The sequence below is a fragment of the Passer montanus genome, unplaced genomic scaffold (genome assembly GCF_014805655.1).
Source record: "Passer montanus isolate IOZ18808 unplaced genomic scaffold, ASM1480565v1 scaffold65, whole genome shotgun sequence".
NCBI lineage: Eukaryota > Metazoa > Chordata > Aves > Passeriformes > Passeridae > Passer > Passer montanus.
The window spans coordinates 4046841-4118929 of NW_024371593.1; the positions used below are offsets into that span (position 1 = coordinate 4046841).

Here is a 72089-nt window from a genome sequence, read left to right on the forward strand (position 1 = left end):
CTTGCATCCTAAAGATTGTCTACACCAGACAGGGTGGGGCTGCAGAATGATGGAACCACTGGCATTCTCCTTGGCTTTATGTGGAATGATCACTATATGTTAAAGATTCACACACTGCACATTTCCTGCTCTCAGAAATTCTTGTGAGAAGACAGTGTTGAATGTTTTTAGTATTAAAATTGGTGACAGAAAGAAACACTGACAAAAAACAAAGGCTGACTAGAGACTTGCTGGTGAATAGGCAGCACTTGAGATTTTTGAGTTTGTCTGGCAACAGCTGCTTACATTTGTAGCTGGAGATGGATCAGAAAGGAAACTTTGGTTCTCCAGCCAGCCCAACAGCATGGTTTTGACTTTTCTACAGAAAAGGAGGCTTTGCTGGATTCACTTTGATGCCAAAGTGACTTTGTGCTCTTTTTAACTCAAGAAATTTGATTTACTACATGAGAGGAGAACTCATTTTCTCTCTTGCCTTCTACTTGGCAGAAAGGAAGCAGGGCCACGGACTTTGCACATGGACTGATCTCTTAACCCAGAATCCAGTTCACCAGGATATGACATGGTTCTGCTTTTAGATCCCACTCCTCTTCTAACTACATTAGCCACCTCCCAGTTTTAGATGCTGTGAGTGGGCAGCTGCTCCAACAAACAAACGTAGATGTATCCCTGCTAAGGAGTATCTGGTGAAGTGACAGCCATTTTTCTCATGTCACCCAAAATGAGGATCAAAATGCTTTGCACAACCTTCTTTAATTTTCTTTCAGGGGAAGAAAAATCAAGGGTGTGTCTTTGACCTTTGAAATATGATGGGAATTCCCCTACAGATTCAGGTCAGAGGAGTTAGGAAACAATACAGTTGATCAATCCGAGACAGCTCAAGGGTTAGAAAACAGGAGAAATGAACTTAGGGCTGTAAAAATTATCACCATTTAAAAATATCTTTAATCTCTTCATTTACAAGGCCTATAAAAAAAGCAAAATAAAAGGGCCTATTTCTCTCAGAAGTTGAGATTGCCAATATTCAAGAAGATGTCTATCTACACAGGAAATCATAGAATTATTTAGGCTGGAAAAGACCTCTAAGGTCACCAAGTCCTACTGTTAAGCCAGCACTGCCATGTCCAGCATTAAACCATGTCCCTAAACACAACATCTACAGTTCCTTATAAGTACCTCCAGGGATGGTGTTGCAATCACTTACCTGGGCAGCCTATTCCAATTCTTGACAGCCAGTGAAGAAAATCTCAGTGAAGAAATTTTTCCTAATATATAATCTAATTTTCCCTTGGTGCAACTTGAGCTTGTTTCCTCTCATCCTGTAACTTGTTTCTTGGGAGAAGAGACTGACAACCTCTACATGAAAGTAAGGATTTGGGGTAAAAGTAAGTAAAGCTTTTACCCAAACGTAAAGAATCCAAAGGTAAAGAATCTCATATTTATTCTGACCTCGGAACGTCATCTGTATGCATTTGGTGCCTCTCATCATTTGATGCTCCCTAAAAATGTTTTCACTTTCCAGTTTAAAAAGTGTGGGACAACATGAAAGGCTGATTTAGAGATGTATACACAATAGGTTCTTGGTTTAACAAATCTGTCTGTGTCTTAGAAAAATACATTTAATCATTCTTAAGTTGAGGACAAATTTTTTGTTCCTACTCCCCAGAGCCTAGAAGGGCATAATGCATGAAAATGGGGCTTTAGGTAAGTCTGAACAAAGCTATACCTTTCTTTACACCTTGCAGATTCTGTGGCTTTGTAAGCTTGAGTCCTCCTTGTTGTAAAGTCCATGCTCCCATCCTTGAAAGTGTTAATGGCTAGGTTGGATGGGGCCATGAGCAACCTGGTCTGAGGAGCAGTTTGCCCTGTGGCAGGTTTGGCTGAAGCCCTCTGTGATAGGCAAGTTTTGGAGATATTGTGGGGTTTGCACACCTCCAGCAGGGTCCATGAGAAAGGATGACTCTGGGTCCTAGTAAGGATAGGCAGAATGCTTGGAAATATTTTGATGGCTAGAAAATAAAACCAGCAGAAATTGTGATGCTTACCCCTGCTGATCCCAGTTTTATCCCCTCCCCTCATCTAATCTGGGTTACCTGCTAACTCCTGAGCAAAGATCCTTTTTTTCTGTCTGTTGCCAGAAAGCTCAGTGTCATGTAAGCTGACCTGTGATCAAAAATCCTGCTGGTAACAGCAGGCTCATAGCCAGGTGAGGCTGTAGGCATCTGTTGTGTGATTTTCCTGATTCTACCCCCACTATTCCCTGAAACTGGCAGGGTAGAGGAGAACACCATTTGCATTCCAGATCCTTCAACCCAGCCATGAGGTCACTCTTGATTGACCTCAAACTTCTTGTTGGAATTTCATCACTGCTCACCAGAAAAGACAGTTGTGGATAACATCCAGAAGGCTGTAACAGGCTGGAGAGTTTCTTGGTACTACTTGTTAGTGTTAGCTCATGGGCATTCAGGCCAGGTGACAAAACATGCAAAGTTAAAATGAGCTACCATGAATGTGATCAGCCTCATGCAGAGTTCATGCGCATCCTCCCTGAACACACACCCCCCTCACACACACCCACACACCCCAAATCGTGAGAAGCTGCTGGAAAATCTGTAACAAAACTCCCAGATGCACCATCACTGACAGCCTCAGGTTTAAACAATATAGCTCTCAAATGAGAAACTTGAGATTAAAATATAAACATGAGTGAGAAATGGTGCCAAGCTTGGGGGGATTAAGGGAGTCAGTGAAAGATGAAACTTCAGAAAGTGTTTGAACCTGTTTCAAAATCCTTGAAACTCAAAGGCACAGAAAAGTAACCTCTTAGTTGCTACACAAACCTGAGTATGCCTTTTCCACTGCCTGCAAAGGCATCTCATACGTTTTAGTGACCAGAAAAGCAAATATGTCTCAACCACAGACCTGTTAAATGTTCCAGTTAAACAAACTCTTCCCTCTCTGTCCATGGATGAGAAACACAAAGTCTTTCTTACAAGCACAAAATCTTTCTTAGGCTTTTCTCTTGATACTAATCTAACCTCATGAAATGTTCACAACTTGAGGCACAAGAAACAGAGTGAAAATACTCATGACAGCCTTAGTTGGAAAACTCAGTTATGAGAACTACTAAATCCTGCAGGACTCTGTGATCACCAAGGGACTTGCAAATGAATGGAACTAACCAAGTAAAAGTTTTTTGTCATCTTCCCTGGTACAAGATAGAAAGGCAAAATATTCACTGATCCTGACTGAAACTCATCTGGAGGACACAACAGGGAAAGAGCCTGCATTAGGCTGTCTAGATGGTGGGTGTCTACAAAAGCAGGCCTCTTTCCATCGGAAGGCTTTCTTCTTCCTAAAGCAGTACACCATTAACACTGCACACTTACTCCTTGGAAGAAAGTGTTCCTTCAAAAGCCCTTGCCAACTATGTTCAGGAAGCTCAGAGGGATGTGTGTTTTGTTCAGAACAGAGAAGGACAACTCAAAGTAGAGCCCAAGGACCCTGAGAGCAGCCAGGACACCAGTGTCTGACTTCCTGTCTTGCCATGCGTTTCTCTGTAGAAATGCACATGTTTGACCTTTTACTTTGGTTTAATCCTGAAAATTGGGGTAGCAGCAATTTGTTCTGTAAAGAAGCATAGTGGGAGTCTCCGACTATTTGGAAAGGTCACTTAAGGCTGTTCTGCTTAATTTTGTTGAGTTTCTCCATGAAATGACCTTGAAAGCTACCAGTGCAGCAGTCAGTTAAAACTAACCCTTAACTAGATAGCTTCCAGAAAGAAATGAACATTTCTGTGTCTGCTGTTCCTCAGGAATGCTGGGGAGTACAGAAACCTTAATGTTGTTGGCTCAAACAATGCTTTTGACATTTTAGGAATAGAGCATGAAGGATTAACAGATAAATGCACATTGTTATGCAAGAAGAACAACTCTTAACCCTTCACACATCTCAAAAGAACATTTGCATGGTCTGGGAGGGCAGGCAGGGGAAGGAGCATTTGGTTTTCCTTTTGCATTCACAAAGGATTCACATCTGAACTTCCTAATTTGCCTCCCATTCTGAAAGGATCAGAATGCAAGAGTATGTGACTAGAACTCTGCAGAAACTTGACAGAAGATAGAATGACAGCTAGGGTAGGATAAATTATGCTTATTATTAAAAGAAAGCTAAATATCTTCATTTTACTCTTGAGGATTAGGCTATAGTGATTTAAGGCTATGTGAGAGCACTGAATTGGAGGTTTAACTTCCTTTAGGATATACAAAACAACTTCACACACTTAACTAATTCATGTCCACTTTCCTGAATAGACAGATTACAGAGGTCAGCCAGAAAGCCAGCGAGTGGAACAGGGAGCTAGCAAGTACAATGATAGTTTCTGCAACAATTCTTTTTTTTTTATGAAGTCAGCTAGGATTACACATGCGATACTATTCCTATTACCACACATTAATTTTCTGTGATGCTGGCTTGCAGATCTCTCCCAAACCAACTTTCGGTGAAGTTTAGGAGGCATGCCCTCACTGCACATTGAATTCCTTTTACAGCACTGAAATACTGTCAGGTCTTAACACGCTCAGGCTGTACCAAGGCCAAGTCAGATAGTAATCAGTTGTCATGCTTGGAGAACATTTGCTCTAATATGTGTCTGTACATTTCTGTAAGGGAAGAGCTGCCAGGGAGGTGCCCTGGGAGGGCAGAGCCAGGGAGCAATGGGGAGTTGCCATCCCGCGTGCGTGCCAAACCCCTAGAAAATAAGGGAAGTTTGTTTGTACATTTTTACTGTTGGGATCTGCAATGGTGTTTTCAAACATTCAGTTTTCCCCTTGGGATAACCAAGAGTCTGCATTACAACAGCATCAGCTGAAACACAGATTAGACAGCATATGAGACTGGGATATAGTTGTTATCAGATAGTGCTTCTGCAATGTTCAACAGTGTAAGCTTGTCCTTCTTGCTTCAGTTTTTAGACCCCAGTTAATATTATTCTTTGCATTTTTTTCCCTGTAAAACTGTGAACATTACCTTTTGAAAGGAATCTTTAGCATTTAATGGACTTTTAATAGGCATTTCAGTTTTCAAATAAGAACAATCCCTTTATTTTTAAATTGTGCCTCGAAAGTCTTCAGTACCAAGTGTGACTGCAGTCCTCCTCCATTTAGGCACATGATGACATTTTAGAGTGTCATTGCCATCAAGATAAATCAACTCCTTTAAGACACATGCATTATTAAGTATAGAAAGGTAGGTATCATCTAAGTGATTAATCTGTCATTTCAATATTTTTCTTGAAATAAATACAGTAATCATCTATGACCTAGAATTTTCGGAGGGGAATATGTTTGTAAACCTCAATAGAAAACAGATTTGGATACCCCGATTTGCTTAAAAGTCCTGTTTATAACTGCCTATAGAACAAGGATAAAATATAAAGAATTACCAATGGCAAAGGCTTCTTTCTGCTCATTCAGGATGTTGCTAAGCGTTCTAGAGCTCCAAGAGTTTGAAAACCCTTCCATTTAAATTCGGTCATCCATCTATCTATCTATCTATCTATCTATCTATCTATCTATCTATCTATCTAATCTATCTGCCAATGCATGTAGCTACTTCACAAAATGGAACTCTGATCTGAAACTTGTCACGCATCTTAATCATTTAGCTACAAACTAACTTCAACTGACTGTCTACAGCAGTCATGAAACCTGTAGACTCATTTTTACATGAAACATGTAGACTCATTTTGCAACCTTATTAGCTCATTACAGAAAGAAATAATCCCAAACAACAAACAGAAGAATAGGAGTGTGGTCAAGGAAAGAATTATATAACTTGTGGCAATGAGAAACTCAAACTCAATTTGGATAGAGAATTTTCAACAAAGAACACAAGCAAGCAGTCTGTGTTCATTGAGATCATAGCATAATTACATATAAATCTTGAAGCCCGAAGTTTTAAACCAATATGTACTTAAACTTATGAAGCCTTTGTATTTAACTGCAGAGTGGGAAAAGGTAGCTCCTTGTTTAAATTCCATTTCTATTTAAAAATAAAAATAATAAAAGAAGAGAATGTCTCTGGAAGGACACCCACACATGTCTTGAACCCACAATTACCTGCAAAAAAGCAAGATGACTACATTAAACATACCCAGGCAGGCATGGGTCTCAAACTGAAACAGGGAGCAGGCTGGACTGATCAAATACTTTCAGCAACTGAGTCAAATTCTTACTTTCCTTAGCATTGGCTCCATGTCTTGTATTCATTATTACCTCTGTTACCTCTGGAAATTTCTCCTTGGAATGTGCAGTTGCTGCTTGGCAGATGCAGTATAAGCCACATGAGCAAGTGCAGGAAGCATGTATCCTGCCTTCACAAGCAGGTCAGTGTGTCACTGAGGAATGTAGCTCATGGGTTAACCACCCTCTTTATGACTCCTTGGTGAGACGAAAGATCCAAGTTCCTAGGAAGAGGTTAGGAATTTTGTTTTTAGATACTCATTGCATTTTTTTGTAACTGGTTGAATGCAGCGCTGGTGACGAATCTGCCAGGGCAGGATTTTTTCCACCAGAAAATTACCTTTTGTCAAAATTTGCAATATTTTGTGAAAATATATCAACTTCAAAAGAATATTACATTCTTGGTCAAAACAGACAGTGACGAATTCTACTTGGTTCAAATATGTGAAGCTAAGTGGCAATAGCAGGATGAGCAAACAGCTTCTTAGAGCAGAAGATGTCCAAAATTATAATCCAGGTAAGAGAATAGGAACTGTGATTTTCCAGTTAAAAAAAACCAACCAAAAGACAACAACAACAACAACAAAAAGGAGGTCTTGTTTTTTTAGTGAAGGAATACACAAATGCAAAAGAACCATCCCTAAACCAAATTAGAGTGTGGATTTTAAAGTACTGCAACTGTCCGTTTTTAGAACTGCAAAAACACAGAAGTGCTTGTTTCCTTGTGCAATTGTTACTATTGTGTAAGTGGTTCCCAGCATGGTAAACAGAAAATGTAAGACAGTGAGCTTTGGTCAGGTTCCATATTGTTCCATATTGTACACATAAATCTACAAAAAGAGGAAGGAAGGGGGGCATGTTCAGAGTTATAGTGTTTGTCTTCCCAAGTAGCTGTTACACAGCCTGGATTTCTTGGGAAGGGCCAAGCACCTGCTGGGGGATGGGAAGTGGTGAATGAATTCCTTGTTTGATTTTGCTTGTGTGTGCAGCTTTTGCTTTACCTATTAAACTGAGTTTATTGCATTCGATGAGTTTTCTCACTTTTCCCACCAAGGGTGAGTAAGCAAGTGGCTGGACAGAGTACAAGACAGCTAAACGCTGTTAAAATCAAAGTGAGGAAAAGAAACTGACCCCAAGTGAGAGAACAGTTTAAGAAACTTGGTACAGCCTACTTCTAATGTAATTTGCAAAGCTGCTGATTCTGAAGTGTCTTTTCAGGTGACCCTTGGATCTTCACTATTGTAGAAACTTTAAATGGTGTTTGCTCAATATCAAAATCTGAAACTACTGCTAGATGTTTTCTCTTTTCCAAATTACAGAATCAGTGGAATTGACTTGACTTCTAACTCATTCCCTTAATTCTAATGCATGTAGCACTTAGTTCTTCTGAATTGTATACCAATTAGCTGCTTGATGTCCTTTTGCTGCTATGTTGAATACTCTTGCAGAAATCCTCTGCAGTCGATAGACTGAGATCCATGCATTGCAAAAAAGGAGGGTGAGATAATGGCTCACATTTGGCTCCTTCTATTTGGACTCTTGTTTCCTAAGAAAGGTAGTGTCTAAGTTCATGTGTATCTTTTCTGTCTGCCTCCTTGGACCTTTTTTAGCTATTGACCGGTTTTAACTTTATTTGACACATGAGCAGGCGTCCCAAGGACACCACGGGTTCAATGGAAATAGTCAGGTGAGAAAAGAGGAGACTTTTTTAAAAAACAAACAAACATGTCATACCTGGATCTGATTCTGCTTAAGAATTCAGATCAAAACTGTCCTAAAACTTCAAGCTTCGCCAGACTCAGAGACTCATTTTTATGTCATGTGATGAGCTGTACACATTACATACATCAGAGATGGATCTGATATTCTGTGAAGAGTAAATCAGGGATTCCAGAGCTATACAAAGTGAATTAGAGGTGATAGTAATTCCTTTGTTTTTTGCCAGCTGATGATAAAGAAAAGATCAGAAGAATCACTGCTTTTAATTTTGACCCGTTTTCCACCAGATGGTGCTCCTTCCCTTGTTCTGAAGTTGCTCTTTATATCAAGTAATACCTGTCCGTATCAGACCCTCTGCATCTGTCTCTACACACCCCATACACCTGGATGCATTGCTCTGGGTGTCTCCCTCTGGCCAACACTGCTCTCCCAGCTCTGACCTGCAGCTGTGCTTCACACGCTGTTTGGGGTCTGTTTGGTTCTTCAAAGCCTTCTGCATTATGAAACTGTGATATTGCAACTGAGCCCAATCACATTGCGTCAGTATAACCCAATGCTTTGTTACCACCATTCACATTCACCTTTGTGGCACTGTCTGAGACAAGCAAAGCAAGACATGTGCAATTCCAATAACAGCATGACTGTTATAGGCCATGACAGATCAATCAAGCGTGGGATTCTGACCTGTGATGGAATGTGTTAGCTCTTTGGAAATCACAGATTGGTTTATCCAGACTAGGTCTGTATCAGTGTAAACAAGTGGATGACAATACCAAATTAAAAACAAAAGCTGAGTCAAGCAGGAAACAGTACTGATTCTACAGTGTCTGCAACCTGTGTTTTCCAGTGCACTTGCTGCTCTTACCTTGACACTGCTCCCTGTGGAGGGTCTGATCTCGCACCAGCCAGAGCCAAGGCATTTTGGCTCACCCAGAGCACTATTGTAACTTCCACTTTTGTCTAGGACCAGGAGGACAGCCAGAAAAGGATGTTGTAAAGGCTTCTTTATGTCTTCTAAAAGTATGAAAAGTTTAGATCATGTCCCATTTCTTTTTCTTTGCCATTTTAGATGTATGGATCGACACCACACAGAACAGTAAAGGCACTGACCCACAAGTAATGCTCCTGGGACCTGACAAGCCTCCAGCCACTGAGCAGATCCAGCTGCAGCCTCATTCTTCAGCTGTCAGCATCCTCAACCTGCTCACAGCCCTCCATAGCCCTCCCCTCTGCTTTTTGCATGGACCTGCTATTAAGACTCCCGAAATAACTGAAATATGCTTTGCTGTAAGATTTTCCTTAATTTCTTTTTCCGTGTCGGTATATTTACCTACTGTCAGTCCCCACCCTACCTCCCACTCCCCCATGATGGTGCATTATTGGTCTTGTGGAGGAGACACACTTACCAGATGTGTCAGGAAGGGATGGCTGGGGGTTCCAACATCTGATATAGACAGATGCTGAGTGGGAGTAGTTAATTTTCTGCAGGGCTTTTGTCCTTTGCTCTTCCTATGTTACTTGGCTAGGAAGGAGGCAGGTAAGAGACTGTAGTGACAGAGCTACTCCTTTTCACAGGGAGTTCTTTAAGTGTTTTATGAGACTGAGAACTATCACTGCCCCATTCACCTCTTCCTGAACTGAGACAGACACTTGCCCAGGCTGCACAGTGAGTCACTGTTGAGTGGGTATGCCTTGGCTTTAGCTTGCAATTCCATAATGCATTTTAGGGACTCTTTAACACCAGATGATTTAAAAGAGAATTAAAATAAGTAAAGGACACCTCAGTGAAACCAGATGACTATAACAAACCTAAGCTTTGTAACTGCTATGTCCTATTCTGTCTTGCTGGATGTTGCTAATTCATCTAAGTCCTTATATCCATAGATCAAGAGCCAGCTTAAAAACAGTTGGGACTTCTGCTAAAAGCTGAACTAAAATTCCATTCTACTTCTTTCTCTTTTTTTCCCCACTGTTTAGTGGGAAAAAAGAGTTTTCAACTGTGAAAATTTTACTTTCCTTTTTTTTTTTTTAAGATTAATGTTTCTTCATCACCTGACTGTCTTATTGGCATGCAATTGTAGATATTTCATTTTAATAGCAAAAAGCATTATACTTGACTCATTGTCAAGCAGTGGAGTCCTAGAAACAGCTTCTTCACAATCTGCCCATGTGTAGGAATGGTGACTGATTGCACAGACCTTGAGACTCATCCTAAGCTTAATTTTCCTTGATGTCTTGGTGATGCATCAGATTGTGTCATCTGTTGTGAGGTTTGTATGTCCCACATTTTCAAATGCCTGGATGTTCTAACCTTCATGGTCAGATCTACTTCTAAGCTAACAGGAGCAAAGATACACTCCCACAGTAATGATTAGTGATACAGCCATTGCATGTCTTTGTGCCAAATATTTCACAGATTAATGACAGTAAATATTATGGCTCAAGATCAGTGTGTTAGTACAGATTGGAAAGCCTATTTCACTTTGATCTTTTTATACCTAGACATTTGCCACATTTCAGAAAGAATTCATTGGAATGTTCTCATCTTCACTCTCGAGCTGCCTTAATAGTATGATGGATTTATAGGAGAATGAAAATTACTGGAAGAATTTATGCTCTCATCTGGTTCACTATCCAAGAGAAAAAAAACCTCAGAGCCTTTTAGAGTATTTGTGGTTAAAGGTATTCCTTCTTTTCCACTCAGAATGGCTTGATTCACATGTCTTTGGGAATGATTTTTGCCAGCGGACAAATTGAGTATTGAGTGGTTGGTGTGAAAATTTATTTAGAAACAGCCAGAATTCTGATGAGGATGGGACAATAGGACTGCAGGAAATACTTGTTTGTGATGCAAGAATGCAAATTGTGCAGTGTGTGTGCAGAAGAGTTAATCCAACAAAAAGGGGTTTTATCTCAAGGTGCAGTTTAAGACTGTGCTGCCCTTCCTTGGACATTTTAATTGCAGGTGGAGAGAGATAAGCTAGCACTCAAAATGACAGCAAGCTAATATAATGCTTGGTATTGAGAGCAAAGGAATGAATAGCTTTATCATTACCCATTTCAGGCATGGGCAGGCAGAAGAAAAGGCAATGTTAAGATCTGGAACAGGTCTAGAGATCCTGCTTCCTCCCTGCACCAGCCAAATGGGGACAATGGAAGCATAACTCTATTGCTGGGCTGGAGCAATTTGGACTCTTGATGCTTACTGATAATTAATGGGCTAAAAGTTACAGAGATAAACAGTTTTTGATGTTTCATAGACTCACATAATATAATGAGCACTGACAAAGGGAGTGGCAGGTTAACCTAACACCTTAGCTCTATCTCAACACTGAATTTAGCAGGCTACAGAAGCTAGTGCTGGAGTGGGGTGAAGCAGGACCCCCTGAGGAAGGAGAGGACTCTCTGCCTCCCAAAGATTACCAAGGAACAGCTGTTTTTCAGCGCTGGTGATGAAAAAAGAATGTGTTTTCCAGAAAGCCTCCAGCTATGCAGCTCAGATGGGCAGTGCTCCCGGCATAGAGCCATGGTATTGATTGCTGGTGTCCTTGAAGCTGATGGCACACATCTTCTGACTTTGTCCCCTGCATTTAGATTTGGGTGTTAGGAGGCTCTTTTCTTGCTCTTGGGGGTTTTTTTCTTAATTTGTTTTCCCATAGACACTACAGTAAACATTTTGTTTGTTTAGCAAAAAGAGCTCAATGTCTACTAGACCAAGTTCTTGTTCATCACTAAAATTCTCACAAAAGACTTTCAAAGGCAGTGTAGAAGGTACTCTGCAGCACTGGCAGTGACAGCACCCACTGGGACATTAAAGTTCCTATGGGTCAAGCATCTTTTAGAGGCTGTGAGCATTTCCTGGGGAGCTACATCTAGCTGAAGGTCTCTTAACCACATCCCTTTTTCTCTCGAGGACATGAGAAGAGCACATCAAACCTGTACTGTACAGGTCCTACACATTAGTGAAGCAATGATGAGTTTCTCCATGTCTTTCTCAAGGGAACTTTGAAGTCATTCAAAGAGCTTTGGGAATGTATATTTTAATAACAACCCAGGACCGTACTTGCTGGGCTTTGCATTTGGCTTTGCCATTTTGTTTACTATAGAGTTTGTGAAATAGGGACAAGCCATAAACATCCACCTAGCCACACTTCTGCAATGGCATGCTCTGACATGCACGAGTATTTTCGGTGGAAGTGTTCTTGCAGCCTTCTTCTTTGTGGGTTTTCAAGTCATCCAGTTAGGGCGAAAAACAACCATAACATGTTACTGAGGTCACAGATGAATAAGACATTATGAATAGTCATGCTGGAAACAAAAGCTTTGGTGAATACTTGGTGAGAACTGTGGGGGTTGACAAAAGTTTGCAGAGCAATTCAAATTAATGAAGCACATGGAAAAATGTTACCTTGTGGATAATTTCCAGGCAAAAAGAGTTTTTGAATAAACTGTTCGATGTTGGGATTTCGCTCGCCCTTATTTTCATCTGAGTTGTGAATCATCCGATCATCGGCTTGAAGGTAAATCATTAAGTAAAAAAATTTAGGGGGTGGGGGGGGGGGGAAAGGGGGGGGGGGCAATCAATGTGTCAGGTTTACCCTATGTCCCAGAGCAGTGAATAATTGCTGTTACTGTAGCAACTGATGGCTTAATGCCTAAGCTTAAACTTCTTCCCTGCAGTGTCAGATCTTCTGAGTGGGTCATAAATAAATGTGAACATATATATATCATTTTTGCATCAGAAACTTTGCCAATAGATAAAATACCTTTCTTTCTTATGCCATTTTAAAAGAGAGCATATACTAACATGCCCACATAATAATAACTTGCCCATTTGTGACAAAGTTTTTCTCCATATCACATCTTACTGCCAACAGTAACAGTCAACAACTTCCTTCATGAACTGCTGTGATTTTATCTGGAAGTTTCAATTAGATGTGTGCTTGTAAACTTTTCTCAACTATAGATTGTGAACATTTATACATATATTCTCCCAGCAGCTGTGTAAAATGATACAGTGCTTTACAGCTCTGGACCTGAAAGATAAATATCATATAACCTGTCTTCAATGTTGCAGAAAGTCTACAGTAGAAAAACATTCCAGACTTCCTAAGATCAACTCAGAGCCTTACATACCTCATTTTCCAAGCTAAACATCAACTCTGTGGTCATGGGTCCTGACATAACTGTCCCTAATATGTTAAATAGCAGAAACATGCTGGCACAAAAAGACAGGGTGAAGTTGATTGCTAAAACATTTACTTTTCTCAATCTTACATAATCTTAGCATGTTAATCGGTTTTTTCTACCTCTGAGGTAGATTTTATAGATTTTTATCAAGTGATGCAACATACTTCAAGTTCACTTCAGTCATTCAGTCACTTATTTCCCCTTTCTTCCACAAAATAAGAGAAGGTTTGCCACCTGTCAGGAAATTTCCAGTGAAGGGACAAAATTCGTAGCAGCAATCAGCTGAAAGTAAGAATGTGCTTATTACATGAAAGTGCATGCTTAGCAATTAAAATTTTCTAAAACAACATTGTAGTTGTTTTTGTGCTTTATGTACAGTATTAAAAATAAAAAGTCTACCACATGTAATTTATGAAAGCAGCCAATAATGAGTTCATTATTGCATAGCAAGACAATGTTGCAGTCGTGGTTACAGGCCTAGCCAAAGTCTTTGATCTTCTGGTTCATTAATGTATAAATGAAAAGACCTTAGCTAATTATCTCAGTAACTGGCCTCACTCAGGTCTCAGTCAGTTCTTATTCAAGGCTTACTCTTTCATTTTCTGTCCTCTATGCAGAGGGTGAGTCACCTGAGTCATAATTTATTGTCCTTTCGTATAGGAGATTTGTTATTTTCATACCTATGTCCAAGGGACTCATCTGTCTATAAAATTTACAGTTGAAACAATTTGAAAAATGCCAGGCTATGTAGCTATTTGCAGTAACACCACTGGGTATTTGTAAAGAGGGGCTGATTTTAAAGAGGCAAATGCAGCACCCAAGAGTTGAGCCAGCCCCAGGGCTGAACTGGGTATCATCAGAGCATCGCTGCGCTCTTCGGGCTCCTTCCTCTGCTCCCAGGCAACCAGGCTATGAAACCCATGACTGGGAATGAGAGTCCATGTTAACAGGGCATTAAAAAAATCCAGTGAAAGTGAATTTTTTAATCTGCTAGCCTGGCTGTTAACAGTGTACTCTGTCAGAACTGAACAGCAAATCATTCTTTCTATCGTCGCTCAGCTGTCTACACAAAAACATGGTATAGTTTAAAGCTTTTGTTCACTTTCAAATATTGCAAATGATCACATCTATTCAGATAAATTTCAAAATTATATTTATATATATAAAAATATGTATATTTATAAAATAGAAATTAATTCTGAATTTCAAATTATTGAAATCTGATCTTGATGGTGATTCTAAAATGTGGTCTTCATTTTATACACAGGTTTTCAACTTGCATCTCAAAGGATACTAATAGTTACCAAATGGTGCTTCATAGATCATTGCCAGTCTCTCCCCTCCTTCCCTCATCTTTTTCATTATTTTAATAATGACAGTTCAGTGACAGCAAATAGAAACATTATGTTCCTGCCTTAAAAATTGCATACCAAATTATTTTACTCCAGGATTCTATGACACATTCTGTATTTCTTATTATTATAAACAAATCACATTCCATGAAGAATTATGTCATTAGAAACTCACATTAAATTCATATGCTACAGTATTTATATGATGAATGTTTGGAATAGTAAGATAGCTGATATGCCTTGGAGTTCTAGTATAATTTCTTTTTGTTGTATCTTTCAATGAAATAATGTATGAACATATCATGGCTTACCTGCCTCCACTGCCATTGATTTTCCAGGGATGAGACCTGGTGCTGGGAATGGAATCTGTTTTATGCAACTATGCTATGTGGAGAAAAATGCTGAAGGTAATATTTAACAATGGTTGGACTCACATATAATTAACAACTATTTTCAGAGGAATTTGCTTCTGTTATTTTTTTACTGCACACAATTGCACACGAACAGATGGCTGCTTTCTTTCAACTCGTATTCTTATGGGCAATGGTTTTTATGGTGCCTTGGTGCCTCTACCTACCAGCATTATTGGAGATGTGAAAAGAGATATGGGGCACAGTTTAGAAGATGAAATGACATGGCAAGAGGACTATGACAGTGGATTATAACTGGAATATATTTCTCAACATGATCAGGGAAAAACTGAGCCAGATAAACTTCTGGCCAGAATGTGATAAATCTCTGAAGAATCTGTAAAGGAAGAGGTATGAGCACCATTCTGAGGAATGCTTAATACTAGTCTAGATGATAGACTGGTTACAATGATAATTACAACAGTAGTTTCAATTCATTAAAAACACTTGATTGACCAAGAAACTGCTTTAAAGGGACAAAATAGCCCTAAAGCCTATAGCAGCCAGGTTTGATCACTTACCTGGCTTTGGATTGAACAGGAGACTGAACTAGACACATTCTGGGGTCCCTAAGAGTCTGAAGTGTCCTATGAAATCACAGAATGGTTAAGGTCAGAAAGGACCACTGCAGGCCATCTATAAATATAAAAAGCAAATAAAACATCCAATCAAATGTATGGTGGCAAAAAAAGATATGGAAAGTAACCATATCATTTCCTATGAAGTTGAAACTTCTCTCTGTATTTTCCTCCTTTTTTCCACCTCTTCCCTTTTCTTCTCCACTCCATTTCTTCTTTTGTAAATTTTGGGAATACGAACTTATTTTCTTGTGTTTCCTGTGTTGGGATCTGAGAACATGCTTTTTGTGCTCTTTCTGTCCACATGCAAGAATGCTCAGATCTACAGATCTTCTGCCTGCCCCCCAGTTAGATCAGACCATCAAGACCATTAACTAAATTACGTACTTGGCAGAAAGAAAAGAATATCCAATCCATTTTAGCAGCAATGGTGGAATCTCCTGGTACAGAAATTGACTGAAAGTCTGTGTCTATTCTTTCCTCCAGATTTGGCAGCCCCAGTACGTGTTTCTCTCAGGTGTGTTCTGGAGAGTCATTTCTGCAGAGTGTGTATGTGTGTGGGACTGCATGATAAAGCCACCTGTCTCCTTAATCAGTGGGGGACTGCTTCCCACCACTGGGGTGATTGCAAGAGGCATTGCTGCCTCTTAATATGTCTGCATGTAAGTAGAAGCATCTCCTGCAGGGCATGAGACCAGTGATGAAGTTTCCTGGAGATCACAACTCCAGCTCCAAGGCTTTCTCTGTCTTAGGGAGCAGCTTAAGGAGAGACTCACTCCTTTGAAATTCAGGGCTTTTTTGCTGTGGGTCACTGAGCCCAGTTTGCAAGCCACAGAATAAATCCTATTAAAGTCACTACAATTCTTCTCATTCTTTCCTCCCACAGATGCAGAATGCCAGCTGCTAAAAGCCATTTCAGAAAGGGCATGGGAGAAACCTGGGAGAAAGTTTTTCTTTCTAAATAAATCAAGTCATTAATTCTGACTAATGCAATGTTGTGTAGTAACTCTATACAGGGGTGATGAGGTGCCAGCTTCATGTCAGTGTGTCTCACTGCAGTGCCTGTGATACTGTTCACATGGTGACCTTCCAGATTGAATAGTCTGGTTTGTAAGAGGCAGATGAAGCTCCTCAGTACAAGCACTCAGAGAAACAAATTACATTGGCCCCTTGTCCTGGAAAAAAGTGATGTACATGTGCTATAATCTGGGAACAACGTGCCAGATGTAAGGATATGAAACGTGAAATCTTTGCCGACTCCTCAGTACAAACACTCAGAGAAACAAATTACATTGGCCCCCATTGGTCCTGGAAAAAGTGATGTACATGTGCTATAATCTGGGAACAACGTGCCAGATGTAAGGATATGAAACGTGAAATCTTTGCCGAGTAAAAGGCATCTGGAAAATATTAGGAGCATCAGACATGAACAGCCCACCTCAAATACTAATGCAGCAGGACTCCAAGGATAAAGGCTGAACTTCTGTCCCCCTCAAGTTTAATTAGCATGATAAGTGCTAGTACAATAGCCTGGTACACAATCTGGCATGTCCAAGATCTCCCTTTATGGCATCACTAATAAACTCTGCAGAGTCTTCATCTCTAGACATAACCACTGGAACTTGGAATGCCTCATGAACAGGAATGTGTTCATCTTTATAGTGTTACACCTTTATAGTGTTTCAAGCACGGTAGCCTCCTTAGCATCGTGACTGAGAAACCTTGAGAGGCAAATTGCTGAAAGATTCTGACAGAACCCAGAGGAATAACCCAGGCCTCTGAAGTGTCCTCTCTCTCCTGCTTAGAAAAAGTCTCTCTCTCCACAGTGCAAGTTTTGTAGTCAGAACCAGCTGACTTCAATGGGGTCAGTGTTAAATATTTGCTTGTTCTATCCCCATCTTCCTTAGCATGATATTTCCCCTGGTCATGCATGCATCAGACATGCATATTCCCTTGCAGATAGTATGCTAACTAACTCCCCTTCCAACTAAAGGATGTGAAGAAAACTCTTTGGAAATACAAGTATATAGCACAAGCATCCAGTGCAAGATTTTATTTTAAATGTTATTAAAGTAAAAGCATAGTAAGGAAAGGGTGCATTGTCTCAATTTCATTATACAAACAAATAAAAGTACTTGCAGTTCCATGGAATTTAACACAGTTAATCATAAACTTGATATTTGCATCTCACAGGCACTGAACATTGTGTAGTTACTGGAACTGGGATAAACTGGTTTCAAAAGATTTGCCTGCTATAGCCATGTTCAAGGGTTAACCCTCACTCCCCTGCTCAGATGTTGGCAAAGGGAATCCTCTCATAATCACAAAGATTGGAAGTTAGCCTATGAATTGTTCACATCTCTATCTTGCAGGTAGCTGCTTGCTCTGAGATGCCCTCAAAAGATCTGTTCTGGTATGACTCCTAAGGCTAACTTGAACCATGAAGGGTTGGGTTTTTATTGTCCTTTGTACCTATATAGTTCTTAGACCCCCCTCCATTCATTTCTGTGAAGCTATTCCAACTTCACCTAATGGCAGATACATCTATTGCCTGACTCTAAATGCTGAAATCTTGGAGTCTTCTTTAATACCCTTTCCCAAATGCATGAATGTACTCTTTTAAATTCACTCAGCTCACATGCATACACCAAGACAGAAATGTGCATAAGAAATTTCTCAGTTTATCTCCTCTGCAGTCATTCAGTCATGCAGTGCTCACTCACATGCATGCAGACGTGCATGAAAATGCACTCATCCAGAATCCTGCTCTTCAATGTCATCAAGAGTAAGAAGCTCACACTGTAGATCTTGGGCACCCACATATTCATGCTGTCCTGGGTCTTTGCTGGGCATATTCCAATTTGAGCAATCCAGGGAAGTAGCAGTGCTACTATAGATCCCTCTTAACTAATAAAATCTCTAATCTCTCAGTCAGGTGCTCTGCATCTCAATTTGTCTGCCTCTGTGTTCTCAGTTAGGACATGTGTTGTGCCATCCTGTTCTTACACTGCTTTTGATCTAAATCTGGACATAGGTAATTGTGTCCAGACTCCTCCTTGACTCCTCACCCTCTGTTTCATTTTCCCATGCTGTATGGATTACAAGGGTGACTGCCTTGCAAGTAGCTGATTACAGTGTGAACAATTCCCATTTTTTCATGTAACTGGCCCTACCATTCCTGCCAATCCAATTTTATTGGCTCCTTATGTGTTCTCGTAGCATCTTGTTGTCCTTATTTTTTAATTTTCTGCTTTTCCAGTCCATAACAGAAATTATGCATGCTCCTTGCAGGTATCTTCTAGAGATTAGAGACCTACAATCCAAATTAGCTAATCTAGAGATTAGCTCAACCTAAATTCTCTTTACTGAACAGTTTTTATGTTTGGGAAAGTTCCAATCACTTAGATTTTAAATTACTCCATAGGGGTCTGAGGGAATCCAACATTCTTAAAACAGGAAAAGTTTAATTTGGTAAGACACACTGCATCATAAGAATCAGCACTCTGTGTTTGGGAGTCATTTACGCACTTGCAGGTTTCCTAAAATGTTTGATATATTCTGTATATAGTGAAATACAGTCACTAGGTACAGTGCTTACTCCTACTTTCCTTACAATTGCACTGCACTGTCAAAGTATCCACATGACACAAGACCTCTTCTAAGTTCTATAGCTGTGCTCCAGTTCCTATCTCTGTGGTCCTAGCACAAACTTATAATTTCTATATTCACCAAATTTTGGGAGTGAGAGGTGCAACACCCAGGAATGTTATGCCTCTCCTTGTGGTTTTAGCATGTCCTGGTTTATTAATGGAACAGCAGAAGTATTTGAAGCCTACTAAAAGTTTATCTCATGATATCTGTGCTCCTTTCTTTTTTAATCTTTGTGCATTACTTTGTGTTTGCCTTCATTATGTTCTCATGATTTTGCTTTGGTTCTGGCAGCTTCAAAGTGTTTGCTAAGAGATTCAAACCACAACAGATAGAAAAGACCCATTAGGTCATTTTGCCCTGCTTGTTGTTTAACACCCTCTATTGCATAGTTATGAAGTTTTCCTCTGAGATATCATTGCACAGTCAGTATTGCCTCATAATAAATTAAATCTTTCGGAGTCCTGAAAAGGCAATATACACAGCTATATAAAAATACTATTAGATATACATTGTCAAAATCTCACAGAAATCCAGGTGACTGTGTTACCTCATATGGGCAAAAGATAGTCTTATAAATAGTTTCTTACCAATTGATAGTGTGGATTCCTTACAAATTTTTAACATTTTTCCTTCAAATCAGAAGCAAAACATATTTCATGCTGCCCTGCATTTAATGGCCTCCTCCTTGCTACATATCTTTTAATTTGTCATTGTTTATTTATTATTTATTAATATTAATCTTTGTCTCCCTATTTCTCACACAAGTTTATTCCCAAAGGTTTGCACAACAATGATGCATTGAGTTGGTTTGATCTGCATATTGAGGACACTAAAATAAATAAATAATTAATTATTAGCCTATTATCCCTAGGATTTGCATTTCTTTCTTTCTTTCAATGTTTGTATATGCAATTTGTGTTTGCCTTGAGAGTTCATTCTGGCCATTTATTACCCTCATCCTTTCCATGGAAAACTTAATACGTTATTTATATTGGTTTTTTCGTTCTACCCTATCCCCATTCTATTTCTCAGTGCAGATGTCTCTGTGTTTTTTTCTCTTACAAATCTCTCTCTCAAAACATAGACAGTTTTTCAGTGATCCTTGCGAAGTTTCTTACATAACATTTTTTATGCAAGTCCTTCAATTCATGGATGCACACCTTATTTTGCCCTTTCTATACCTTTAAACTGACATGATGAGAGAAACCATTGCAATGTTTTCAAGAAAAAAATCCAACTGTGTGGCAATCCAATCTGTGTGGCAAGGAGACCAAAGGGTGGTGGGGGTCCTCTCCAATAATAGGAGAAGTGGTGCTTAAATGGTATTTTCTGGTTGGCAGATGTATTTCTGGGAAAGGAATTTGAGGGTGTTTGTTTTATCCCTTTGTTTATCAGGTTATCCAGTACCTCTTTTGAGGCATAGCTGGATTTTCAGGATATATCCTTCTTCTGGGTAGAACATACAGAATCAAGGAACTTTGTTACTCAATGATTTTCAGTTAATCAGATCAACTAACAGAAAGTTGGGGTCTGTTTAATGACTATTATGTGTGTGAAGAAGCTGTAGAAATACTAAAATATGTAGCTTTATTGGTTTAAAATTTGAGTCTTCAGAAAATTGGGAAGAATATGAGCTGCAAATATTCTGCTGTGACCATTGCCAACCTCCTTATCATTACTTTACTTATAATTTGTCTAGACAGTGATTGGCAGAACTGTAATGGATTTTTCTTGAGATTGATTACATTTGGAAAAACGCAGACAAAATGCTTAGGCTGTTTTCTAGACTCAGGCCAATATTTGGTAATATTAAAAAAAAACCAAACCATTTTTTCCTTCTTTTCTGTCTGAAAAGAAGTCTGATTTACAGAACTGCTAAGTACTAAAATCTGAAATGAGAATGAATGCTAGCTGTGCTTTCAGTACTTTACATAACTATAGAATAATAAGTGTTTTAAATACATGGTGCTCAGGCAGCTCAAAATTGATACCTTGAATAAATAAACACCTTTGTCTTGATCTTTTTAGGATTCTCCATTAAAATAGGGACAATAAATTATTACTTTCTCACCCCACTAGGGATTCATAAAGATCAATAAGTGTTTTTGTGCTAATACTGTAATGTCAGTGCTAACACATTAGTACAATGTAATACACTAATCTACATATATTAAATGTTTATTTACATTATAAGTACATGTGTAACTATAATACCTAAAATACCAGGAGGATGAACAGCATAAGAAAACTCATGAGGAAATGAACAGAAGTTTTCAGCACAAGTTTGATTCATGTGCAGCAAACACAGCTCAGGGCCACTCCCTGCATGCATAGTGTTGGGTAGCTTCCCTTTGAATGAGTACCCCCCAGTCTGTGCCCTAAGTACTGCGCCTCCCAGCCTGTCCCAAGGTTAATAATGTTCTCTTAGTTCTGTTCTCTGTGTACAGTTTTTAGGTTTGGAATAAGTGGCGTGCAGACGTGGCTGTTTCGGCATTGAGTAGCCTGTGGGTTGAGCCCATGAACGAGGCCTTTAGCTCCCCACTGCAGACCTCTGCTGCTGTACTGAGAGTAGCTGTTGGAGCAAATGGAGGACTCATTAGAAAATCTGCTTTTTCAAGTTTTGTGGGTGTACAGGAATAGCCATTTTTTTATCTGCTAGGAAAGCCTTGTGAAGCCAGGAAGTGGAGAACACTTGCTCCAAAAGAAAGCTGAGGGAATGAGGCTTTGCCTCATGAATCCATCATGTGGATTATGATTTGAGGGGAGAGCAGTGGCTGTTGTCTTCTTGGACTTCAGCAAGGCTTCCAACACTGTCTCCCACAACATCCTCATAGGCAAACACAGGAAGTGTGGACTGGCTGAGAGAAAAATGAGGCGCATTGAGTGCTGGTTGAGTGGCAGATCCCTGAGGGCCATGATCAGCAGCACAGGCTCTGCTTGGAGCCCTGTCACTGGTGGTGTCCCCCAGGGTTCAATACTGGGCCCTGTCTGCTTTACCCAATTCATCGATGACTTGGAGGAAGGGGCAGAGGCCTCCTCAGCAGCTTCCCTGCAGACACAAAGCCAGGAGGAGTGGCCCATTCTGTGCTCTGGGATGGCCCTGAAGGTTGAACCAGGTTACCCACTGTGATCCCTTCCAAGCTTGCCCATTTCATGATTCTGTGATTTGTCAAAAAACTTTACACTGGCTAACTTTGGTTGGATTTTGTTTGGAATGGTAAATAGTACACTAGTAATTTGACAGCCAGTTGTCATCAATATGGGTTTCAAACATAAATGTTCCTGAGCTGTCCAAAGAAAAGGCAGTAATATAAATACAAACTATAAATACAAAGTACAGCACTTTCCTTAGCCTTTTTGAATTTGCCAGAAAAACATATACCAGTATACCCATACTAGTAATTTTGACAATTACTCAAAATTTTGTTGCATAGTAAATGCCCATGATGGAAAATTTCAATTTAGCCAAAGAGCTAAAGGCTAAAATTTAGCAAACTGTGAAGAAAAAATTACAAGGTCTTCCAAGCCTAAATAATGGGCAACCTTAGTAATAGATGGCATTTGCCTATAACATAGAACACAGCCTGGAAATAGTATCTGTCCTATTTCTTCTGGCTTCTCTAGTGATGTTTTTACAGAAAGTGTATTATTTTCCAAAGTTTATTAATCAATTCTGATTTTGTTGCAGCAGAATGAAGGCAGGAATCTCATACTCTGTATTCTCAAATTGCTTGGCATGTCTAACCTACACATCAGCTTTATACCCATCTTTTGATATTCCACTGGAATTTAACAAATGAAGCAGAGATTAATATTAATGAAAAAATAGAAATTTCCATACATTTGTTGTCTGTTTTCATCAGGTGTCAGACATTACAGTGAGAGACGCCAATTTAAGAATCTAGACAGATTTAGGTAATTTCCTTGATGCTTGATGGCTATAATTAAATTAATTCTGGGAATCTGCACTGGCACTTCTGCCACACTGTGATTGTGGCCTCCAAGTTCCTAGTTATAAAGTTTTTAATGTTTTCTCTGCCACCTAGAACTGTGTGGGGACCAAATTCATGTTAATTTTGTGGCTGCAGTGCTAAAGAGGGATATGCAGAGGGAAAGGCCTGACTGTCTCCGAAAGCCACCCGTAATCCTCTCTGTGCTGAACCACATGTAAGTGTCAATAAGCATACTTGGGAGCATGGGGGCAGCATAGTTGGCCAGGTAGGGCAGTAAATTTAGGGAGCCACCACCCTGTGTGGCACCCTGCCTTTGAAAATAGCACAGTAATAAATAATGCATGCTGGTGTGCCGACCAAGCTAGCTTCACCCTGTCCAGACCTGTTGGTACAATGTGCTTTTTTGTCTGTCTGGAAGTATTCTGCGTCTTAGCGACCAAAGCTGTCTCTGCCCTTAGGAGCTGAAACAGAAAAGGCCAAGAGTCACACAAACAGAAAGTGACATTCCACTCTCAGTACCACATTGGAACCATTTATCTTCTGCATTTGCTGATGTCCTTTCTAGCAATAGGAAAATTTTGCTTTCCCAGTCTATGTTGAGATCCATTGGTCACAACCTCCTATGGTGCTTCTGCAGCATATAGGTGAATTTCAGTGTGATTTTTTAATCTCCTCAGTGGCACAATGTAAGACTTGGGTTTCTTCCTAAAGATACCCTTCCTGGGAATGAAAGTGCTCTTTACTGCTTGCTAGTTCTTTGCTTACTTTTTCCTGCTCGGGACTGATCATTCATGCTGATATCATGCAAAGGCATTATTTTGATGACAAAACATGACCTGGTATGCAAATACTTGGACTCAGTGACATGAACACTTAGAGAAATCTTGTAAGTGCTAGGCCTATCAAAATAGTTCCTTAGCTGTCTGCAGGGACAACTTCAACCCCTGGTGTTGTAAATGCAAGACAATGAAGCTTTCCAAGATGGGTATTTACAGTCTTCCTTCTTCCTCAGGGACACCTTTCTTTGATAGGTGAGACTCAGTGGAAGCCATGGAACTTGATCTAAACTGGGTGAGAAATAATTGAATCTTCCCAAGCAACACTTGTACACAGGTGCACCTTATCTACACGAACAAAAGGAACTTAGTTTTTAATTGGTGTTAGTGTGGATGATAGGAACAAAGGTGACATTCCTTGAATCTGAGATCCATTATTTATCTTGAAATCAGGATCAGCATAAATAGTATTTGTGAAATATTTCCCCTACATTGACAATGAGCCTTGATTAATAATTAATAGTATCTCTGGATGTTGAAGGACAATTCATTTCCTGTACTTGGTAAATCTAGCACTGAGAACTCCTGTCCGTATCTGTCAGGGGAAGATTTATGATGAGACTTGGGACCAAAAATGAGCAAAAACTAGAAAATTCACTTCACACAGACCACTGAACAGTCACTGAATAATAATATTTAGCATTTCTTTATGCATGCAAATTAATGAAACCTCAGAACCTGCCCACATTTTAGTGCATTTTTAACTGTTTGCATGTTGGTGCCTTGTTTTGACTAGTGAAATAATGAAAAACAGATGAGGCTTCCTATTTTCATTTGGGCACCTGGTTTCCTGCTCAGGTTCATGGATGCAGGCTGAAGGAGTAACTCACATGTGGTCAAGGAAAACTTGGGACTGAGCATGCCTACTGATTCTCTGCTGTGCTAACCTGCATATAACTGAACTTTCATACTCAACCCCATATACCCACACACTGGTTATTTTTTCCCTCATTTTGCTTCTTACCTACTCCCAAATATCGAGAGAAGCTGAAAGACCAATAAACTACCCTTTCATGCATTTTTCAGGACTCTCAATGTATAAAAGAAAGCATTGAGCTCATCACATGGGCTCACCCAGTCTACCTCCCTGCCAGCACAGGGTTATTCCACACCATCTATCTCCCAATGTTATTTCCAGACTAATTTTAATTTAGGACATTCCTGCTTTTCACTTCTCCCCATTCTAATCATGATCTCCCTATCTACCTGAAATAACCTCAATTAAAAAAAATAAATAATGAAGGGATGGTCTTAAAAAACAACTACAAAGAAATCAATCCCTCATCCATTACCAGGTTTTTCTTTTGTTCTGGAGCCACGCGTGTAACCCGGTTAGACCTGTTCTCTTTGAATGCCGAGGACTGAGCTGGCCTTATGCAAACGCTCTCAACCTCATCTTGGTTGTTGTCGTTGCAGATCCAATCAAATGAACAGGAAGTGACCTAAGGAATTCCCCTATTGGCTGCTTGAGTGTTCAGCAAAATGTTTTAAAATTAGTATCACATCCATTTATCTTCACTCCTGGGAGTCTTTAGTTGACATAACCTAGTACCTGTGCTTACCCAACCTACTGTTCTGTAGACAGTTTTCCCATTGCCTCAGTTCAGGATTTCCACTCCAGAATCTTCAGCTAAATGAGGTAAGGTGTTTGGGGTATTTATTTTTTTTCTTAAATGCACTTCCTTTAAAATAACATCAGTGACAATAATTAAAAAAGGAAAAAAAATGTCTGCTGGACTCCTGGCCATTATACCAAGCCTCTCTCTTCCCACTTCAGAACAGCAGCTAAGGTCATTTATTCAAAAGGCTTTTTAATCTTGCAATAAAGATTTCTGCTTTCCTGGTTTGAACTTTTATCTTCTATTTAAGTATTTCTGTTGTGTTTTGTTTGAGTGGGACGAGATCCTAAGAATCTTTTCTATTATGATGAATCGAATAATATTCCCGGTCCTAAATCTGCTACTTTTGTCAACAGAGTTGTCATCTGTTCAGTAAGACAAGGGGTGAAAAAGGGGACTTTCTCAATGCTATGGAGAGTTTTTGTGTCACAGAACCAGGATACAATGACTGTGTTTCGGTTTGTTTTAGTGATGAGGATGTTGATGGACATGGTGTTTGTAACAAAAAACCCCTAAACTACATTTATAATTTGGCTTGGTTTCAGTCTCAAGGCAGTTTCTTGGCAGTTGTGTGGTGAAGGAGGTTCTGCTGATCTTAGTTCTGTCTAAGCAAAAACTGTACAGAACCCAGCTCAGGCACTGGGTAGGTAAATATAGTGTGAGGCCCGCAGTGTTTTTGCTTGTTTAATTTGTTTCTGTTCCAATGGTAATTTTATTTTAATAGAACCAGAACTGGCCCCTTAAGGTATAGACACAATTGTTAAGGTAGTTGTAGAAGAGAATGTGAAGAAAAAGTTGCTCCAAATCTGTGTTGATTTTGTAAAATATGTGCAATGGACTTAGTGACAAATGTTTGCATTTCACCCTGTGAGACATTTCAGGTACATACTTGTGTGTATACTGTTATAGAGTTATTCAATTATATCAGTAATGTGCTTTTTGATTACTTCATCTAAAGGCATATGTTGTGTTTGCTTCTAAAGTACATTTAACTATCTTTCCTACCTTTTCCATTTTTTAGAACCAAACAACTATTAAAATTAAACAAGCTTATAATGACAGAAATGTACCTTAAGATTAAAGTTTCATTTAGTCATTTTATTTATACTTGTCTCACTTGATGCCATGTTAAATAGATCTAACATGCACCAGTATTTCCTGCAATTTGTGAAAACTTCAGTAAAATTAAAAAATGTGCTCTTTAAGTTTTGCTTTGATAGGAAATTTGTAGTGTGTAGTTTAAACCAGTTGTCTGACGTCTGTTTTGCACTGTAGAAAATATCAGAGCTGGAAAATATAGCAGTTGTATATTTAATGCAAATGCAGAAACTAAAGAAAAAGGCTGCAATTAAAACTAGAAAAACAACAGGATTAAGGTGTTTCACTTACAAATATCACAATGACAGTTTAATTCCTTCCCCGTACAATTTTCAAAACCAAGTGATTGTTGCAATAACAGCATAAGACTTGCCAGAATTTTTCAGAGATAATTCTGTGACTTCAAGTAGAGCTTATATTTTAGAAAACTTCCAATTGTGAAAAAAAAAGTCCAGAAGTCGAGTGATGAGAAATTCCCCAGAATGTTTTTAAGTCCCCCAGCAATTAAATACCATTCTTCTAAAAATATCTTATCTCATTTTCAGTCTGACATGGTCTTGCTTTAACATTCAGCCACCTGATTTTGTTGTCTTTAGGTGGCTATTGAGAAGTTCCTCTGGGTTGGAAATTTCTGTTCCTTGTGTAGTTAGCTGGGGACAAGTCCTTTCTTAGCCTAGTCTCTGATAATTGTGGTAGTCTGAGCTCCAAAGCCTGTTCCTTTTCATGGAGAAACTTGCACTACAGTGAAGGATCTTAACCTGTTTCACTGTAAACTTTTCCATCCTTTCATCACTTCAATTCTGTCCTCTAATTTTTCAACATTAGCTATGAAATTTGGATGTCAGGATGGATCAGAGTCTGCAGAGTGACAAACAGAGATATTATGAGTCAATATACTGGGAATTCCAGTTCAGGGGTTTATGAAGTGTGCCCAAGGCTTTTGTAGAGCAGCCATCCTCCAGACACCCTTCTCTCCCTTGAGCACTGGTCCTGTATGCAGAGACGAAGTTATCATTAGCAGAGTCAATGTTCTCTTGCATTTAGCATTTCTGGTTTTGTTTCTATTCCAAGTGTCACTTGTGAAGTCTTTAACAATAGTAATAATACATATTTCCCCAAGTCCTGATAATAAAGGCTCTCAGATCAGAATATCTCTTTGCTTGCCCCAGCACAAGTTAGGTCACACTGCACAGCCACCTATAGAGTGAGAACCATATATTTACCCCAGTTGTGGTGAGATCAGGTAGTAGAATGTGGTGTGTTTTACACGGGATATTATTACCTTCTTGTCACCTGAGAGACTATGCTGTGGTATTGCCGCAGTAATTTCTTATTACTTTAGATATTCTCAGGGTGTTGTGGGTTATCAGTGCTGGTGGAAACAGACAATAGGACAGTAGAACAAGTGAAAAATCATTTGGCTCTCACTCAACTTCCTTAATTTTTTTTCATTCACAATGAATTTTCTTGTTAACATCTGTACTTGTTCTGTATGGGAAGTTGCAAGGTAGCAAGCTGCAGTGGAAAGAGATCAAACTAAAAAAAAAAATCATCCAGAAACAGAGATGGAGAGAGATTAGAGAGGACAAAGAAGGATATCTGTACGTGCGTGTGTGTTCGGGCAGCAGTGATATGTTAGTCTGTTGTGTGTCCCACAGCAATTTGCACCAAACTCCCCTGTGAGGATGGAATTCTACACCTGCTGAAGAAGTGTGTATTTATGTACAATTCTCACAGAAAAGGATTAATGGTTTTATTGACTCAGCAAACTCAGAGAACTGCCCACGAGCCATGACACCTTTCCAGAACCAGCGCTTAACTTTCCTTCCTTGTTTGCCCCTTCCATGCTTTTTATAAATATGTTTAACTTAGTGACAAGACCAAGCCAAGAAAACTTCTCGGTAATCGTAATGTAGCCTGAATCTGTTCTGTGGAGTCTACAGTCACATGCTTTCTGTTGCTGTTAGCTTGTTCAGATTCAATCCTCACAAAATTGTCTGACCTCTTTCTGCAATACTATGAATACCATTTCTGTGAGCTGGGGCAGTGACCTACTGTATGGAGAGACAGGTTGGAAAGTGGATGCTCCAGGACAGACCTGTCTGGCTTAAAAATTCGGCAGTGTGCTGAGATCGAGATACAGATAGAGATGAATGACCCTTTCTTAATCGGAGGGCAATGTGCCCACCCTTTGTAAGATTTTCTGGTCTTACAGGGCTCTCTTTCTCATCAGCCTTCCTACAACTGTAAAGTAGGTATTCTTGCTGAGGTATAGGCATTGCTGAAACAAACAACACATAAAAAGAAACGGCCACAAACTTCATTGTCATTTGTCATTACTAATGATACACAGTATTAGGATGTGGTAGAACAAAATGTAAAGGCTTTTTTCTTTCCATGTCCACAAGGAAATTAACAGAAACACTATTTTTGTAGTTAGCACGGTTTGTGATGTTTAATGAAGTAAAGGGTCTGTCCCATCTCACAGCTTCACTTACTACTGAATTTCAGCCATAACCTCATGGAATTTTCTCCCTAATAATAAGCGCCTTGTGAGCACTGGTGTTGTTCAACACCATCTTCAGCAAAGCGCTCTGGCTTCAGCCGCTCAGCTGGTGTCCAAGGGCACTTCAAGATCTCTAACCACAAATGGCTGCATCTCTCCCTCACTGTCCCTGCCTCAGCACACTCTGCAGCCTACATGTGTTATGGTCTCTGATGATCCCAGGAAGTTTTTCAGTAAGTGTTTAAGAAAAGGGTACCTTATGGACTTGGTAACACTGGAACTCACGAGTAGCACTGCTGATCGAAAGGCTAAGGAAAGAAGGAGTTGTTCTCACAGCTGGTATACAAAAAAAGTAAGGATTTATTTTTGTTTTTGAGGAAGTCATCAGGAGTCTTAGTATGAGAGCTCCTTTGAGCTCTACTGGGGATGCAGTTTGCACCAAATCCCTCATGAATGCCTAAAATACTTGGGGCGTTTGTTGGTCATTGGTCTACAGACGGGTGCGAATGAGTAAACATGGAGTCATGTAGCCAGTGGAGCAATCGACTGGCATTTGGCATTTTGCATGTCTCCCTCTGAGGAAGAGCCCTCAAAGGCTGCCTTTCCAAAAGCTGACATTGCACATGGTTATCATTACCTATTCCTCTGCTGATCTTGTGAAATGTGCTTCACAGGAAAGAGTATGAGATCTAGCAGACAGAACAGCCAACTGGAGCTGGGTAATCACTGGTTATACACCAAATAGATGGGGAAATAAAAGAGAATTGCTTTGTGGTGGTGGTGGGAAAAAAAAGTAATTTTACCTAAAGGAGCTACAAAAAAGTGGAATAAAAGTCCCTGCTTATTATGGAGGAAGGATACAGACATAAATATTTGAGATATTTTCTCAAGCACAATCAGATGTAGCCAGAAGTCTCCTGAGCCCCTGTAAGTCTGTAAGGATTAAGCAACTATGTGTAAAAATGTAGTTTATTGCCTAAATTAGTAGTGCCATCACAAGAAGAATTGGGTTTTTTTTTAAAACCATTCCTGGTTTTCTTTCATTTAACAGTGAGCAGTTAATTAATTTATGTTGCTATATAGTTAAAGAACCTGTGTAAAACTGCCCAAGATGCTATGGTCAGGAATCAGAACCACGATATAGTGATTACCCCCAAACTTTCTTAATGATTTTTACTGCAACATGTAATTATTATTACACAATAGTTTAAAAGCTTGCATCTTGATGATGCACTTTCAAAGTATGCTTGGTTAAGCAATTGTCTCATAGATTGGAGGGGCTTATCAGGGAGTCAAATTCTGACACACTCAAGGGTGCTGTTCTCATCTCTTTTGCAGTGAGATCTAACACAGTACTCACATAAAAGACTTAATATTCCCAGGCACCTGCCCTGACAGAGGAAGATGAAAAAGGTTTAGAAGACTGAATTAATAGGTGATTAGATGAGTAAGATATCCTTATAGACTTATCAAAATTGGACTGTACAAAATGAAATAGATGCATTTTTTTTTCTACATTTAGTGACTCGCAGATATCCTTACCCTAAGACTTTTAATGATGGAGCTGTAATACTTTGTAACAACAGGTAGAAACTTTGTTTCCTTCTTTAAAATCTTCAATATATTTGGACGAGAGTCAATCCGTAAATTTCTTTGTCTGCCTGTTGCTGATTCCAACAGTTGTAACAAACACCTTACTCTAAACACATGGAATTATAGATTAATTTAGGCTGGAAAAGATCTCTAAGATCGTTGAGTCCAACCATTAACTCAGCAGTGCTGAGTCTACTACTAAACCAAGTCCCTAAGATACACATATCTCTGTGTATTTTAAATATTTCCAGGTGTGGAGACCCTTCCACTTCCCTGAGCAGCCTGTTCTAATGCCTGCTAACCTTTTTGGTGAAGAAACGTTTCCTAATATTCAGTTAAAGCTCCCCTGGTGTAACTGGAGACCATGTTCTCTCATGCTGTCACTTGTCACCTGAGAAAAGAGACTGACACCCAGACTCCTTTCAGGTAGTTCTGGAGAGTGATAAAGTCTCCTCGGAGCCTTTTTTTCTCCAGACTAAAAAACCCCAATTCCCTCAGATGGTCCTCGTAAGGCTTGAAAATCCCTTATATCCTTCACAGGCTTTCTTCCTGTAACTTCTAAAAGAGGAATTCAAATACTTTTTCCCAATTCCAACCAATTCTGTTTTCTAATCTGCATAGCCTTGATTTAAAAATCCTTTAAGGATGTGTCAGTTGGTATAAGTGAGTGGCTGGCATTGTCTTGTAGATAGAGAGGGGCTGTTCATGCCCGGGGGTCCTAGACTGCTGCTTTCCACTTCCATGCCTGCAGGTTTGCCCCGTGCTGCAGTAGGGTTTTTTTTCCAGGAACGTGTGCATGGCCTGAGAGCCAGGGTGTCCAGGGCTGCCATTCCCCAAACTGTGGGCTATAAGCAGCAGATCAAAGCATCAGCCTTCCCTATGCTATGAAACATTTCCAATCTTTAAAAATAAAATTAAGATTTAATCCTTAAAGATAAAAAGAAGAAAAACAACCCGGCCCCTGCAAATAGCTGTTATAAGGATCTCTGATAATACTCCTTTCTCAGAACATTGTTAAAATAGGTATCATTCCATTGTAAAAAATTTACTTTTGAGGAAAATAGTTGTTTGAAATAGTCTGGAAAGATTTTCATTGATTTTGTTGGGGAAATCTCTTCCAGTTACGTTGATGACTGAGATACATAGCAGTACAGGGGAGCAAAAAGAACTGGAGGAAGGAAAGTTCTTTTTCTGATTTCTGACTCCTCCAGCCTCACTCCCATAGACCAGCTATATACTCTGCAGTTGCTGTAAGACCTGGCATTCTTGTGCCACAGATACATACTTTAAGGTGGTAATTTATTCTGTTTTACTGGTTACAGGATTATGGTGTATTGAAGAAAAATTACTTGTCCTGGTCAGTCAGTCTGACTAATTAAAAGGCAAAAAGTTAAAGAGAAAGGGAAAAATGGAAAGAAAAATTTAAAAAAGAAAAGTAAAAGAAATAAGGAAAATGAAAAATAGAGGTATTCAGTGAAAAAGAATGAGCAGGATCACAAACATCACATCCTAGTTTGGTTTTGAGGCTGCCTGCATTTCAGGATTAGCATGGTTGGGCTCTGCAGAGGGTTCCCTGGTCACCATGTGCACAGCAGCCATGTTAGGTGAGTTTATTGCTCCCACTGCAGCTGCTCTGGGGTGATTTTACTGCCTGTGCACCTCAGGTTTATGCTTCACATTTCTGTCTTTCACAAACAATTCCACATAACAGAGTTGCACGTTTGATCCTTGAACAATTGAATATACGTTTTTACATGTCAGTTGATTCTCTGTTGCCAGGGTACTTTCTTTTAAAAATTCCTTTCTTTCATTGTGATTAAAAGAGAAAATAAAAATAACTGAAAACCCAATCAACAAAAAAACTTCTCAACCACACAAGCAAATAAACCCCAACCAACCAACCAACCAACCAACCAACCAACCAACAACACAAAGAAACAAACAAACAAACAAAATGGAAGGAAGGAAAAACCCCTGTAGAAATAGCCACAGCTCCACAGAACAGAAATTTTGAATTTCAGCCAGCTCTGCTTAGGAATTCCTAGCTCATTTTCAGGATCATACATAGGTCAAGGGCAGCTTTTTTGATTTAATACTTCAAGTGTAGGTTTAATTGTTTGGCTAACTTATCATTCAAATCTCTACTAGTCATATAATAGCCATGATGCATAGAAGAATCTTGTTTTCAGTCTGAACAGGTCTCCTTTTTTTTCCTTGAGAATTCTTTCTCTTGTTGAATACCTTCTCTCTGCCCGCAAAAAAACCCACATTCAACCTAACTCATCTGCATGTTGAAAGATTTCCCAGACGTGATGCAATGGATAGCAATGGAGCTTGAGCTGGAAGATATGAGTTGGACTGACTTCTCCATTGACTTGTTTCATGTCTTAAGTAAATAATTTCAGCTCAGTGTCCCAGTTTTCCTGTTTGTAATGTAGGATGCACTGCTGGTTCCTTCCTTCATTTCTATGATTTATGCTATTGATCGCCTTTGCTGTATACGTGGACTCTTCCTTTTCTGCTCCGTGGTTGTCAGTGTTTCAGTCCTTCCATCACCATAGATGCTATTAGAGTAGATGAGCCCTGCAGGCTTAATTTTCAGAAGAACTTAAGTTCTTCTCAGCTCAGTTCCCAGCTGAGTACCTACTTCTCATGGACTCAATGTTGTTTTTTTTTTCCTGTGAAATAGTAAATTAAGAGATAGAGTGTGTGTGGGTTCATACGGGAAAGCAAACCTTCCCAGTCTTTCAGGTTTTATCTCTCAAGAAAGTTACTTTACTAATTTGCTGCTTTTTCCTAGTAATTTTTGAACCACCATGTCTTAGCTGCTTTTTCTTTGTGTATTTTGCATGATACTTTTGACTTTAGTCTTAGAACAGGGCGTTGCTTTGACTGGTTCCATTGAGGGAAAAGAATAGTATTGAGCCCTTTTCTGACACCAGGCTATTCTGTAGCAAAGGACAGTTTGTGAAACAGGAGAGAGTTCACATAAGAATTGAAAGAGCACATTTGTACAAAACCCAGTGGGAAAAGCTCTACCGTCAAACCAGCCCCGGCTGTTGAGGCAGATGCCTGGCTTTGCTTTTTTTGTTTATATTCCAACAAATCAAAGCTGACCTGTGTTGTTATCGGAGTAGAGCAGCAGGTGCAAAAAAATAACTCTGCTGCCAACTCAAACGAAAGGGTAAGACTAATACCCTCTGGGAGGTATTGAGGAGATAACAGAGAGCCATGCCAGCAACTGAATTAACGGCTCTATTTACGGTGGGTTTTACTTAATAACCTGCTCCTAACACTGACACATAAATACTCCATTGTATTGTTTAACGCAACCACTGGAGAAATCAATGGAAACAGGATGGGCAGCTCCTGCTGTGCCAGGTGAGAAGGAGCGACGCCACGGAAGCGTTGCTCTTCTAACCACAGGCAGGAGGGAGACAAGGAAGGTGGGAAGGTGTTCTTGGCTTTTACAGAGGTGGGGAGACATTGTTTCCCACAACTTCTTGGCTTACCTGTAGCAAGTGGCTACAGAGCAAGGAAACCTCATTCCCCTAATTTCTGTTTGCTTTTATAAAGGCAGTGAGCATAAACAGGTGGTGGCATATATATAAAGTACGGTCCAAGTGATATGTGGCTCTGGGAGGCTCACAATCCTGGGAGCAAGGGGGAAGTGAGCCTGCTGCTACACCAGCGGTATAGCAGCCACTGGAGTGGGATGCCAGGGAAGTGGTCTTGCAATCTCTTACTCTTTTCTCAACAAATACAATATGAATAAACCGCATAGATACAGCTGGGCTCCAAGTAAATGCTTACCAAAACCACACAAATGTGAAAGACTGTGTGGTACCAAAGTAATGGTCTGACAGCAGCTTTCTGAAACGGTGTCAGTGGGCTCCACTGGGCTGTTTCAGTGATAGCCACCCACGTGGGGACAATTTCCTTTGCAGACAGAGATTCCCCCTGGGATACTTGGTAGTCTGGACAGGAATTCAGGGCAAGCAGGCATCCTGGATGGAGCTACGCCATAGGTGGGATCAGCAAGTCCCAGCTTGGTGTGAGAGTATGTGGTAGAGGAGTTAATAGCAAAATAAACCCTCTCTGTCAGCTCTGTAGAACGACTCTTCACACCATGAACCCTGCATCTCCTCTTTGAAATATGCTTTTCCTATCCCATCAGCAAAAAAGTGTGATCATATTGTGGTTATTCAGGCAATGGGTTGTAACATGGTACAAATACTTCTATCAATTAGGCTGGATCCCCAGAAAGCTGCATAGTTTAGCATAAAATTCTTGTGCTTAATTTCCAGCTTCTCTGCCCTAGCTAATCTGTGCTGTGGCCCTCACATATTAGTGAAGAAGCACAGTTTGTTGATTGAATGAATCAACTAATGTAAAAAGTAGTAGTCCAGTGGAAAAATTTGCACATTCCCCAAGACAACTTGCTGTTTTGGGTCTCCATCCCAAGTTCCTTATTCTGTTTGCTTCTTGCTCAGAAACCAGCCCTAAACAAGAGCCTTGCAGTTTCCCGGTAGATGCCTTTTATTTAAACAAAACTTATGAAACAGAATTTACAAAAAGGAAAAGAGAAAAAACACAATTGCCTTTTTTTTTTTTTAAGTAGGCAAATTAGTGGTTGTTACTGTTGAAAACCAGACAAAAGTCCCATAACAAAAGAGAAGTGTTGGTGGTGATAGTGGTTAAAGTGAACTTCCACATGAAATACTGGCTGCTGCTGCAGCATATATGTGAGTGGCTGTTATGTCAGCACCGAGTCAGCATCTAATGAGAGCCAAACATGAATACAAACACAATTATTACTGTTATTATTGTCATTATTCACTAACAACTGAACAGTCACACAGGCTATATTAGCAGTATGGAAAACATTTCCCTCAATATGCTGTTAGTCTTTAAAGCAATGCAAAGAGAAGCTGTCGTGGAAGGTAGAGGGAAGTGGTTGGGGAACCAGAGCCAAGGGTGAAGGAGAAGGTGTTAGAACATGATGGTAATATTTTGTTAGCTGATGAGGTTCATGCGTAATTATAGACGTGTGGCTTGTCAAGTTACAGGGCCATCTAGAGTGCTTTTTGGCCATTTGTATATTTAGTGTATTGTAAGCAAAAGAAAGGTGTTTAGCAAAAGGAGATTAGGGAGATGAGCTGGCTCCTGGTTAGAGGAAGGATGTACCAGAGAGATAGGAAGGACATGAAAGGAGGTATGGAGTTGTTCCATGAGGTGTGGTATTAAGTGCTGAAAGAAGAATAAAGAGCAAAGGCAGTTTTTCCCATTATTGTGTTTCCAAGACTCTGTATCCCTGAGGCTAGCCTGATGAATCTATGGCAAATGACTTCTAAATATTCAGGAAAAAATGGTTGACCCAAATTATTGTGAACTTGCTGAGGTGGTGCAGGCAGACAGTAATGAAAGCATTGCTATATACCAGTCAAAGCCAACTCTGAAAAATAAAAAAGAAAATAGCCTACTTATTTTGGCCAGTTTTTAGTGAATCTATCTACTTGTTCCAAACATTCTAAGAATACATTACTGCAAATATAATTCAAATATCTATCACAAGAAATAATTTTTTTTCTTGACTCACTTTTGTATCAGCTCAATGATAGCTATTTCACTAATATTATTATATGGATCTGTGCACAGAACTTCAACAAAGAGGATGAGGTTTTTGACAGTAAAATAAATGATGATATTATTCTTTTCATGTTCAAAAACTAGTGGCATGGCAAGAAGGTGCACATCTAGCCTGTAATGTGACAGGAAAGCATGGATCTGAAATACCAGATCCTTGTTAAGTGGTAGGTTCCATTTCACTGTTTTGTCTGTTAAAGTAACATGACAATGGGGAAAATCTGAAGTACAAACCCTTGGTAGTTAACACTGACAGTCACATCTATGCCTTGAGGATTCTCTGTTCACAGTCTGCCTTCTGTTTGCTTCAGATTTAGAAAAACAAACAAACAAAAAACCTCCTCTTTTAAAATTCTTCCTTTTATTTTCATTTTACTAATGAGTACCTTGAAAATTGAAGTCAGTTCATATGAAGATTATTGGGGAAAAAAAGGGGTCAGGGAAAAACAACCCCTGAAATTTTGCATATCATCAAATAGTTTTTTTCCCTTGCATTCATAAAGTGAACTTTGTTCTCTCTCAAAAAGGAAACTGAACTATGGTTTTGTCTTTAAATTACGTCGTCAAAAGAGAGATAAGAACCAAACCCAAACCCTGGAGCAGAGGGATAGCTCAGATACAGATCTAGATCCTAACTTTTCTACCCAAGGTTCTCTTTAGTTAAAATATATATGCAAGATTTTGAAGCATCCATATGAACATGTTTAAACAACCACCACATATCTCTTACAAAAGTTGCCTTGTAGTGCATCATGAAAATAAGATCTTTAGTAATAAAGTATTCCAATCAAGCTTTATTTGATTTTGTTTATCACGATCCTATCTGTAATGTAGGTATATGTAGAAACATTCCTTTCCTATTCATCTTCCTTTTTCTGGTCTTTCAGTTTACCTTCATGTATACATTTAATGTACAAGGTTCAAAGAAAACAAAAGAATAAACCAAAGTCTTCCTTTCCAAAGCCCACAACAGTAAATGATCAAGGTCTCAATAGAGTCTCTGAAAGCTCACTGAGAGCTCACCAGTTTTGCACATGTAAAGGTGGGTTTATGCATATGAACCACAGCTCTATACTCCAAAAGTATGTAAGCACAGAATAGTGCACTTCAAAGAGTTGTAGTAGGAAATAAGATTAGCCCCAAAGACCCAAACCAGAATCCTTAATACTAAAAATTTTGGAGATTATTTAGTAAATTTTCTTATAGAAATGATTCCTTGAACTTTATGGTCATAATGTGATTCAGTAACCAGATTTTGTTGCTATGGCCCAAAGGCACGTGAGATGGACTAAAAATTAAATGCATCAAATGCTCAGTATGTTTTACAACAAATACTGAGTGTGATCAGAGGGTGTCTTCATATGAACTTTCTTCAAAGCTTTCTAAGACTTTTTCAGTTCTCTTAGTGGTGAGTCTTGAGGTTATCATCAAACAGGTCAAGCTGCATAGACTGTCACCTGAATGGTACCTTGCAGGCCACAGCAAAGTAGTCCAAAGTTGGGCTTTTTATTGTGAAACAGATGCCTGTGCATAATCAGCCTGCAGATGAGTTGTTTGTTTCTTTTGAGGCTTCTCTCTGCTCTATAGGCACTATAGAGCATGGAAACAAGGAAATGTGTGCTAGCTACCACTGAATCTACGTGGCCAGAAGAGATGCTAACATGCTGCAGAAAAGGTCACATCTGAAAGTGAGCCATGGCAAGGATGATACCTTATGTGGGAGTCTGGCACAGACACCAGGCATGAACCTGAGACCTTTGCAAATTAGACAGATAAGATCACAGGGCAATCTTTGGGTCAGCCATGGCTGTATGTATAGATACACTGGCTCAGACTAGGACCCTGGAGCCCTAGTAGTAACGCACATTAAATGAAAGGGAATAAAAAAACCCCATAACAGAAGACCCAAAGCTCACAGTAACATGCAAACAGGCTTTCAACATTCATATATTCAGTTTGTGCCTGCCCTTACCACCACTGGAGATGTAAAATAGCTGGTTGGAATGCAAAGCAGCTAATTGATCATATACATTACAAGTACAAGGCATTTATGTTTCTGAAGCATCCGTATGTGTAAAACAAGTCCACGTGCTATGTCCTACATGTCCTTTGTGACGTCTTGAAAACTCTGCCCATTTAGTAGTCTTTTGATTTTTCGAGAAAAGGATTAAAAATCCAGATTTTGTTACTCTTTAGTTGCAATTATCACTTGGTATTATTTATTTTAGATTACTGTGTAAGTCTTTGACTGTAATCCAAGATGCAGTAATGATCTAAAATATTTAACATACTCTGTAGATACTTGTTCCATAAACTCCAAGCCTTGAAAAGCAGGGATTGTGTCTTCACTGTGTACATAACACACTTCAAAGAAAATAGGCCCAGGTGAAATCTACATTTGAAGTTCAGCCATGATGGTAAAAGGGGAAAAATGGGGAACAATCCCATGGGTAAATATGCCAAAAGAGATCCACCCTTTTGGACACGCCAGGAGGAGCTGCACTGAGCTTGTCTCAGCTAGAAGTCACTCTTAGACTTTGCATAGCTTACAGGTGGAGTCATGGCTTAGTAGTTTCAGTCTGTTTTGCCCTAGACATTGTTGTGTTTTGCGCAGAGTGCATGGCTTTACCAGTGGGACGGCTGGGGGCCCCTTCCCCTATGGACCCCTTTCTCTTATGGGTTCCCCTTTCATGCCCCCTTAGTTCACTTCAGAGTTGTGTCCACGAGCAACTACACAAATTGATATCAGAACAATCACTCTGGTTGCACTACAGGATTCAGTTGCTTTCTCTGTACTGCTTATTCTCCTTTCCTGTGTTTGGATTTTTCATGTCATTTACTATAAGCTGTTCTCGAAAGATTCTGGTTCAAAGAAAGGAGAAACTCTTTATATGGTTGTTAAGATTCATTGGGTTGAATGTGGAAATGGGGATCAGAGTAATTTATTTTCAGAGCACACCTGTAGTGCAATAAAATAATTCGCATAGAGTGCACTATACAGTGTTCAAGGTTCAAGGATTTGTAAATATGTTTTTCTGTAATGCTGGATTTGCTCCACAGGCAGGCCATGGCTTCTTGCTCTTTCCATTACTGCTGTTTACTCAGAGTGGTCAGGTGGTCATGGAAGAGAAGAAGAGCAGAGCAAATGACCTGCTTCTATTGCCAGCTTGCTGGGTTGTGGCTCAGCCAAAGCTCCTTCAGACTCCAGTGAGAGCTTTTACTAAGAGAGGTCTTCAGGGTTTGGTCTTAAAATACCACCTGATATAATGAATGTTGGTGAAAAAATTTTTTAAAAAATGCATTAATCCCTTCTAACAGGACTCTCTCTAGAAGGAATTTTGCTGAACACCAGTGCACAACTATATCTAACAGTACTGGCTGAGTAAAGTGTGATTTACATAGTGTTATAGCTCCAGAGACAGCACCTCTTCAGGGGAACAGAATGGGATTGTGTGCATAGACACCTGCCATGCAGACATTGACATGTATGTGTGCGTGTCTATAAAAATACATGTGATTATATACTCAAATGATATTTCATCCATGCTTTCATTTATAATGTACCATGTCACAGTAGAGGGAAGGATCTCAATATTTTTTTATGTTATTTTTCAAAATATCAGCTCAGCTAGAATCCCTTTTAATACAGTTTCCAGGGGAAATAAGGCTTTTGTGGTAATTCTGTGTTTTGGCTTTTACATATGGCCTGTAACAATCTTTGAGTTTCATCACCAATTTTAATTAAATTTGATATGGGGGTGGAAGTCCCAGAGATAGGAAGTTTTTGCAAGATTAATGAAAACTGGCTGCCAAGTACAGAAGGAAAATCCATTAATACTCGATCTGAAAGAAAGAGTGACGCTTGAGCTCACTGCTTTGAGACAATGAGATATTATGAATGCCCCAACCGTGGGAAAAACTTCAATCAGTACTAGCATCTTACTAGACACTAGAGAATCCAACCACAAGATACACATTCATAGGAAACCAGGCTTCATTAGTTCCACAGTTCACTTTGATACATAGAATATAATTAAAAGAAAACTGAACATCTTATGTGTCCTTCCCCTTGAGGTTTCACACCCCTTTAACCAGGTTTGTCTGTACACTGGGGAGATTTGAGCATGTGGCTCTGGACTAATGAGGAACATGCTGCTTCCAATATCCTGACTCAAAATCTTTTCAAGTATGGGATGAGGCACTGCTATAAGCATAAATCTTCCATGAATTTTTTAGCAAAGAAAGGCATATACGGGATGACATGAAGAAAATCCCAGTTCAGTTTTCAACAGAAAATATTGTTGGGCATAATGCTGTATGCTTCCAAGCAAAGGTGTGGAAGTTGTTAGTAGGACTTTGTAATCCTCCTGAACAAAGTGCTAGAATGATTTCCAAAGAAGGAACACCCTTGCATTAAGATAAAGGAGGTGACCTGAAAATTTTCAAGACACCAGAAAACCTGTTCCTTGAGTAATACGCAGAACTTTGGCAAAGTTTAGGTTAAAGCTAAATCCAGTCCTCCTTCTGTGATTAATGTCATATTGTAAATTCTCCCTCTTAGGCACAATTGTTCCTACAGGTGATATTAGAAATTAATTAAGTTATTGAGGTTGTGATAATTTATTTAGCTTCCAAAACTGGAATGATTGATTAAATTGTAAAGCAAGTTCCATGGACATTATTTGAAAATAATATTAATTTTGTTCAGGGATATGATGAAGAGCAACTGTCTGTTGACTGCGACAGGGAGAGGACATTTTAAAGGAAAATAACTAAAATCCAGATCTCAGGAAGAGGCTGACAGAGTTCTTTTCAGATCTCTAATGCAACACACATGATTTTGTTTGATTATCCATGGCTTCAGTTGCTGAATAAAAATGTCATAGGATCTTTTGGTTTGGAAATTCTCACGATTAGTTATGAAGAAGAAAAAATTAACTGAATTTTCAGGACAAAATTACACAAAAATGATTTCGGTTCATATGCATGTTTTCCTAGACATACTTGTAAGCCTTTTCCACCAGTTATGAAATCTATGTAGAATTCCAGAAACTACAGAAGTTGTGGAATACAAAACCACATAACGCAGTGCTTTTAATTCTGAGATAGCTTCTGAAAATGTGAATTCAGATCAATGGATTTAAGTTATGAAGTGCGTATGAAGTGCATATTACAATTTTTAAAAAAGAAGTAAATTCAACAGACTAAGTTTCTAACTGTGTTTTCCTAATCCTCAGTTTTTATTGTTTTCCTAGAATAGCTGGTATTTTACCTCACCTCTATTTGATACTGTAATATAAGGTCTTTTTCATTAATATTTCATTCATTCGTACCTAATTTTCTTTAATGATTTAAACCAAATTTAAAGAAATAACTTGATAAATCATCAACCTTTACAGCCTCAGAAGTGTATGTATTGACTGTCAAACATACATTATTGCAGAAAAGTTCTTACACATCAAGTATATAATTTACATGCATTGTAGGCTGAACGTGTTTATAGTCATGAGATTGAATTCAAATTCTTTCTCACACCTTCTCACTCACAGTACTAAGTCGCTTGGCCTTTGCGCAGGGCTGAAAGAAGTCTTCTAACTTGTATAAATGTACTGACTGATGTGATAATCATCTTTCATTTGGCCAGAATGGGACAAGAAGTATCTCTCTCAACTGTTAATGTTTTATAACCTGATATATCTACTACTAGAAATTAAATCCTCCTTGCTAGTGGTCACTGAATCACAGATTGGCTAGAATTAAAAGTGGAAAGTGACTGACAAATCATCCATTTGTCAGTTTGATTTTGCCATTCTGTGTAGCAACCAAAAAAAAAAAAAGCCCTAAACTACTTTATATTGTAAAACACCATTCTCTGTGATAAACTTCCTTAAACTTCCTAAGGCTTTGGCTTTTTAAGCAATTGTCAGTAACCTCTCTCCCTTTCCCTCTCTAAATACTTAGGGGGTAGGGGGTGCAGGGAAGAGGGGGAAAGAAGTAGATACTTGTAAGTTTTAAGTTACATGGTTTATTTTAAATGACAGATTAAAATACCAACCCAGGTAATATTCCTGGGTTGGACTGCTCCTTTAAAACCAAGTCTGTAAGTGTTTCTATTGACTCCTTGTCTTTTACCAAAAAGGTTGCTGACGTGAGCTTGTAGGGGGTAGAGATGTGCTCTCAGTGGATGTTTTTTCACTGGCCTCAGTGGATAAACAGCCAAGACCGGTGACTTTACCCTTCACAAGTCTATTTTGTATTTCATAACCTTTTTAATTCTAGGGTGAAGTCTAGTTGCATGCACATGCCATCCTGATGTCTAATGTTTTGTTTTTACAGACTTTGCGGCTTTCAATATTTTTGAACAGGGGTTTGGTTTTCTTTTTTTTCCCCTCTGTATATAAAGAATTACAATCCAAAGCCCTTGTAATATTTAACAAATTACTTTCCCAATGTCCTCACAAATATATTTGGTTATTATGTATATTTTTAAGCTTTACAACTTCATACCACTGAAAGATAATGTAAAATATTAAGAATACCCATCACTGGGGAATTTAGTATATTTTCATTGGAATAATTAAACATGGGATAAATTTAACATTTTTCTAGAATGTCATACATGTAGGTTTTTTTGTCTTTAAAAAGTACAGGACAATTTTACTCATGCTAATGCTAGGATACATAGAAAGGAAAGTTTGCTTAAAAGAGGGAATGCTGTCTTGGGGTGGTGTCACTACAAAATATTGATTCTGTACAGACAGCCACAAGAATGGCTGTCTCATTTACAAGATCTTTGACCATCTGATTTTTTTGGTGGGTTGAAATGTATGATCTGTGATATTTGTTACCAAGAAGTGTTATAGACACTGCTGACACAGATCTGATAAGAAACTGGGTCAGCTGGCAAGATATTCTCTGTAAGGCTACCTCCCTGTAACATTATGTGTATCCTTCTGTGTGAAGGATTTTCTGAGCATGGCTTGTAGTCTACCATATAGTTTCATTTGCAGTTATTGTAAAGTTCTTCCTCCCTCCTGAAAGATTAAAAAAAAAAAAAGGAAGAACTTGTTTAAATCACATTTCTCTTTAAAGCAGAAAAAAAAAGTAAAACTATTTAGTATTTAATTTCTCAAAGCTTGGCAGTTTTCATGTATTGCTCTGTCAGGAGCCTTGTCTTTTCATTCGGCTTCTTTTCTGATTACAGATTATTCATTTATGGATGGGCAGCTGTAGAAACTTGCTTCTTGCGTATGCAAATTAATCATGGTAATGTTTATCATAAGGAGATTTTGTGGCAGTGGAAAAGGGGTTGTGTCAACATGTTCTTGATTTCAGTTGTATCTTCTTCTACAAATGGAATTGGCCTCCTTGCTTCACCTTCAGTGGATTTTTTTTTTTTGCCATTTACCTCCTGGACTAGACACCGCTCACTAAGCAAGCTGTTTGATTCACTTACAGATCATGATTTTGGAAGGAGCTGGCAGGATGAGTATCAATTCCAGCAGCAATCTACTCCACCAGCAGCCTTCCTGGACAGACGGATATTCCACATGCAATGGTAGGAGGAATTAAACTGCTTTGAGCCATATTCTTTTTTGGGAGGCCGGGGAAAGGGGCTGCTACACCTTTAAGCATGTACAAATATTATTTTTCAGTAGTACTAATTTACGGAGTTTCACTTCTGGTAAGAAAAATATTCATTTGTTACTTCATTTGTAAAAAGCTGAACTTACAATAGGGACCAGTTTATTGTTCATTTCCTTACTAGCTCTCTTTCTTAAAATTTAATGGTGTTGAAAGTGCCAGAAGTTCTCTCTTCTCAGTCTTTCTCTCGTACCTTTACCCCTCGTGCTTCCTCTGAACTAACATTACTGTTTAATGCTAATCACCCCTCTGGCTTTACAGGGGACTAGTATTTTTGGTCCTTTGTTGTATTTGCTTTTTTGGTACAGATTACTAGATAGCTTTCTAATTAGACTGGAATTAGAGCACTAGGTACCTTGTGGCTTGTGATTTTTTTCCCTTTTTTTCTCCTTACTGTTTTCTGATTGTATATCTGGGTATATAAAAATGTATTCATATATATTCTCTCAGTATAAAAATATATGTAAATGTATATCTCTATAGATGCTTGACATAATTTTAGAATTCTTTTCATTATTCAGTGGACAGGTAAAACTTAAAATCTAAGTGGATAATCATATGCTGCTCTTGTCCTTCTGATCCAAAAAATACTACAACAAACTTACAATTAAAGTTCCTACTTAATGAAATGGTTATTCTTTTTATATGTAATTTCTAAATACACGGGAATATATCAACATGTGCTTAATAAATGTGCCTGTTTTTCTATAACAGTGTCATACAGAAAAAAAGTCATGTCTGAGTTTCACTCTTCCACAGGATTTCATGGAGGGAAATGGTGGGGGTCTATATCAAATTTCCAGGGTGAAACTCCTCAGGATTCACTTACGTTTTAGAGGGACAGGAAGCTCAAAACTCAGACCAGTCTGCACAGTAATTCACCACTGCACTTACTTTTACCTAAGCTACTTTCTCCTCTCACAAAAGTATCTTTCCTAACATTAGGATTCCAGTGGCCTTTGAAATCACTTTACTCTTCTGAAGTGATAAGAATACAAATCAACCTCTTTTTCAGGGGATATTTGACAGCTCCAGCAAACCTTTATTCTCTGACATACCACACTTTAAATAATTTCCACACTCATTCCCCACATCCTTCAATAGGAGGATGAGGAACAGTCCTGCAAACTCCCTAAGTTACTTACACAAGCCTTGTTGGCTAATATTGATAAAGAAAGCTAAATAACTGTGGGGATTGTTTTTGTGTTACCTGGAAAGTGTGTCCTGTACCTCATCTGAAGAGACCTGAGGTTTAGTGCACCTGAGTTAAGGTGATTTCCTAAAATGTGCCAATTCTGGTGCTTGTGGTCCTCTGGAAATATCCACTGTTGTGAGTATTTCTCACTGTGTGGTTAATTTTTTTCTAGAGGTGTCTGGGAACAGATTGGTGCCATATCCTGGAGCGGGGTCCCTGCAGAGCTAGGCCATGGCAGTCTCTCCTCCCTCTGTAATCTCTAATTCCCTCATCCTTAAATCCTTCTTGCACTTGTGAACATTTTATCTCACCGTCACCTCTGTCTGGCATAGTCCATTTTCCTCCTTTCCCAGGGAATAAATTGCACTGAACTCTGTGAGGACAGACCAAAGCAATCCTGCCTTTGCTCTTATCTTACATAATGATCCTAGCCATGTACAATTTCTTCCATTTGCACATGCAAAGTACTGTCGTGCAATGACATACAATGAGAGCAGTTTGAGATTGCCAAGAAAAGACTCAGACATTCTAACAAGAAAATTAGGCAGCTTCCATAGCTAAAAATGAGTTTTATAACTACATTCAGAAACCACTTTACATGACTACAGCAATAATCTGCACCATCAGAATGCCATCTCTGTCATGAAACCATGGCCCACACTGATAGACTTTTACTGTGGAGCAGTATGAAAGTGCTTTTAATCTTCCTTTTCCTAACCCTACCAAGTTCTTATTCAAAGAAAGTTTTCACGTCACCTTATGAGAGTTTTGCAAGGCTTTTCCATCATTTTCTGATGCAATAAAGTAATTTTCCCACACATCCCTTTTCAACAGTATTTCTGTAAAGTATCTTCCCTCAGAGAATTGTGGTGTATTTAGCCAACATTAATAAGTTGATTCCTGCAAATCAATCAGCCAAGACGTGTAATGAAACAATGCCCAATTTTTAGTTGGAAAACTGAGGCCAAAACCCCCACAATATCTTCTCCAGCAATTGCTACTCAGCCAATGTTAAGGAGTGAGAAAAGCGTCTTGATCTGTAGACTTCCAAGACATGCAATTTGGCTATAGATCTTATTGTTGATGACTATTATGCTATCAGAGACAGTAAATATTTTTTTTCTTTTCCAGTATCCAGTAGCTTCTATGGAACCCAGTGGCACGAAATACACCCGCAGTACTGGACTAAGTTTCAAGTCTGGGAGTGGCTGCAGCACCTCCTTGATACCAACCAACTGGATGCCAACTGCATACCTTTCCAGGAGTTTGATATCAATGGGGAACATCTGTGTAGTATGAGCCTGCAGGAATTCACTCAGGCAGCTGGGACAGCAGGACAACTGCTTTACAGCAACCTCCAACACCTAAAATGGAATGGTAAATAGATATTAGAGAGAGACACACACACATTAGTCTGAATTCTGAGATCTTCTTAAGTCATTTACGTTCCCCAGAAGCCTGCCTGGCAGATTATACTTGCTCTGTTTGCTATTCTGATTATAGCTCATTTATGGTATTGCTAAATTTCTTGGATATGACTTAAGGCAGAAATCTAAAGGATGAAGAAGAGAGGGAATGTTTTCCGCTCCAAAATCAGCCCTCTGGCTCAGGTGTAGAAGTTGCTGCTTGAAGCTAATACATTTGATTTCTCTGTGCTCATTCTCATACTTCCTATCTGCCAATTTGCTTTCTTGCAGGTCAGTGTGGAAGTGACATGTACCAATCTCATAATGTCATTGTGAAGACAGAGCAAACAGGTGAGTAGCATCGGGGTAAATTGTCCTTTGAAAAGAGGGGACCCCTCTTCCAAGGGAGAGAAATCAAAGTGGCATTAAATAAAATGGAAAGTGTATCATGCAGAATTAAAGAAGTAATACAAATGTCAGTCAGTGCTTCCTTCTGAAGTTTCAGGTAATACCACATGCATGTGGCCACTTTTCCTGGGAGACCTGTGCAGTATCAGCAGTCTACACTGATGTTCAGAGTTGGAATAGTTTGAGGTGCTCCATGGAGGCAGCTTTGTAGAGGACTTCATTTTACACTTCATTCAGCAGATTTGAAAACAACTGTTTTAAAAATATGTTCCATTAAAAAAAAAAAAGGAAGAGAGAAAAGGAGAAAAATATTTTGTTGTGAAGTGCTGTTAGTTTTTGAAACGCAAGGAGATTTCCAAAAACCAGCTTGGAGACAAAACAAAATGTAACATTTTAAATGTTACATTTTCCTCACAGGTTTCAACGAAACTGAAATTTACGCAGTAGTTTGGTTTGATGAAATCTGCATTTTTGCCGTTGCAGTTCTTTTTCTGAGTGTGTTTATAGCTAGATCCCTTTCTTCCCAGGGCTTTGTTTAACTGCGAAAAGAACTTCAGCTTGATTCAACCGTCCTCTTCAGGCACAATTATTTTCCTTGCTCCTTTGCCAGATCATGCCTGTCCATATCCACACACTCTTTATCCCACTAGTCCCAGCCTTTGTATGTAGGTGTGCCCATGAGCCACGTTTTGATATCTGCTGGCAGAACAAATACTGATCTGTTGCATGTGGTGTCTCCAACAAATACTGTCAGCCTGTTTATCCACTTAACCTGTTGGAGCCCAGCCTCTCCAGCCAGGAATATTGCCCACGTTCTGCTTGCAGCAGGCAGGGATTGTAATCTGCAATCCACTCCTGGTATAGGAGCTGTGCATGAGGCAGCCTTGCTGCTTTCCATGGAGGTAACTCCAGTAATCCTTTAAGTCCTGATTTATGAGATCTTGGTATAATGTTATTTCCTCCTCCCACTAGAGATGAGGGCAAAGCAAAGCACCTCAGCTGCACATCTTGGAAAGGACTAACTGGCGGGTGGTTCTCCTTGATGTGATGAATCAGAAATGGCTTGGTGGGCCTCTGGTGGTGCCAGCCATGGCCAGTGGGAGTGGGTTAAGTTTCTGCATATGGGGGAGTAGGAATGGTGGATTAGAGCTGCTAGGAAAGTTACTCCTTGTGAGGCAGCAGGGACAGGGCTGGTGGTTTTGAGGGGAAGCTCGGCTCACTCCGGTAAACCATCACAGCTGCAAAGACATGGGTACTGCAAAAGGCCAAAATGAACAAAGGTGAACACTTTCCCCATGTTCTGGCTGGGTAAGGCCCCGTTTTCAGAGGCAGCATTAGGCAGATCAGGTGTCCAAGCAAGCAAAGGGTGTGTGCTACTGTAGGAACGCAAGCTCTGGGTGCCCAAACATGCAGCTATTAGTTAGCATGCCTGCTAAATTCCTATGTCATAAGTGGTAACTTGGCCAAACATGATTATTTAGCTGTAACTCATTTTGGGGTTTTTGATTTCATTTATATGAACATGAAAAAAATTAGGTTTAACCTAGATTTGAACTTTATATCTCATCCCTTCTGACCTGGTTTCAAAAGAAGAAGAGATTTTTAAGGCTTCTGACCTTAAAAATGCACTGTGAAGGAAGTAATTTCCAAACCAGTGTACAGGTCATAAAGACAGTACTTTTGGTTCTGCGTATATTGATCCACATGACCAGAAGGTCACTAAAAATTATTCTTCTTTAATCATGAAGGTGTTTTTTAGGTTAAGGCTGGGGACTTAGTGTGCCTGGAGTAAAATGGCCCTTCAATCTAGGATTATGCTTTGATGTTTCTCACTATGTGCTTAAACAAGAAGCTGTGTTTCAGAGAGGACTTTCGAGTTCTACCATTATAGAAATAAATACTCATCATAAGCATCCTTCTTTTCTACTAGATGTTTGAAAACACTTTCATCTGTGTGGCTCCAACTCACTGTCATAATCATCAAGAACTGAGAATTCAGGACTGGATTGGGTAGAATTAGAGTTGATCTGGCATAGGAAACCTCCTCCAAGGCCAGGCATAAATGATATACTAGTCAGGAAAAGGAAGAGCATATTACATTCTTTCTAAAGTCAGTGCTTTGTGTAAATACATTTGCCTGAATATGCAAAACTCCATGCATAATTTGAGTGAAAGGAAATAATTTTGTACATAGCCCCTTCACAACTCTTGACAGTTGTTTTTTTTTTTTTTTTCCCCCCACGTTTAAAATTCTTTCAGTGGTCAATATTTACCTCTGTGCTCTGTGCTTTTAGTGATCCAATTTTCTTTTTGGTCCTTTACCTTCAGATCCGTCATTAATGGTGTCCTGGAAAGAAGATAATTATCTTTATGACAGTGGCTATGGTAGCACAGTAGGTAACTAACATCGCAATACTTCATGCATTCTGAGATGGGTTTATTGTTGTCTGAGGCTATTAGTTTAAACGTCTTCTTTTTAATTCCCAGAGTTATTGGACAGTAAAACATTCTGTCGTGCTCAGATTTCCATGATGACACCTAGTCACCAATCTCCTGGTAAGAAACTTGTAATTATATTTTTAATTGTTTGTCGCTTGTCCCAGAGCTACCGACATGTAATAGTCTCTGTGGTCTTCTGTTGTAGGATTGCATCTGAGCCTCCAGTAATTTTAAACCAAGCAATGATGATTCTGACAGATTTATTAGCTGTCATTATTACAATAGCTATCTTTAAAGAAATGCTTCTGTCTTCTCTCTGTCAAGAGGAAGATGATCAAATAATCTGTAATCTCCACATATCTTTTAAAGTGACTGAGTCAAAGGGGTAAACACTAGTGTCAGAGAGACAAGACATTCCAGCTACACCACGCTTTTCTGTGGTGTAGCACACGGGGCAAACAAGTGCCCCATTCCTCCCCAAAGCGGCCGTGCTCCCGGTGAGCCCGTGATTCATGCTGAGCAGGCTGCTGGCTTTGGGGCGGGCTCGGCTTGGCCTGGGGCAGCTGTAGGGCAGACACCAAGCCCTGTGCCCAAACACGCCGGCACAAGGGCTTCCTCCTGCGGCCTCTCAGAGCTGACAGCGGGGTGCTCGCTGAACCCCCCTGCCTTCCGTGAGGGAGGGCTCAGATCTGCCTGCTGAAGGGCAGGAGACACAGCAAACCCGTTCACTGAAGCGCCTGGGGGTCTGATCACCCCCTGTGGGCCCTGTCCGGGCTCCAGGATGGAGGCGGGAGAGTGAGGCCGTGGGGGAACAGTAAAGCAGAGGTGGCAAGAAAGCGGGGAGGGAAAGGCGGGTTCTTCTTAGGAGGCCGTTCAGCAGAGATCTGAGGGAGAAGGTACTGGAAGTCCTGGGAGAAGAAAGGAGAGCACATTGCTGTAGTCCAGCCTTGCACTGGACTGTGCTTCTGTATGTGGCCATGGCCCAGGCCCTGTGCCTGCCGTCCCCTGCTCCTCCAGCCTCCTGAGCTGGATTGGCCAAGTGACATACCGTTTAAACTAATGCACTCAGTTGTGAATTAACAAAAAAAAAAAAAATCAAAAAACAAAACAACACAAGAAAAAAAAACAAAACCAAAAACTCCCCCAAAAAACCGAGAGAGGGAGAAAACTTGACCAGAAGAAGAAAACCACCAAACGTTAAAAAATCCCAACCAAACACCCTGTTTGCTTTCTCCACCACCTCCACCCACTCTCACAAGATGGCTACCAGGATTTCAGGGCTCTCTGGCAGGGCTGGGGACCTGTCCAGATCCCGGCACGGTGTGTTTATCTGCTGACTGCTTAAGCCTAGAGCTAGGGCGGCACGCCAAGGGCACAGCCTCCTGTAAAAACTAAATTTGTATATCCCGTAAAAAAATGGCTCATTCCTGAATCATATGCAAATAATGTGTAACCTTTTGTCAAAAGTTTTGCAAGACGGCTTTGTTGAAACTGCATCATAACTCTTTTCATCTGTCAGGCCCCAGCCTCCTAACATGGCATGTTTGAAACCAGTCTCCACGTAGGAGCTGTGGCAGAGCAGGAGGCTATTTACACAGCTGAAATCCAGAATAAATCACTGGCTAGGCAGAAGGCAGCTGAACTTCCAAGAATAAATTTCCAGCTAAGTGGAGCATAACAAACATTTGCAAGCGAATTGTGGGATTTTAAAATGAGAAGGATTTATATGAGGGCAAATAAAGAACTGGGTCCTGCAGTCGTTACCTGGAGTTCCCACAGGCTTTTAATAACATATGGGGAATCATAATCTGAGGAAAGGCAGTGAAATAAGCCTCATTTTACTTCCCCCACACCACACCCCCCTCCAAGCTGAGTGAGGTTCAGGCTAGTTCCTGCTCTTTGAGAGTAGGAAGGCAAAATGACTCAGAGCACGTTTGCTGCTTGGGGGTCAGGGACAGTAATTTATCAGACTTAGAATAGCAGAAGTTAGGCCTATCCCCACGGTCTTGTTCAGTTTATGTTTCCAGTTATGTATGAATAAAGCAAGTGTGTGAATAACTTTGCATCTACCTTTTCACATGCAGTTATTGCAGTAGCTTGTGCAAATCTGACAAGTTTCTATGCAAATAAATATTTCCTGTGAGTCATTTTCCCATGCAAATGCCTGGTTTCCATGAAAAGTATGATAATTGTGCATTCATAGAAGCTGGGAAAACATGCGTGGGACCTTAAGCTTTGCTTTATGGGATGCAGGGACAAGGTATGCTGAAAAGCAAACACAGAAGGGGCTCCCTCTCAGGTCTATCCCACAGATTTTGTGAGACTTAGAGCAATCAGATGAAAGCTATTCATTAAGTACAAGAGCAGAGCCAGGCTGCGGTGGTTTGGGGGCGGGAGGGTTGAACGTGCAGACTGTGAGGTAGGTTACAGTCATGAACAGGCAGAACTTCTTTTTTTTTCATTTCTGAAGAAATGCTTGTGCCAGAAATCCTATTTCTCCTCTGGCTGGCTGCAGGTGATAAAGTACCATTGATGAGAAATGGCTTGTTCCTATGGCTCTGAGCCACAGAAAAATGTATGTTTGTCCTGCTGCCAAAAACTCCTACCAGCGTAGCCCCTTTCCCCCACCCTGCCCCCTTAAACAACAGCGCTTTGCCAGTTCATTATGTTTTAGTCAGGTAGGTGTTCTGTGCATTGGTACCAGCACATACATTTCCCATTAGATCATCTCTTCAGAAACAAATAAGCCCCCAAAGATACGTGCTTCAGCAAAGACTAAGATAATGGGACAATTCAGGATTCCTTTTACAGATGTGATCATCCTATTTTTCTCTCTCTCACACACAATATGAGGTGAGGTATTTGTTAATCAAATTTAGCTTTCAAAAGCCAAATGTTTACCTCTGCATTCATTCTTTATTCATCAGTGGTCTCTTTGAGAAGTGTGCTGATTAACATACAGTACAGAAAACAAAACTCTCCCTCCTCACTTAGATTACCTTCCGAAAAGTGATTATCTTTAGAAGAGATATTTGTTCTTTTTTGTGGTTTTATTTCTTTCAACCTGCTAGTCAATGGAAAGCCTTTAATCAAATTTACAAATAGGCTTCATTTTCCTTCTCTGCAGACTCTTCAGATGCAAAAAAATCGCAAGATCATACCCCAAAGTCCCACACCAAGAAGCACAGTAAGTCAACATCCATGCTTATAAGGGTTGGTTAGTTGATTGAAGGAAAAAAAAACAAATGAAAATCAGATCCTATTTGGGAGGGAAGAGGAAGCATTTTGAATGCAAAACTCATTAAATCATTATTGCGAGTGAATTTTGAAAGGATCTGAGTACCTAGTACTGCTTGCTTACATCATTTTTGGACTCAATATTGTTAAACTTTTCAAATTGTTTTTATCAGTGAGGGCCTATGGGGAAGCAACCACAAACCAGCTTCCTCTGCCCTGTGTTGAGCTGGGCTGGTGGAGTGGAGTAAAGGAATGATGAGGAAGACCCAGGATTTAATCAGGAGAGCCTGTGTGTGGGCACAGTCATGCTCGTGCCTGTGCCTTCCAGGTGCAGCACACACCACAGACCCTGCTCAGCATCTCCTTGCAGAACTTCTCACACACGACATCACAAGCAAGCACCTGTGCTTCAGTCTTGCCACCTTCTTATCCCTTGATACGACAGTCTCTCCACTCCCCTCACCTACATTTTCTGCAAGTTTTTATCCAACCTGACTCTGAAGACAGGATACCATAATTGTGATTTCTGTACATAGTACCATTAAATGTACTTTACTGAGATTTTTTTAATGCTGAAAATATCCTATGTATGTCTTTTTAATCCTATTTATTCCCCTGTTTATAATAGGAAAGCTTAATATTGGTCTTTCACTGAATTTTGTGGTATTTGTGTTCATGCTGTTTCAATATGACCTCCAGATTATGTCTCTTCCTGACTCTTCTTACTCTTGTTCTGTTGCTTTGCCCCAACAGAGCTCCTGAACTTTATATCTGTACACACAGATATCTGGGTGGTGGGGTTTTGTTTGTGTGTGTGTATATAAAAAGGTTGTTCATGAAAGGATTAGACAGGACTGGTCTGAAGAAAGACCTGTGAAGAACTGAGGTCTGTCAGCCTGTTCAGCTTGGAGAAGACAAGGCTGAAGGCTGACACATCCCAGTCTCCAGCTTCCTCAGGGACGGCTGAGGAAGGGAGGGAGAGGTGCTGATCTCCTCTGTCTAGTGACCAGTAATAGGACATGAGGAAATGGAGTGGAGGTGTTCAAGGGAAAGTTTAGACTGCACAGCAGAGAAGGTTCTTTACCCAGAGGCACTGGAACAGACTCCCCAGGAAGGCAGTCACAGCACCGAGCCTGACAGAGTTCAAGGAGCACCTGGATAATGCCCTTAGTCATATGGCTTAGTTCTAGGATGTCCTGTGAGGAGCAGGGAGTAAGACTTGATGATTTGATGATTTTTATAGATCCTTTCCAACTTGAGATGTTCCGTGATTCTAACATCTCATCAGTCACAGCCTGGGCATATAAAACAGGTGACATTGGCAGTCTGGGTTAATCCTCTTCATTTCCAGTTCCTTCAGTACTCCTCCATATCATGACCATAAGTTACTGATGTCCAGATAGGCTAGGTCCTCCACATTTTAATGGGTCCAGAAAACAATTATAATAATAAAGAAAAATATTGTATTCTTTGATTGAAATCTAATTCTACTTATACTGCACTGCATACCATTTTCAAGTTACCTTCACATCTTTGACTAGCTTGTTTCCTTCTTAATTTGGTCTAATTGCATGCTTTTGAAGTCAGACCAAAGGACTGCTGTCTTTCTGGCTCACTGTGTTTGTTATTCTTCATTTGTAAACTACTTAATCTGACTTGATGGCTTTTTTTTTTTTCTTGACCTGGACTTTTTGGTGCTATCTTTATATTAATTGTGAGACGTATTTGTGATTAAACTGAGAGGTCTACCTGTTGAACTTGGAGATCTGTTTTTGTCTTTTCTACACCATGGTCAAACTTTTTGGTTCCCTTTCTACATGCAGTTTTGGCTGGCCAGTTTTGTCACTGTCCTTCTATCCACTCTACACCTTCTTACTTACTCATTCATGCAGAATGGCAGTTCACCTCCTATGCCTTCTGTCTGTCTTCTCAATGCATAGGGTTTCGGTGCCTGCTTCATGGTAATCTCGGCTGTTTCATGTGCCACACAATAATATCAGGTTACATGCTGTGCTGTAGACAGGGATCAGGAAAAATGGGCAAATGAGATGAGGGGAAGGCTTAAACATGTTCTCTTTAGGGCAGAAACAGTGCCAAAGGCAGAAGGAAGCAGTAGGTGGTTTGGACTCTGCTTCCCCTGGTTGCTGGGGCTCCTGCCTGCCTGCCTGAGGCCAACGCTTACTGCAGCTGAAAACTGCCAGTGTTTTTCACCTGTGTATCTCTGACGTGGGGGTCCTGTGTTCCAGAAATTATGGCCTAAGTGTTCACCCTCTGTAGATGACATAAAAATTGCAAGCATAGCAAGAGAGCTCTTGAGACACTCCTTCCTGCACTCTTTGCTTTTTCAGACCCTCGAGGAACTCATCTTTGGGAATTTATTCGAGATATTCTTCTCAATCCTGAGAAAAACCCAGGATTAATTAAGTGGGAAGACCGATCAGAAGGTGTCTTCAGATTTTTAAAATCTGAAGCTGTTGCTCAGCTGTGGGGAAAGAAGAAAAACAACAGCAGCATGACTTACGAGAAACTCAGTCGGGCTATGAGGTGAGCTGGATATTGCTGAGGAAGACTGTGGCACACATGCAGACCTACTGGATGGAGAATTTGTCTGACTAATTTTAAAATGATTTCTCAACAGCAGAAGTTGCTTTCTTTGACAGTTTCTCACACCAGTTTTGAGACTGTAGCATTATGTTATTTTCCTCTCCTGTTTCTGTAGAATATATGATATATATAACACAAACAATTGTTTATATATATATAAATTCTGTTTGGCTCTGCCCAAACAACCAATGTAGGAAGGAAATATGGTTGCAGAAACCTGAGAATGTTTAAATGGCCCATTGATGGATGGAGACCTTGTTATTTCCAGTAACATTCAGAACCCCACATCCATTGTCTTAAAATCGGTGTTAGGATTTTCTTTGTTCTTTGATTTAACATTTTGAGAATTTTTACATAATTTCTGAAACTTTAAAATGTATTTTTAAAAGGGTGCTGAGGTTCTTTCCTGGTCTGATTTTTAGATCCTGGCTTATCTGGAAAAAAACCTCTGTGAAATCTCATAAGAGTGTGTGATAAATCCAGCAGTAGGCTTTGATCTGAAATGAGGTGAAATTCAAACTCAGAAGCTAATTAATATAAACGAAAAAGAAAACATCTGTTTTTCCTTCTCTGTCATTCAATTATCATGATCTTAGATATTATATATATATATATATATCTTAATAGAAAATCAAGGCTTTTTAAACTAGCTTAGGGATTGTCTAGTTGGCAGTGGCCTTTTAGGACCATAGGTGAATTTACTCTTGTATCTTTTTCTGTTTTTATTTTAACAGATACTATTACAAAAGAGAAATCCTTGAGCGTGTGGATGGTCGGAGATTAGTATATAAATTTGGAAAGAATGCCCGTGGTTGGAGAGAAAATGAAAATTAAATATATCAAGAAATAACATTTAAAACACATGGATGTAAATACTCAAAGACTATTTTCTTATATTTATGTATCAAACTGGGGTGAGAAAACAATTCTGCTTCTGTCGGGAAGAAAGAACATTATCATTATTGGTGTTAAAATTATTTTATTTGAAGTATGTCCTGTATGGGGAAAAAATGTACACAGTTTTCTGTGATATAAGTTAACATTATAGAATTATGATTATTTTTCCCTTCTTGTGAAGTTTTCCTCTTTTTTTTTTAAATCATACAGGCATAATGTGATTTATGAGTCATGTAAAGAAAGGGAAGGAGCTAAATATTAGGGCATTTAGAGAGTATGATAATCCACTTTGGAAGGCAACAATAAGTGGAAGAAACAGTAAAGCATCTCTGAGCCAAGTAGCCTTCTTCCACAGTCAGATGGTTTATAGCTTTCCTTGGCCAAAACCACTTGTTCCTTCCCTCCTCTGATTTCTGAGTGTTTTAATACTTTGCTGGTTTTCAGCTGCTTTTCTTGAATTAGACAGTGGGTTCCTCTTCAGCTGGCTTATCCCAGCCACAAGAACAGTGGCTCTGCAAGGTGGCTGTCAGCATTTACTTGGAGAACCCATACTACCTCCACCACTGAGACCTTCTTTTGTGGGCAGACATTTAGGACCAGACCTTATCTGATACTCAGTGTCCTCCCTAACCTCCACAGAGCATTCAGCTTACCTCAGGAAAAAAGTTATTTTTTGTTAACTAATATCTTTGGGGTGAACTGCTGGAAGAGCATTGATCTTGGGGACCAAAAGCTGTTGAAAGAAGATTGTTTTCTGACTGGGCAAACATTAAAAGACACTGGTTTCCCAGTAGGAATGTTAATAATCCTCTCACCCTCTTGCACTTCTAATTAAAGCTTTGAAATCTCTGCTATATGGAGCAGTGAGGAGGTGGGCAAGCAGAACATTTATAAATCCCTTGGCACGACGAAGCAGTCTCCCCAGTTACTTCAAGCTGTGGTCCTCCTGGAAGGTCAAGTCTCACTTGGACAGTTACTTTCAAAAAAACCTTTGAGAAATGCAAAGCTAAACTGTGTGTAAAATGTTAGTTCCCTTTGCTTTCCTCAAGTCTAACTCTATACTGTGCTTATATTTGTCATTTGTGCTTGGGATTCTTAGTTGGAGGAAAAGCCCCATTAACATAAAGACACTGAGATTTTAGGGACATTCAGATCTGGGTCAGTATTTTGGGTTCATCTCTAGCAGGACTGTGCAGACACTGAGCGTTCATCAGCAGCTTTTCCTTTCTCCAACTCACAAATGCTTTCTGCCAGCACTGAGCATATGCAGAACATAGGGAAATAAAATCTAGAGGAGGCAGCATTTCACCAGGTCACTGAGTACGTGAGATGTGGGAGTCGAGAAACAGGATTGTCTTGGTGATGTTAACAGAGGTGAAACCAAGATCAATTTCAAATGACTTTTTCAGGGATTGGAATTTGGAAAACAATAACAAGGACTGAGAAGTCCAGAATTAAAAAAAGGAAAGGAAAAAAAAAAAGAAAATCAAGAATATTAAATCCATCCAATATCTATTTCCTGAGGCATCCCCTGGGTTTGAATCCATATTAGCTTGAAATATGGCAAGACACAGCTGGAGGTTGGAGGATATTCCATTTTTGTTTGTCTTAAAAGGAAATAGAGATGAAACCAAGAGACAGCAGAAGTACCAATATGAAGGGTATAAAATGTGCTTAGCAACAATTTGTAGGCAAACATGAGAGCCTAACTTGTTATCTACACATGAAGGGCATGTTAAACAATAGCACCACCTCCTACACTGTGTATGCGAGAGCTGTCACCATCAATTACCCATACATGACAATTTTTACTTTTCATAACCTGGGTGGAGAGAGCTTCATCTTATTTACAAATCAAATAATAAGCCTGTGTACTTCAAAGCATTTTTTCTCTCAGTCTATCTCTCTTTGGTTTAGCTTTTTTTTTTGACTGTCTGTGCTAGCCTTGCTTGCTTTTGCAAATTCAATAATTTCGTTTTTTAGCTTAATTTGCTACATTTCACTTCCTTTACCATCATTTTGTAGTTCATATAACAAGGATCAGGCCACCAGATGAGAAGAGCACTTTCACTTTGCTCCTAAGACCATTTCTTCCCCTTACCTGATGGTTGTTTGTAGCCCTTTGCTCTATGCTCTTCACACCACTTCCACACCCTGGGTGAAAATCTGAGATCAGTGGTACCATCACAGATCTGCAATGCAGTTGTACCTTATCTTAGGTTAACATTTATCTTATAGCAATGAATTGTAATACTTCATGAATTTGCTTTCTACCTGATCTCTCACAAAATTTCTTGGGAGATAAAATGAACCTGCGATATATGCGTGTCACCACTTGGTTGCTGAGCAGCAGCTCAACCTGCTTTTAAAAGGCTTTGAAAGATGAACCTGTGCTTAGAAGCATTCTGTATAAATTGAGAGAGTGGTTTACGTTGGGGTGCAGTATAAATGGTCTTCCACTGTCAAATCTTTCAGCACGTGGAAATCATGCAAGTTTCTGTTTCCACCTTGCAGAACTTCGCAGTGTTGTAGGTACTTGTCGTTCTGCATTACAATAGCACAAAGTTGGAATAGAAGCCAGCCAACATTTACTCTGTTTTATAAACCTTTGCCTAAGACAAACACAAAGGACTGTTTAAAATTACAGTTCTTGCCAAGGACAGATGCAACCAACCAAAGAGTCTTTTTACCAGACCTAAGCAAACGGAGAAAATGAAGAGATGAATTTTTATGTAAATTGCTATTTAAACAAAAAGCATTTCTGATTGCTCTTTTATTTTGTGTTTCAGAGGCTGAGCAATCATATTTTTAGATGTATCCTTTAAGTTAGCAGCTGCTGAACTGGTAGCACCATGTGTATAGATTTTTGTTGTACCATAATTTTTCGTATGTATAAAGCTCTAGATAGGAAAGTATATTGTATTTATACAGTCAGATGCAAATCACAACGTCAAAGGGTTGGCATGAGCACTCTCAATATTTTCTGCACAAAATTAGAGCAACTTGCACTAAAAACATCCTGAGAAACTGTATGTAGGCTGTTGAACTACATAGACATTAAAATGTTTAGTTACATTTTCATGTTTCTTTCTGCAGCACATTGCATAATTCCTGCTTGCTTCTCACAGCATCGTCTTCAATGTCTACGTGTGGAAACAAATCCAAGTTAGATATTTCACTATTGCCATTGTAAATCTCAGCTTGGAGACAATGTATTCACAAAATGGTTCTAAAGACTGTTTCTATTTTTGTGAATATGATACAAATTCAAATAAAACACTCATGAAAGAATATATTTGATTAATGTTTATCTTCCCTTTTTTAATGTTTATCTTCCTTTTTTTATGTCTTGTGATTGGAAGTGACTAATGTCAATTCCTTCAGTACTGAAGAATATTTTCATATTCATGAAAGGACTGCTGTAACTACAACAAAATCCAATAGCTTAAATTTACTAATATGTTGAATACCCGATCTATTGTGAAGATACTCAGTTTCCAAACCTGTTTTATGTCTCACAGGCCTCACTGAAATAATGGATTATGTCAACACAGCTAGATTGCCTTTCTTGTTTGGCTGCTGAACTTAACAAAGGCCTGACTTCAGCACTGATTTAACTTCAAGGTATTTTGAAGTGTGTGCAAGGGCTAGGCTGATTAAGGATGCCATCACTCAAACCGAGCGTTTCCTTTACTGAGTCAAAGCAGCTAAAACGAAGAAGTCCTGTCCTTCATGTTATTTTTCCATCTTAGTGGTGGCTATGAAAAGGGGACATCTCTTCTAATTTACTCTTCAGCTTGAGGTAAAAAAGTGAAAATGCCTTCAGTTAAAAGCAAGTCAAGGCAGACTCCTGTGGCATTTGCAGTGCGGGGGCTGTGGCTGTGCCAGCTGGGTGCAAGGGTGCCATGTGTGACCATCCTGTAGCCCCGGTGGTGCCCTGCTGGGTGTCCCGGGCTGGCAGCAAGAGGGCAGGGCAGCCAGTCTGACAGAGAGCTGAGCCTGCTGCTGTGCCAGCACACCTGGAGTTGGGCTGGAATCTCAGTCAGGAGCTCCACGGCAATAGGATAAGCCACACCATCACGCTCTATCATCTGCAAACGTGCATCATTTTAAGCAAGTGGGTGGTTCCCCTGCCCTTGAAATGATGCATGTGGGGGATTGAGGATGGTGGCTCTAGAAGTGTTCAGTCTATATTGAATCAGCCCTATATTTGAACCTGGAATTTCAGAAGGGCTCCAATATTATGTCCACATAAATGGGGGAATGGGTTTGAATTTTGAACACTATTACAAACCCCATGTTTAGCATGCAAAATCAGTGTCCCAAGAGTGGTCATAGTTTGAGAACTCGGGAGTCCCAAAGTAGGTTTCAAAATGACTTGGAACTAGATTTCAGGCAAGTTCAGACTGAGATTTAAATAAGCACAGCTGGTTTTCCGGTAAATGGTTGGGGCTTTTGTTTCAAGCAAGCTGAGGCCAATATTTGAGACAAAAACAGATGAGAATATTGTTTGGAAACATGCAAATAAGTGCACACTTAATAAACTCCCCCCACCCCCCCAAAAAAATCCACGTAAACCAAACCTCTTCTTCTCTCTTTTTTGATTGTCACTTAAAATCAAGGAAAACTGAAGCTTTCGGCTGCAGTCTAAGGCCACATGAAATAAAAATTCAAGGCAAAATTCAGTTTACAAATCCTATGTAAATTGAGAATAAATAAGAGGAGTGCTGTAAACAGAGTCTACCTACCTTAACATGATATAAATTTTGGTGCATGTCTGCATTAAGGACAAGTGAGAATTGCTTCAGGTAAGTGAAATCTGGTACTAGTAAAAAGAAAAGGTGATTAAGAGTCACCAAGACTAATAGCTTCCAATAAATGGGTTAGTTACAATAATTTGAAAGATAGGTTATCTATCTGGGTTTTCAGTATTTGCTCCCTTGCTGATGAAGATTTGCACAATGCAGTCTAAGTCCCAAACTTTGTGCGAGCCAAGAATTTTCACCAACAACCATCTTTTCCCCAGATATTTGGCTGTTTCAGTCACCTTGGTGTTAAGGAAAATAATAGGGAAAGAAACAAATAAAGCAGGAAGAAGTGACTGGGTAGATGACCAGGTCTTAATGCACCAAAAGTTCTGTGTGGCAATAGAAGGGCTGTATGTGCAAAAAAATTTAATAACATCCAAGTCAGTCTGTTTATAGTCTTTACATCACAGGTTGGTTGCAAAAATTAAACATAAATTAGTATTTGCAAGTTTAATTATAACTTTTAGAAGAACAAGAAATTATAGCAATATTGCTGTGTATACTGCATCATCTTGTGTACCTAAAAAAATTAATTATGAAAAATGACTGAAGCATTATTTCTGCTGAAGAATTTCTCCCCTCTGTATTCAGTATGGTGTGATCCCTCTTTGCTTCATCTTGGTTTGAAATTCAACAATAAGATTCAGTCTCAACACGGGGAATGAAGAAGGAGATGGATGATCTGTATTGTTGTAGCAGGTATTTCAAAGCAAATAGGCAAACTGTAGCTTATTCTTTCTAAAATTTTGGTTTCTGATTTAGCATTTGTACTGTCCCTGGGAACAAGATGTGAAGTTGGCGATAAATACCAATATCAGTGACACATCTTGTGAATTTTGCAGAGGAGCCTCCCCATCCCTGTGTAGGAGTGGTGAAGAGACCTTCAGAGCATGAAGATTGTGAAAGCCCCCTTCTTATACCTGAGTATGTTGAGAGGCTGAACACCTTAAATCCTGTTTTCTAAAGCTCCTGTCTGTGTTTTGAAAGCTTTGGACAACAATGAAGCCTTCAGCATTGTGTGGCAAGGGGATTATTGTACTTCACAGCTCACTGGGGAACACACAGGATGGCCTCATAGCAACCAGAGGTGAGGAGAAGTGCTGTGTTTGAATCCATGCTGCAGCCTCTGGAGACTGCAGGACTCGCTCTGCACTGAGGTCTAGTGCCACTGTACACCTTCATCTGCTTTTCTCAATGTGCCAAGGTAAAGATGAGCTGGAGACTCTTAAGAATGCATCCCAAATGCTTTTGTGAGTGCTGCAGAAAGGTCAGAGGGTTACTGGCACTGCTGAAGTTCCTGGAGGTGATGCTGACATGAGGATGCTAAGGCACAGCTACCAGCTGGAGAAGTGCTCTGGGAGAAGGGGACTCTCCCTTCTTCAAGTCTAGCTAGTTTAGCTCTCTATTCGTCAGCTCTGTGCCCATTTTTTTCTCACATCCTCTTTCTATCCAGGCTGTGGATGTAACATCACTGGCTGTACCCATGGAAACTGTTCTTTCCCTGGAAGGGGATAGAAAGTTTTTGTCTTTTGAGTCGGCTTTCATGGGCTAAGACCAAACCCTCTGGCTCTAGTCCACATCTTTATAGGCTGATAATTAACAGCAAATTTGCCAAAGTAGGGAAATTCAAAATGCAACCCAAATCTGTAACCAGGGGGTCTCTTAGGGAGTTGCTGAAATTTGGAGAAGATGGAGGCTCACCCCACAGTTCTGATCTTGCCCAGCCTCCTGTGGACTGTGGTACTTCTCAACACAGTCATCCTGTGAAGCCTGTGCCCAAACACTGACAGAAGGAGAAACAACATTCACCACCAAATACTCACAGACTGGAATCTTATGCTGTCTAAGATCCCTGTATTTTCAAAGAAAGCTTAAATAGACAGACAACTAATTAAAAAATGAAAGAGGAGATCACCTTGAATTTCGTCCTGCTCATAGCAGATAGAATCATAATGTCTCAGGTAATTAGCTTTGCCTGAGATGATGATCACTCATTTTGGGAGTATATAAAATCTAGGAGTTGTGATGTGAGGCAACCTGCAACTCTCCATGCATCCTTCTAGAATTCCCTCTGTACTCCTATCTCTCTAAATCATACCTCCTCTCCTGGGGAAAGGCTCACCAGAGCTTATCAGATTCAATTATTGCTGTTTCATATCAATGTTCTCATGTGAAATCAGAATACAAATAAGCCAAGACTACCTCCATACCCCCAAACAATTACAAATGCCGATGATTCACCAGTTATTCATGCCAAACCAATATTTTTCAGTATTTTATAGTTCATGAGTGAAACATTTCAGCATGTTCAGACTGAAATCACTGGCATGCCAGGAGGCATTGCATGGAGAAGGGCACTCTGCGTGGGGACACATGGCATACCCAGCAGCTGCCATGCAAGCACATTTGTCTTATGGACACTTTTTATGTTTTCCAGTAGGTTTGGAGGTGAAGGGTTAATAAAAGTTATACTTACTTTCAAGAAAGTTTAGCATCAGATGATACAATTTTTTACTTTGCTGCCACTGTATGACACACACATGCACTTTGCCCTCCTACTTCCCCAGACTTTTCATTTGATGTAATTTTAAAATACACATACAATGAAAAATTATGTGGTAGTGTTAAAACTTTTTTTTTTTCTGGTGTGTAGAAAGAATTTAATTCACTATGCATGGATAACCCATTTGTTTATACTCAGGTTGAGAACAAAGCCAGCTAATAAGCTTTGCTGTCACCTTAAATAAATGGTTTCACAAGATAATAACTCCATGCAGCTACGCCCAAGGGTCATCAGCATTTTTAAAGACTCTTTATGTTTCAGAAAAAAAAAGTCACACTGTAAAAGCCAGCAATACTGTGGGAGAGCTATTAAAAACTGGTATTTTGTTTGGATATCAAGGTTAAGAGTTACTAGGGACCCCTGGCCACAGAGGCTTTAAGCAGATCCCCCACTCCAAAAAAGGTGTACACCAGCAAGCCTTCCTTGGAGGAAAGCAAGGCAGGAAATTGAGCCTTATCACGAACATATGTCCCAGCTCATCCCCCATGTGAAACACCTTGAGCTTGATTGCAGATAATAGTCATAGCCTGTTCAAGCTGACTTGAAATCCTGCTGAAAGGGCAGCTCTGGCTCCCCTGTTTTGTTTCTCTGTGCCTGTTTATTGCCTAGTGTTTGTACCAGCACTGCCAGACCCAGAAGTTATTCTGAAATGAAAAAGGGTAAGTCTTTTTTTTTAGACCTCCATATACTGAGGCTACAGGATCATTGGTCCCAACTCAAGGGAGCAATTGGAAACATGCAGTCAGAGGAACAGGAGTGGGAGATGACTTCCTATCCCTTTAGCAACTCTTTCAGTTAGATCAGTGTAAGTCAATTTGTGAAATCTAAAGTGATCACCTGCTTCATGGAGAAACTTCCTGTGCATGTGTGTGAGAACCTAGGAAGTGTATAAATATCTAAATTAGCAACACCTTTCTGTTAAATTTATATGTTAATGAGATAATTTTGTGCTTTACTTTTATGATGATGTTTCTCTGGCCTTAAGAGTGTTTTTGTGTGCTTAGCAAAGCACAAATCTCCAGGCACCAGTGAGACTGGGGCATGAAATTCTTTTAACACAATATGTGGCAATCCAGGGGTATTGCAAACTTACTCTGCTGAGCTACACAGCCAAGTTTTCTAGGCAGTCAGTAACACAGGGTATTGGTTTGAGAAAGATACCTCCCACTAGTGAGTGTCCTCACAGGCTGGTGAGGAGGTCACATGAGTCACAAGGATCTCTGAAAGTCTGGCATCTATGCCTGAGGAGAGAGGGAAGAAAGGGAATCAAAACTACTGATAAATGGGCTTGGGACGATGTTGGTGTTTTTTATTTGTATCACCAAGATAAAGAGATATAAATGGTGGAATATAATTTTAAAAAGAGGAACTGCAAAGATGAATTTTGGAAATAACTTCTTGACTATGCAACTTGTCATTCTGAAGGGTGGGTTGAGTAACTGGAGGTGCTTGGTCTGCAGAGCTGCTCCATGCTCACTATGCTGCAGTGCACAATAAGAATTAAAAACTATTATAACTGTTATGACTGAAATTGCAGTGTGATGCATAAAGTCCTTTTGAACTCTGGATGCTGCATTTGCCTACTAATATCTGAGGACAATTACCTCATCCCTCCTAAGAAAAGTAGTTGCGGCTCTGTCACTGAGCACCAGTAGGGCCTGATTTTCAGAGGGAGTGAGCAATCACCTGTCCATGAAAAACCAAGATGGAAAATAAACTGCAGACAGCAAACTGGTACCAGCAGGATAGGATAGCTGTGATCTGTTACATATTTTTTCAGTTTCAGACTTCTGGGATTGCACTATTTGTGTTTACCTGATATGCTAGTAAATATATTTTAACAAACAATACTCTGTAATCAGCCAACACAGCTCAGTTCCTCTGCCAGTTCCCATACCTTCTTTCCTCAGCCCATTGAAAAAAAAACCCAAAGAAACCACAAGTGGAGTGGATTATCACACTCCTGCAAAGGCTTGGTTGCAGAAAATTAATTTCTTTTGGCTAGATTCTTCCCAGGGCTTACACATCTGCCCAAAGGAGCAAAGCAGAAAAATGTATCTCCTACCTAATGCTGAGCAGCAGCTACACATTTGGTTTTGGGTGTGGTGTCCAGGCCAACACACGAACATGGGCACAGAGGTGATGTGGAGAGAGCAATGCTTCCCTGCCTCAGGTGGTGGACATGGGGAGATGGGAGCTGCCCTGTGAGGAGTACATGCTGCTGCTTCCTTCCAGGTAAATTAGGAAAGAAAATGAGACTGCAGATAAGTTTATGGGTTTATTTGAAAGCAAGACGGCTACTAGTATCATTTTATATCCTGCTTGAGGTACTAAGAGGTCTATGGTCCAAACGTTTGGGTAGCAGAAGGTGGATCCTTTTACAGCTGGGGAGGCCAAGATACTGCAGTTACAGTGTCCACCCTCCTTTTCCTGCTATATCTTGGTGAGAAGGCAGGTGCATGCACTGCAGTGGAAAGGGATAGCATTGAAAGTTCAAGTTTTACTGTCTTGAGATGTTCTGGAGTATGTTGGTTCTTATCTACCAAATGCAAGAAAGCATAATTCCTAACAACGAGCTGGATCATGACCTGGATGTGGAAATGTACTCATGACCCGTGTGTCACGTGTGTTCATACATGAGTGGGTTCCCAGAGAAATTGTCATATATATGGAGTCCAAACTTGCCAATCACTTCAGGATGTGTCCTCTCATTTTCTCACTGGCAAAGGCTGATTCTTTTTTTTTTTCCTCTGGCTATTGTTTTGAGATAATGGAGTTGGAGGCTTCCTTCTTCTTTCTTTTATTGTAATTGTAAATGTGTTTCTCCTAAATTCTGCTTTTGATAAACAGGCTGATGTGGTCATACCTCTGTGACATGCTATGTGCTTACTTATTAAAGGACTTTGTTGTGCGTACAGGAATATAGAAAGAACTGTTTTGGTTTCAGTCACTTGGAGGGATTTTGTAGTGGATGGTGCCAACCATTCCAGACAGACTGCAGTTCATCACTGTGCCATGTTGTATTCAGACACAAACCTTTCTCAGTGCTTCAGGTGATTGCAGCTGAAGCACAAAGCTGGGTTATGACAAATGTCTGTGTGGGAGATGCAGCTGCAACACCTATTCTTGCTCAATTATTTCTGGAGTATGATATGTTTGAAAATACCATTTCTGCAATGCCTTTTGCTTTGTTATACAGTTTTATTTTCTGCTCTAATGTGGAGAAAGAAATAGCTTGCCACAGGGACCCAATATAGCCCACAGATGTGACAGCTTGGGTAATGGTCTTTGGACTTTTTTTCTCATAAATTTTAAATCTGCTTTGAGCCTGTCAGTTTTATTTCACCATGTAGAAACTATAACCTAGGTACTGAGTATGGTATGAAAGTGGAAAATTTCTGCTAGTAAGGTTTTTTGATGCATGTCTCAGGGAAAAAAACAGGAAAGAAATACTGGGTTCTTAAATTAATCACAATGGTTTTTGCTTTGGGTTGGTTTTATGCCTGTTTTTTATCCAGAAATCATGTTGCAAATAAGTAAAAGCAACCATGACTTATGACTTCTAAAATTTTAACATACTATTTTTAAAAAATAACTTGAATTTTTTCAAAAAAATATACTACAATATATTTAAAAAGCTATTTTTTTAAAGTTTTGAATAGATTTCTTTTATTTTTTTTTCTGTACCCATCTGACTACTGAGAGCTTTTTGAAACTTTCTCACTGGAAATTTGGTTGGACTCCTGATAAGCATGCCCACAAAAATTAAGTTCATAAAAAAAGAAATGACAGTTCAGAATGGAATGCTAGAAGAATATGAACTGAATGTTTCATATCAGCAGGTCTTTCCAAAATCTGTTCAAATGGTTTAGGAAGGTGTTTGAGGCGATCTTTGAGTTAACAGTGTGTTCAAAGAAGAAAATCAGAGCTATGGTAAACAGAAAATGTAAAACCAGAAATTGAGCTGTAAAAGGGGGTGGTGAGAAGAAGAGAACCAAGTCAAATGTAGGTCAGAAAGTGTAACTGCAGCTTCTCCAAAATTGCTACCAATACTCTATTCGCAAAATACGTGTAAAGCCATAATGGATTTCCAAGCACAATCCGAACCACTTTTATGCTGTGTTAGCATGCCAGGCTGACATTTCTTTATAAACAGGAGAGAGAACATGTTAGGTTTACTGTGCTGGGCTTTTGACTGCTTCGTAGATACTTCCATAAACAAAAACAGGATCCTAATGAAATTACTCTAAACTGTGCTCAAACTAGTTGCAAAATTGTACTCCAGGAGTGGCTATTAGTGATTCACTGTCAAACTAAGTTGAATTAAATGTGACTCCACTGTGATCTTTCATGGGCCAAGTACTATTTGGTATTTTCATTAATGACTTTGCTTATGAAAAAACAGAGTCAATTTGCTGAGTTTGTAGGTCATGCCAGCCAGCCCTTTGAAGGAAAGGATGAAAATTCAGGACAACGATGATACACTAGAGAAGTGATAAGTAAATAAGTAAAAGGCCATTCCAGACAAACAAAAGCAAGAGCAATGGCTCAATATGTTGCACAAATATGCAAGTTGCACAAATATGAGGTGGTAAATGACTTATTGGATGGTTGCTTTGTAAAAAGAAGGAATGCAGTGTTGCAGTGGATCACTGCTTATAAATGAGTTGGCAATGCCATGCTGCTGGTAAAAAAATAGATGAGAACATATGAATAGGTGTGACAGCTGTGAGATAACAACACTGCCCTTCCAGCCTACTCGTCAGAAGTGGGACTAGCTTTAGCAACATGTTCAGCCTTGAACACCATACTTCTTTTAAAATTAAAAAAAAAACAAAACAAACCAAACCAGTTGCCTGGTAGTGCAGCAAGAAGGACTGGAGAGCTAATAAAGATGTTTTATGAAGAAAGTTTGGAAAACCAGGGTTATTTTACAGAAGGATGGTAGAAGTCTTCTTGTAAAAAGTTGTGAGTGAAAAAAAGATTAATCTTTTCCCAATACTAGTGAGACAAAAAGAGAAATAACAAAACAAAATTATAATGAATGAAATTTAAGTTACATGTACACAAGAGATTTGTGATGATGTGGATAGAAATCCCAACAGCAGACATTTGTAAGAACAAGTTAGACCAACATCTTAGGCAATTACATAAGTGCAGATTATCTTTCTTTTGGGTGAGGGATGAACTGGTATCATCTTAGATCTTTTCCAGCTTGGCTTTTTATGACTCTGCAATATGTCTTCATTAATCATGTAAACATCGATGAAACACGAATGTCTCCATGAAAAAATATTTTTTCAAAATCTTCTGACCAAGCTACATGCATTGACAGTCCATAAAGTTGTTTTTTGTTAGGATTTCACTGTTGTATTTGGTCACGTTTTTCTGTATTTTGCAAGAAATTATAGAAATTTCTTGGACAGAAGAGTAGCATGTGGATAAACCTTTTAAATTCAAATATGTGCAGTATTCAAACTGGGTGCAGAGGACAAGTGGGAGAACAGCTCACAACAACCTATTCTGAGTCATGTTTGAGCCTCACCTTTCTAACCTGTTAGGTAATTGTTTACTGTGTACTGTTTCCCTGCAGGTGAGTGATAATGAAAGTTCAAATGTTAAAAGAAATTGAGAGGTTGTACTCATTACTTTGTGGAGAGCATTAACCTAGATTGGTCTGTGCTACACTGGCAGCATCATGTGCTGCAGATAACTGCTGTCCTATCTACAAAAAGATGCAGCAAAAAATTTCCTGTATGCAATTTCATCACCCATCCTGGTGCAGTATCCTAAAATACTTTTCAATCCTGTCTTCAATATACTTTTGCCAGAAACAAAAGTACAATAATCCTCACACCATTTCTATACACAAAAAGAATGCCAGTCTCTAGTTGGTGTTTTTGAGATGCTTATGTACATGCCTGTGTGGACTTGAGCTGAATCAACTTCCTCAATGACATATGGATAAATCCTGAATGCAAATGCATCTGCCAGGTACAAGCAGCTGCCCTGTGCTGGGATTGTCCTTTCCTTTCATTTAGCTGTCATGAAGCACTCTCATTTCTAGTGAAATGCTTTTCCTGAAAGTGTTAAAAAATAAGGTTAAATGGGTTTTTTTATTTGTTAGAAAAATATTCTTAACCTTAAAAAATGAAAGGTAACATAGACATTTCTGGTTTGACAGAAAAGATCGTTCATCCAGTTAATCAGCCTGCGTAGTTGGCTTTTGTTTAATGAAAATTAAAACTTTTAGCCAATCCCATTCTTCTTGATGACCAGTGGTAGACAACCAGTGAAAAGTGAATATGTGGAATCTGTTTCAAAAGAAACAGAACAAGTTAAAGGAGTTTGTGCTATTTTTTTTCTTTCATGTGTAGATAATCTCTTTTGCAATAGTTTCGTTCTCTGGTTTCACTCTCCAGTTTTAGCTTTCACCTGAGTTCCAGCTAAAGACAAAAGCTGAGAAATCTTAGCATTGAACTTCCATATCACTGTCTACAAAGCACCAAGGAAAGGAGATGTATCCATCCAAAATGCAGCTGATAGAAACAAAATGCATTAGTGTCCATCTTCTAAGCCGAGTGATACTTGCTGTGTAGAAAGGTAGTAACAAAAGCCTGGCTGCAGCCTAGTAAGATAAACTATCTGAGGATCCTCTGTAGTGAATGAACAATTTTTGTGTTTGCATGTGGTTTGGGACACGCAGGATTTGCAATGCCTGTGTTGGGAGAGTCAGCAGACAAACAGTGCAGGTCAGCAGCACACTCTGCACGACGCTGCAGGAAGAGTAAAAGTCCTATGCAAAGAAAGAGCAAGCCTACGCCGGCTGCGGTGTCAGATCAGATCAGTTTGTAGCAACAACAGATAAGTGCTAATGACTAATTTACTTAGCACTACTAAGTTAATTCTATTACCTAGAACAAGGCTCTCTCTACCTTGGCATTTGGAGAATTCCAGTGCAAAATCAAAAGAGACATGACCCAAGAGTTAACAAGAGGGAAGCATCTCTCTGCACTTGCCAGACCACAGGAAAATCGATTTGGCACTTGGTTCTGTCATCCTCAGGTACATGAAATGATGCCGGGCTTGGATATATCAGCAATCAAGGACTCAGTCTCATGCTGCTATCTTCTGAGGATAACTTGCTCTCTTCCTGATGCCTAATAAGAATTGGGATATGCCTAATCAGACCAAACAAAAGATGTAGAGATTAAACTGCACCATTGGTATGCACTGGTGAGATGCCTGGAGAAGATCTCTCACATGCAACAGCTTCATTTCCATGCTTAAATGATTTACTTCTTTATTAAGTCCACTTGAATCAGCATTTCATCCCAGGAAATTAAATGTATGTGAAAGAAGAGTTGGCATCTTGACCACAAACTATGCTATAGGTGTGGATTTAAATACACAAGCCTGCAGAGTTAGATATTACTAATGAGGGAAATAGAGCAGAAAAATAATTTGCATATGCTTACTAGTTGGGGGGGGTGGAATTTTACAGAAATCCTAAAAGGTCAATGAAAAGAATTTAAAAGCCAAAAGAGAGCAGAACTATCACAAATATATAAATTCTCAAAGAAATGCTGTTTATCTTCATGGGTAGGTTGTTGATTTCAGCAATGTAGGAAAGGTGGCAGAATGATCTGCTTATAGTTATCATACAGCTTTAAGACTCTCTGAATGTTTCCATCATTCTGAGAAAAAAAAATATCTATAGCTTGTGAATAACTCTGTCCTCCCCTGCTCGAGACCAGGAGCAGTCATGATATTTTGGCACAAAATGTTTTATCTCCAGAAACTGCTACAGTAAAATTTTGGTTATGATTCTCTGTAGATTTTATTGTCATTTTAAAATCAGATCCTACCTCACCCCTCCTCAACTGCAGGAAACAGGAGGAGGGCTGGAGAGATGATGCTGGAGATGGCAGCCCTGTTAGGCACCAACATGGTGCTCCAGGGATGATGGTCCTGCACAGGCACCATCCAGCAAGAAGTTTTAGTGATTCTTAACATGAGCTGTGAATAGGAGCTGACTGATGCAGGTGCAAGTTTCCATATCCCAATTACTCACTGCTCAGTTATCCAACACCCCCCAAGGTTTTAAATTTCTAATGAAAGCACACTTTGATCTTGACTCTCTGGAAAGAGGGCAATTTGTTAACCATGAATCAATAGGATTGCCTCTTGCCATACCAGATAGTTCAGCCATGTTTTGAGAGCTTTGTAAAATCACTGTAACAAAGAAACTGGGAACTTCTCTGACTGAGAGTTTTCACTATTCTTTACAGAACTTAGGATGTGATATAGCTTTTCAGACTGGATTTCAGTTGAATTTGTCAGTGAAATGAAGTTCTCAGGAAAAATAAAAATTAAGAGGCATGCCAAGGTGGTTATGGGATAAATCTTCACCAGCAGCTATTTGCACTCATATGAAGCACCTTAGATTAATATTTATTTCATTATTAGCTGATAACAGATTTACTTTGTTGTTGTAA

At 39.6% G+C, this 72089-nt stretch overlaps 1 protein-coding gene across 2 annotated transcripts; it reads left to right on the top strand.

The window, feature by feature from the left end:
• Positions 1 to 25445: 25445 nt before the first annotated feature.
• EHF (ETS homologous factor) lies at positions 25446 to 59502 on the top strand. 2 transcript variants are annotated; one of them, XR_005629718.1, is made up of 10 exons: positions 25446 to 25567; positions 43849 to 43948; positions 46361 to 46606; positions 46927 to 46986; positions 49372 to 49440; positions 49531 to 49599; positions 52610 to 52669; positions 55068 to 55263; positions 56058 to 56237; positions 59317 to 59502. XR_005629718.1 is itself a non-coding variant. In XM_039728448.1 (9 exons), the coding sequence occupies exons 2-9, from the start codon at positions 43852 to 43854 to the stop codon at positions 56155 to 56157; spliced, it is 897 nt and encodes a 298-aa protein (XP_039584382.1). In that variant the 5' UTR covers positions 25446 to 25567; positions 43849 to 43851; the 3' UTR covers positions 56158 to 57706. The 2 variants fall into 2 exon arrangements, 1 of the variants encoding a protein (XP_039584382.1); XM_039728448.1 differs by lacking the exon at positions 59317 to 59502 and having other exon boundaries at positions 56058 to 57706.
• The last annotated feature ends 12587 nt before the right edge of the window (positions 59503 to 72089 follow it).

Excerpts from the sequence above, each read along its gene's own strand:
- EHF (XM_039728448.1), top strand. The coding sequence starts at position 43,852 with ATGATTTTGGAAGGAGCTGGCAGGATGAGTATCAATTCCAGCAGCAAT. Across the intron at positions 49,600-52,609 it reads ACCTAGTCACCAATCTCCTG|ACTCTTCAGATGCAAAAAAA; the intron begins GTAAGAAACTTG and ends CCTTCTCTGCAG. Across the intron at positions 55,264-56,057 it reads AAACTCAGTCGGGCTATGAG|ATACTATTACAAAAGAGAAA; the intron begins GTGAGCTGGATA and ends TTATTTTAACAG.